The 59,011-nt window shown below is 34.6% G+C and overlaps 6 protein-coding genes, 1 long non-coding RNA gene and 2 other non-coding genes across 10 annotated transcripts; 5 read left to right on the top strand and 4 right to left on the bottom strand.

Moving 5' to 3' along the window:
• The first annotated feature begins 16,579 nt into the window (after positions 1 to 16,579).
• On the top strand, positions 16,580 to 19,939 carry LOC126712620 (protein CUP-SHAPED COTYLEDON 3). The gene is made up of 3 exons (XM_050412023.1): positions 16,580 to 17,094; positions 18,007 to 18,281; positions 18,974 to 19,939. Exons 1-3 carry the CDS (start codon positions 16,893 to 16,895, stop codon positions 19,715 to 19,717), a joined length of 1,221 nt encoding a protein of 406 aa, XP_050267980.1. The 5' UTR covers positions 16,580 to 16,892; the 3' UTR covers positions 19,718 to 19,939.
• A 3,982-nt stretch (positions 19,940 to 23,921) lies between these two features.
• On the bottom strand, positions 23,922 to 26,484 carry LOC126712619 (uncharacterized). Its single transcript, XR_007651136.1, has 2 exons — positions 26,101 to 26,484; positions 23,922 to 24,183 (listed from the first exon to the last, which is right to left on the bottom strand). It is a non-coding gene; the product is annotated as an uncharacterized LOC126712619 (long non-coding RNA).
• On the top strand, positions 26,409 to 26,480 carry TRNAD-GUC (transfer RNA aspartic acid (anticodon GUC)). Its single transcript has one exon. It is a non-coding gene; the product is annotated as a tRNA-Asp (tRNA).
• Positions 26,485 to 29,096: 2,612 nt separating the features above from the next.
• Positions 29,097 to 30,110, bottom strand: LOC126695504 (putative F-box protein At1g20800). The gene has a single exon (XM_050392275.1). The coding sequence runs from the start codon at positions 30,108 to 30,110 to the stop codon at positions 29,097 to 29,099; it is 1,014 nt and encodes a 337-aa protein (XP_050248232.1).
• A 4,657-nt stretch (positions 30,111 to 34,767) lies between these two features.
• Positions 34,768 to 35,875, bottom strand: LOC126695495 (putative F-box protein At1g20800). Its single transcript, XM_050392261.1, has 3 exons — positions 35,745 to 35,875; positions 35,452 to 35,652; positions 34,768 to 35,344 (listed from the first exon to the last, which is right to left on the bottom strand). The coding sequence occupies exons 1-3, from the start codon at positions 35,873 to 35,875 to the stop codon at positions 34,768 to 34,770; spliced, it is 909 nt and encodes a 302-aa protein (XP_050248218.1).
• Positions 35,876 to 39,392: 3,517 nt separating this feature from the next.
• On the top strand, positions 39,393 to 39,464 carry TRNAD-GUC (transfer RNA aspartic acid (anticodon GUC)). Its single transcript has one exon. It is a non-coding gene; the product is annotated as a tRNA-Asp (tRNA).
• A 967-nt stretch (positions 39,465 to 40,431) lies between these two features.
• Positions 40,432 to 42,098, bottom strand: LOC126712618 (F-box protein At5g07610-like). Its single transcript, XM_050412022.1, has one exon. It carries the CDS (start codon positions 41,825 to 41,827, stop codon positions 40,583 to 40,585), a length of 1,245 nt encoding a protein of 414 aa, XP_050267979.1. The 5' UTR covers positions 41,828 to 42,098; the 3' UTR covers positions 40,432 to 40,582.
• Positions 42,099 to 42,206: 108 nt separating this feature from the next.
• Positions 42,207 to 48,860, top strand: LOC126712617 (MLO-like protein 9). Its single transcript, XM_050412021.1, has 15 exons — positions 42,207 to 43,049; positions 43,617 to 43,674; positions 43,913 to 44,121; positions 45,368 to 45,484; positions 45,752 to 45,809; positions 45,917 to 46,005; positions 46,317 to 46,391; positions 46,474 to 46,562; positions 46,703 to 46,752; positions 46,891 to 46,931; positions 47,006 to 47,179; positions 47,440 to 47,475; positions 47,554 to 47,621; positions 47,829 to 47,889; positions 48,145 to 48,860. The coding sequence occupies exons 1-15, from the start codon at positions 42,918 to 42,920 to the stop codon at positions 48,454 to 48,456; spliced, it is 1,569 nt and encodes a 522-aa protein (XP_050267978.1). The 5' UTR covers positions 42,207 to 42,917; the 3' UTR covers positions 48,457 to 48,860.
• Positions 48,861 to 52,684: 3,824 nt separating this feature from the next.
• On the top strand, positions 52,685 to 56,064 carry LOC126712616 (peptidyl-prolyl cis-trans isomerase FKBP18, chloroplastic). Of its 2 annotated transcripts, none has more exons than XM_050412019.1 (6): positions 52,685 to 52,978; positions 54,106 to 54,179; positions 54,263 to 54,349; positions 54,467 to 54,616; positions 54,751 to 54,810; positions 55,657 to 56,064. In XM_050412019.1, exons 1-6 carry the CDS (start codon positions 52,708 to 52,710, stop codon positions 55,717 to 55,719), a joined length of 705 nt encoding a protein of 234 aa, XP_050267976.1. In that variant the 5' UTR covers positions 52,685 to 52,707; the 3' UTR covers positions 55,720 to 56,064. The 2 variants fall into 2 exon arrangements, with proteins under 2 accessions (XP_050267976.1, XP_050267977.1); XM_050412020.1 differs by having other exon boundaries at positions 52,688 to 52,978; positions 54,109 to 54,179.
• Positions 56,065 to 59,011: the final 2,947 nt, after the last annotated feature.

Here is a 59,011-nt window from a genome sequence, read left to right as displayed (position 1 = left end):
TATAATTCTAACCTCGCAGTTCGAATCATTTTCTTCTCAAAATTTCCAAACACTTTATACATAATTAGGTGATGTCAACTCAGCTACAAGACGCTTGACATGAGGATGAAAAAGTTCATTATGAAATTTTAAAATTTTGATTTAGACCACCAACTAACAATTTAATGGATAGTAATCAAACAGACAGAACAATCACAATAAAATCAACCATAAGATTGTCACCGGCCACTACAATCCAAAAGCAATAAAGACAATAAAAAGAATAAAACGAACACATAATTGTTAACAAAGTGGAAAACTTTTGAAAATCCCCTAAAAGAAAAAACCACTATAGAATATCCTACCCACGAGAAATTTAACTATTGAAGTAACAGTTACAAATAGTATAAACTTACAAAACCTTTTGTAAATAAACTCTTCTCACAACCTCAACAAACAAACTGTGGACCTCCCATCACATTAGCTCCAGAAGTACTCTGAAATTCTTGTATGCAATCGACAAAACTTTAATGGTACTCGAAAGAATTCTTTGAATTAGGAATACCCCAATGAACTCACTAGCTAGTAACGGGTATGTATCAATGGTTTGAATGAGAAACTCTAGAAGAAACTCAATCTAGAGCAAAAAGGAAAAGGATTTTATGAAGTTTAATTTTGACACAAGAATTAGCCAACATAACTTAAATTGCAAAATTCACCTTTCAATTCTATTTCCCTAGCTACTAGGCCGGTCATCCATTCGGTAGCGCACACAATAATTTCAATCCCTGGGGATTGAACATAATTCAGCATATATACAAATATATGTGCGTTTGGCAAAGTTTTTTGCTTTTTTATTTGTGATTCAGTTGTTTTTAAATATATAGCTTTTTTTAAAAAAAAAATAAACTAGTTTTTAGTTTTTTGCTATAGTTTTTTGCTATAGTTTTTTGCTTTTTGCTATACTTTTAGCATAAAAGTTATCGATAACTATATTTGTTAAACAATATACAAATAAGTTATCAAAAATTACTGATTTCCAAATGGTCACCAAGTCTCCTAAACTTTAAAGAAAGAAAATTGTTATCATAACTTGTTCTTTTTTACTTGATATTTAGGAAATTCACTACTTGCATGCTGATGAGCAACAATGCTTATGAAATTCGTTGATGTTGCTCATGGATTTATATTATACTGACCGACTCGAGTTCATCATAATAAGCAGAAACTTTAAAGTTTAAACACTCAACTTTTCAGAAAACATAATACAGAGACAGAGAGAAAGATGTACATTTGGACTCAAGCACCGTACTACCTATTTACCTCAATGCTTTGGTGATTGCACTTTAATATTGTGTCTTTGTGTGCAGTCACTAAAGTCGTTCAAAATTTGAAAGACTGTATATTTAGCTCACTGGAGCCGATAGCATGTCAAAAAGACAGAACAGAGAACTGAAAAGGTATTGAAGGCAAGCGCGTACAGTTCCCAATAATAACAAATTACAAGGTTATCAAAAAAATAAAAATAACAAATTACAAATCTTCCACTAAAAAAATTACAAATCATCATTTTCTACTACCACTACCTTATGAGCACTCAAAAATTATATAAGAGAATGTCTAGGGATACAACTTTTAGCGTTAATAATTAAAGTATAGAGTCAATTGTAAATTATTGAAAAAATAAATAATAAATTTATGTGAAAATAATTTTCATAACGACCGCAATTTATTGCAAAAGTTAGTCTTGTATATTGATTATAACTATAAACATTGGCAAAGTTTCGTAAAAGGAATTGGCAACTGTACAACTTTTTGAATGGCCTTTACTTTTCCGTTTACACTGAATTCAGATTTTGTATGGTCTCCTGCAAATTATATTTTGAAGATAATGAATCGGTTTCTTGGCGAGGAAAGGCAATGATATAACTGTTGCACGTCTTTTTAGAATTTTCGGACAAATAATACACAAGATGCTGCTCCGTATCATAACTCCACCATGAAACGTTGTTTTCTCATCATCTTATATTTGTAAGGAGAATGAATATGTATTAGTCAGATGACTCAGATTATTAGGAGCTAGGGACCAAAATCTTCAGTTGCATTCCGTCTTATCCATTAGCTTCATTTGGCGTTAGAAACTAGAAGAAGAAGATGATGAAGTACTAGTAGTAGTGAAAGAACTATACAAAATCAGTTCAATACGTGAAAGTAGTAGTACTTGCAATGTGTAGCCACTTATAATGCTTTTTATCTTCAAAAAAAAAATTTAATAAACAAAATAGTAGGATTAATAATTTATTAGGCAGTCCTATGTTGCTAATTGCTGTTGGGCTGGCCGGCCAGCCGGAACCGGAATTATTAGCGAGGACAGATTTTGCAACCCTGTTCAAACAATGAAATCATTGAGTTGGGACTTGGGTGTCAGCCAGTTCAACGAAATGCCCACATATAACTCAAATATTATTGCCGTTATAAGCAAAGTTTGGTCTCATCTCCCAATTAGTAAGTTTTTTTATGGTTACATAAAACCCAATAAAATTTGGATTAAATTAAATGAAATAATTGTGTAATCTTTGTGTATAGATCATTAACAATTTTTGTTTAATCTAAACCTTAAAAGGGATCAAACATAACAGTTGTTTTGTGAACTAAATTGTAATTAGGTCGAACCACCAAAGATGAACGATAACTTCTCCTTTATTAAAATAAATACCTCCTACATCATTTATCCTTAGGTAATTAGTGTGAACTCCTGGTCATGATAAAGCACATTGGGTCTAAATTAACTAACCTGGATTATGGATGGTAAAATGTTTCACCCAATATGATTTGTTTCACGCACATTTTTCCTTTCTTGGATGGAGAATGAGGTAGGGACAAGTTTTGATCGCTATGCCTCATTTCACTCCACCTCATTATAAGTGCGTATGTGTATGTGAATGTGTCTGTATATATATTTGTTGAATAATAAAAAATATCTAATTGATACGAAATTTGACATGCGTATTAACTATTAAAAATATAGAGAACTAATAATCCAACAATGAAATCTTCTAAATATTAATCCAATAAAAAATCATTTATATAATCTAATATTGCTTAGAGTACTTCAAAGACAGATGTCCATGATCCAACTCTATCTGACTCGTTGTCATCCCTAAGTCCTAACTTATCTTTTATAACATTTTTTTTCCAACAATATTTATTATACTATGATGCAACTATTCATACACCCAAATTTACGATATACTAACTTGTGTGATTGTAAATGATCAATGAAAAATTTTGGATCACATAAGTTAATGATAGAAAATATCAATCACTTATAATCATACAATTCAACATGATGCAAAATTCAATGTACAACGTGTGTCTCTAGAAATAATGGGTCCGGTTAATATGTGTCCTCAACCATCTATTTTTGAAAAAAAAAATTCAAAAATTGAAAAAACTGTCAATACTTTTTCAATTTAAAAATAAATTAAAATTTTAATTATTGTGTGCACATTAGCAAAATCTTCTTATTATTATTATTTTGGCTGAGTCTTTCATAGCACTTCTTTGTTGTCTATGGAGATGGGTCGGCTCCAACGAGCCCATGCAGCTTGTCTAAATAACTAGTGTTGCACTGTTCTGAGTCTCTGACCAAGGCCATCTGATCTTTACTGACAAAATGTAAATTACTAAATTGATTGGCCGTTTAAAGGAATTAATTATGGGGATTTTGAGGGAATCACCTAATTTAAAGTACCCTTCACAACAGTGACTACTCCCCCCTAAAAAAATGTGTGATAATTGATAAAATAAAAAACGACAAAAGAAGTAGGTGTGTGCCCATTTCAAAAAAAAAAAAAGTAGGTGTGTGCCCCAACCTATTCCCAAGGCTCGTAATAGATCCCACCCAACCTGCACGAGTGCATTCTGACTTGTCTTGTCTCTCTCAACTCTCACCCACAAGAAAGCCACCCTTCTCACTTGTGTGCAAATAATTCTTCATTAATTACTTCGTTAAAAACAAACGCCGTTAAATAGAAAAAAAAAAAAAAAAAAAAAAAAAAGACAACAACATTTTAGTTAATAAAATCAAAATTTACTTATATCAGTCCTGTAAAATTATATAAAAATAGAGGTGTTATAGTATATAAAATTACACTAATATTATTTATTTTATATTTAATTTTTTATATAAAAAGAAGGTGGATGATAATTATTACATATGAAGAGAGAAAAACAATTAAAAATAAGAATAAAATTGATATTTTAATGAAATTCAGTATTGTGTGTCCAGCTCAACTGAACACTAAACACAAATTATATTCATAAAATAAAATAATTTAATGTAAAATATTTTTAAGGATATATAAAATAGAAAAAATAAATTTTGCTTATCCAAGTAGAATATAAATTGATTCATAAATTGTGTAGCCAAGGCCCCGATGGAAATTCCGGAGTATTAAATGGTCAGGTACGGATCAAAAAAGTGAGCATCTTAATTAGGAGGAGCTGAGGCTGAGGTTCCTTGGATTCCCAGAAAGAGGGCACACTCTCTATGATTGAGTTGCTTTACGCGTATTCATATTTTTCAAAAAATCCACGGAGCTTAATAAGACGACGACTGGCTAGGTTTCTATGGCATGTCCTTGTAGTTCTATTATATATGTGTGTATATATATATCTCATAGGACGGTTGTGGGAGGCTAGACCAGGTCGGTGCTGCCAGGTCCTTCTCTGACCCTCTTCATTTATTACTATTACTACTACAACTTCTCTTATGTGACTGCTCCATCTCCTTGCACTGTAAAACCCTCAAACTTTCTTCTAATGCTACTATTGCCCAGACCTAAAATTTCATTTTATTCAGGGTACGTGATCCAAGAAGGCCACCATACTTTGAATTTCACCTAGCACCCCATTCCACAGTAGGCCTGTATAATTATAAGTGTCAATTTATCCAAAGCATGTGATTCGAGAAGATCAACATTACCAAGGTTTTGTTTAACACTTAGAGAGATAATGAAAAGTATTAATTTACCCAAGGCATGTGGTCCAAAAAGTCAAGCATGACCAAGATTCTGTTTAATACTTAGAGAAATAATGATGAGTATTAATTTACCCAAGGTATGTGATCCGAGGAGCTAAGCATGACCAAGATTCTATTTAATACTTAAGCAAATAATTAAGAATATTAATTCACCCAATGTATGTGGCCCGAAGATCCATGCATGACCAAGGTTCTGTTTAATATTCACACAAGTAATGGAGATAACACGTAATGCTAAAAAGGAGAACATGGCAGAGTTGCCTTTCATTAATAACAATATCTTCGCAGGTTACTTACATTCTAGGGACGTGGTTCAACATTTTCATCTAAGTCTTCCAAGAAATACGCACATATGCCTGCTACCGAGGTAATACAGTATGGTCCTTCCCAATTAGGCCCTAATTTTCCCCATGCTGGGTTTTTTGCAGTACCTACAACATTTTTTAGCACTAAGTCTCCACGTGCTAACGGCCTCAATCTCACACTTGAGTCATACCCTTGCTTGAGCTTCTATTGATAGTATGCCAACTGAACCATGACATTTTCTCTCTGCTCTTCAACCAAATCCAAACTCTTCTCCAATAGGTTGTCGTTGCGACTTAGGATGAATGAGCTTGTCCTCAACGTTGGGAATCCGATCTCTAGAGGAATCACAGCTTCAGTCGCATAAGTCATTGAAAAGGGTGTCTCTCTTGTTGACTTACGAGGGGTAGTACGATACATCCAAAGAACGTGTGGCAACTCTTCTACCCACTTGCCCTTTGCGTCGTCCAACCTATTCTTGAGTTTGTTCACTATGACCTTATTAGTAGCCTCGGCCTGCCTGTTCCCTTGCGAATAAGCTGGAGTTGAGTACCTATTTCTGATGCCCAAGTCACAATAGTATCTTCTAAAAGCCTTGTTATCAAACTAAAGTCCATTGTCAGAGATGAGGGTATGAGGGATCCCAAACTGAGTGACAATGTTCTTCCACACAAACCTTATGGCATCCATGTCCCTAATGTTCGCTAGTGGCTCAGCTTCAACCCACTTGGTAAAGTAATCATTACCGACTAGTAGCCATCTCCAGTTTCCTGCTGCTTTGGGGAAGGGCCCTACAATATCCAAACTCCATTGAACAAAAGGCCAGGGGCTAAACAGAGGGTTGAGGACACCCCCTGGCTGATAGATATTCGGAGCAAATCTTTGACATTGGTCACACTTTTTCACGTCTTCATGTGCTTTCTTTTGCATATTCAGCCACCAATACCCTTGAGTGAGGGCCATGTGGGACAACAATCTGCCCCCTGTATGACTCCCATAAATCCCCTCATGTAACTCTTCTAAGAGTAGCTTCACTGCTTCAGGATGGACACATAGCAAATAGGGCCTAGAAAAGGAGTGCTTATACAACTTTTGATCCTTGAACAATTAGAACCGATGAGCTTTTCTCCGCACCTTATCAGCTTCTACTTTCTCCTCGAGCAAGATGTCATCCTTAAGAAATAGCACAATAGGATCCATCCAACTAGGCCCCACCCTAATTTGGTGAATAGGGATCCTCTCCTCTTTGAACTCAGTAGGCTTATACAGGTCTTTGACAAGGATGACTCGAGGTAAACACTGCGCCGAGGAGATTGCGAGGGTGGCAAGGGAGTTGGCATGCGTGTTTTTGCTCCTTGGGACTTGTTGTAAGGAAAAGGACTCAACCCTAATTGCAAACGCCTAACTTGACTCAAATAGTCCTGCATTCTCACGTCCCTGGCCTCCAATTCTCCCTTTACTTGGCCTACAACCAATCTCGAATCAGAGAATATCTCTATTGTCCTTACTCCCATTTTTTGAACCATGGTCATTCCTTCCAACAAAGTCTCATATTCAGCCTCATTGTTTGTGGCTGAAAAGCCCAGTCTCAAGGATTTCTTGATAATGATCCCTTCGAGAGATGTCACAACTAGCCCCATTCTAGATCTCCTTGATTTGCCACGCCATCAACGTACATCTTCCAGGATAAAGGCCCCTGCGGGGAGATCACGCCAACTGACTTTCCATTCATGCCTTGCTCTTCCCTGTCCTCTCCTCTTTGTGACTCAGTAAACTCAGTCACCAAGTCCGCAAGGACTTGGCCCTTAATGGAAGTGCGGGGCATATATTTGATATCGAAAGCTCCCAAGATTGTTCCCCATTTCGTAATCCGCCCCGTGTAGTCAGCCCTCCGCAGCAATGATTAAAGGGGAAGCTGGGTGAGGACCACCACGGTATGATCTTGGAAGTAATGAGGGAGCTTCCATGTAGCGTGCACCACTGCCAAAATAGCTTTCTCCAAGGGTAAGTGGTGAATCTCCGCCTCATGTAGTGATTAACTCACATAATAAACTAGCCTTTGTACTCCATTATCGACCTAGATCATTTCCAGACTTACTGCTTGTGGGGCTATGGCGATGTAAGCAAATAGGACCTCCTCCTTCTCAGGCTTGGACATAATAGGTGGCCGAGAAAGATATTCTTTCAATTGCTGGAAGGCCAAGGAGCATTCTTCCATCCATTCAAACCCCTTCCACTTATGCAATGACTAGAAGAAAGGCTGGCACCTATCTGCTGATCGAGAATTGAATCGATTCAAGGCAATAGTCATTCCTGTCAACCTCTGGACTTCTTTAGGGTTCTAAGGAGGTTGCAGCTTGTTGATTGCTCTAACCTGATCGGGGTTGACCTCAATCTCGCGATGGGTGACCATATAGCCCAGGAATTTTCCAGAGCTAACGCCGAAAGAACACTTAGAAGCATAAAGTCGTAGTTTGTGTTTCCTCAGTATTTCGAAAATATTTTCGAGGTCATTTATGTGCTTGGACTCCACCTTACTCTTTAACACCATATCATCTATGTAGACCTTAATATTTTTGCCCAGTTGCAGTTCAAACATCCTGGTCATCATTCTCTGATAAGTACATCATGCATTCTTTAGCTCAAATGGCATCACTTTGTAATGGTAATTCCCTATGGGCGTAACGAAAGAAGTCTTCTCCTGATCACCCAGAGCCAACGATATCTGGTGATATCCCAAGAAAGCATCCAAGAAGCTCATTCGAGGATCGCCCACAGTTGCATCCACCAGCTAATCTATTCGAGACAGGGGAAAAGGATCCTTTGGGCAAGCCTTATTTAGATCCGTGAAGTCCACACACACCCACCATCTCCCACTTTTCTTCTTCACCACCACTATGTTGGCCAACCACTCAGGGTAAAACACCTCCTTTATTGCCCCAACTTACTTAAGTTTAAGCACTTCGTCCTCAACAGTATCAGAATGTTCCTTGGACGAGCGCCAAAGTGATTGCCTTTTGGGAACGACTGATGAATTGACATTCAAATGGTGACAAATGAAGCTCGGATCCACCCCAGGGGCCTCGTAAGCGCTCCATGCAAATACATCAATATTCTTTCTAAGAAAATTCACTAGTTCTTCCTTCTCCCAAGGAGGCAGGTGAACTCTGACCTGAAAAAACTTCTCTTCATTGTTGCCAATGAAAATTCTTTCCAATTGCTCGCATTTCGCCCCTTCTTCCTCCACCTCCAACGATAGCACCAATACCTTTTATTACTATAAGTCCCTCCTTGTAGAGGCTGAGACTCACCCCCGGTCTGATGTCTAATTGCGGCCACTATGCATTGTCTGGCCATAGATTGGCTCCCCACCAACTCCTCAACTTGGTTCCCAAACGGATACTAAACCTTCAGGTGCAGGGTGGAAGGTACGGCTCCTATGGCGTAAAGCCAAGGCCTTACCACAATAGCAGTGTAGGGGGAGTAAGCATCTACCACGATGAAGTTCACCTCCACGACCTCTGTTTTTGTCTGAATGGGTAGTCGAATTTGGCCTATTGGAAAGACAACCTTCCCGTTAAACTCTATTAGAAAGGAATCATAGCAAGTCAGGGTACATGATATTTGCGTCGCTGCCCTGATCCACCAACACTATCTTCACATCGTACCCACCTATCCTGAGGGTGATAACCAGCGTATCATCGTGTGGTTGCAAGGTTCCAATCATATCCTTATTCGAAAAGCTCAAAGCTGGGATGGACTTCCACTCTACTCCTCTTCAAATTAGGGTACGAGTCATCTGCAGATGGCCGAGCTATAGACATCACCCTGAATGGCTGAGAACCAGTCCTTCCCAGAGCAACAAGAATGACACTGATTGTACCTAAGGGTGGCCTTGCGGAAGCATCTCTCTAAGCCCCCGACCCTGCCTAACCACCCTGTCCGTTGGGTTGATACGATTGCTTCAACTTTCTTGCCTTAACTAATTGCTCCAAGTGGCTCCACAAAGTCCTGCAATCTTCAATAGTGTGCCCCCGCTCCTAGTGGTATTGGCAGTGAAAACTTTGGTTGCACTTCGTGGGGTCTCCTCCCATCTTGTTTGGCCATTAAAAGAATGACTCATTCTTAATTTTCTCCAGAATTCGGTGCACTGGCTCTCGGAACATGGTACTGACTACCTGAGTAGTAGTAGATCCAGAATGCCCTGTGAAATTTCTCTGAGGTCGGTTATTATTGTACATATCCGACCTGAAATCCCTTCTATCCTGAGGGACCACTTTAGCATTTTCCTTTCCCTGTTGCTGGTCCTCCTCGACTCACTTATACTCATCAATATAGTCCATAAGCTAACGCACACTCCTAGCAAGCCGATCTTGAAGGTCGTTATAGCCACGTCATCAAAGCTCCCATCTATCTCGTTAAACATCTCTCAGTATCTATCAGAATACATTTTTAGGGTCTCCCCCTCTCGCATAGTCTTAGACAGCATGGAATCTAAGGGTTGAGGAACCCTACTGCAAGTCACAAAATGAGCCCCAAATGCCCTAGTAAGCTCCTTGAAGGAGTTAATAGAACCTTCTTTCAAACCATCGAATCATCTCATTGCCACAGGCCCCAAACTGGAAGGGAACACTTTGCACATCAAGGTTTCGTTCCGAAAGTAAACGGCCATTCTCTAGTTGAAGTGGCTGATGTGCTCCATAGGGTCCGTTCTGCCATTATACACAATGAATGTTGGCTGAGTAAACCACCGAGGAAGCTTTTCCCCTTCAATTCTACGCGCAAATGGTGATTTAGAGATTTGGTTGAGAGTCCTACTCATAACATCATTGCCCAGACCTATGCAAGATGGACTCTTACTCCTCCGTTTGTATTAACGGTCCTTATCATACGAAAAAGACTCTGACCTGGGCTTGTAGCTACCATTTCCATCATCATTAGAAGAGGGGTTAGAATCTGAGGGAGTCCTTCTCCGTTGCTCACGTCGTAGCCTCCTACAAAGACGGTCAATCTCCAATTGCATGCTTCTAGTATTTTCCTCATGAGAGATGTAACTCCCGCCTCAAGATTGGCTCCTGCTAATATGTGTGGTGTGCACACTAACCTCGCGATCCCTCCTTCGCTCAAAGTTAAAGAACTGATCCTGACGTTAGGAACCAATAGACTCCTCCCGGTCTTGCCCTGATCCTACCATGGTTAAACGTTGAACTCACTAAAGCTCAAGCTCTTTCCCACAGACGATGCCACTTGTAAGGGTAGGCTTTGGATCTTGAGCACAAAAGATTAATGAATTCAGGCCCAAAGAGCCTGACACAATGAATTTGTAGAAAGTGGACTTAAAGGCTAGGTTTCAATGGATCAGACAACACACATAGTGAACCAAAGATAATAAAACAAGCTCTATGCAAAGAAATCCTTCCTCAGCCAAATCTGAGGAGAGTTGTCCTTATATATCTTTCCTTTAAACATGGATACAATTTTAGTTCTTCTTGCTACAATGTTTTCTCTATAAAATTTCCAATCCTTTCTCCCTAGAGGATCTCTTACATTATATAGCACCCTTTAGATGATCTTGGCCCTCCATTTGTTGATTGTCCAGGCCACTACTCGAGTGTTTGTCCCACCAGACACCTTCCGCAGTCCCTTGTGAGTTGGGGCAGCTAAGGCAGCACTATTCAGGGGTCTTCTCCACATAAATGCAACCAGGAGGTTTGGTGGGATGCATTAAATGTGGTGGTAGCCACATCCCTTCAGTCATGTCAGGGATAACCCCCTCCCCGAAACTCTTTCTCTACAATATGACCTCCTCTGGTAACGTGCCACTGACGTGACCTTATTGTCCAAGCGTGTGACCTTCTCAGCGCGATAATGGACTCCTCGGCCATGGGTATGACACGTGGCGCAAATGCCTTATTTAAATTCTTGGACCCCACAGTTTGTTTTTTTCATTTTGATAAATTTGATCAACAAGTTAACACAACTAACCCGTTTAATAAATAGGTTGTGTTAATGTTGAGAAATCTTGAACCATTTAATAAACATGTCGGGTTAGTGTTGACCCATATATAGTCGGATACATGAGTTGACACGACACGAACTCGACAAGCGAACACGAATTGACATCCCTAAATATCACCAGCTCTTTCGAGGTCACTTACTACATTAATGGCAAATTAGATGAGAAATTCCCAATTTTCTTTCAGTTGGACCTATTTGGCTGACACTGAAAATGAGTACAATTTAGGAAAAACTGAAAAATTTTGAAAACAAGACTCCTTGTTTCAGTTTTCAAAGTTCTTGAACACCAAGCAAGAGCAAAGGAGACCACCTGATAAGTTTCAAAATCCGTTTTTATTTTTTATTTTTTATGATTATTATTATATGTCGCGCTTGTGTGTTCCTGTAAGGTTTTCACGGATTTAAAGACTCACAAAATCAACTGGCTTGACTGTAAAAACAATATAATGCCATGCATTCAAACTAATTGATGAATCATGTCCTAGTCACAAACCTAGTAAAAAAAAAAATTGACTGTTCATGTTGTCGGCTCCACCATCAAGTCCATCAACTACCTTTCACCAGTTGCACTAGAACGGTAGAACCTCCATTTTAGTCGATGGATTAATATTGGAAACAAAAATATGAATTTAATGATGAAAATAATAAAAATGAACGGAAATAACAATTAGCACAATGTTAAAAGATTTAATAAGTTTTTATGAAATCAAATGAGAATAAATAATACAAACTTAGTTATAGTCAATATCTAAAACAACACTCAACATACTTTTATTGAATGTGAATTTTAATAAATCTACCATTAAATTGAATTTTTTCTTCTATCTTTCATATTTGCAAAATTTCCAAAAGATCAATAGTTATATAATGCATCAAAATTTTAAATTTTAAATTTTTGTAATTTAAAATTATGTATAAAAAAATAAAATTTATAAATTAAATAGTAAATAACATTCGATTGATACAAAATTTGACATATATTAGGACATAAAGAACATGCCATCTAAGAATTATATTTTTAAAATATATAATAATATTAATATTTTATTGAAAATGGTAAGTATTTGTTACAACCAAATTCTCCTTATATTTGTAATTTCTACGTATTTGTATAACTCAGAAAGGAAAACACATGTTGCTCACATGTTGCACAAAGTTATCAGGATGGAATATTACTTTGGTGGAAATATCGAGACCAATCAATGGTCTAAGGTCTATCAGAGACGTAATAAGAGCATGGGAGTATTAAAATAGAAGAGGTAGAGCATGTAAGCTCGTATAATTTTTTATATAGGGCAGCAGTCAGTAGATCCTAGCTGTTGTTATTTTTTGCTTGACTGAGTCACTAAGATCAGAAAGATTTTAATTATTTAAAAAGCCTGATCATATTACACGTGCAGCGCCGACGCGTTTGATGACATGCTCAATTGTCCAAGTATTGAAGGAATACTTAGACAAAAAGTGTTTCTGGAACATAAAAATAGAAAATTTTAAAACAGAAGTGTCTATTCTCCTTAGATCATTGCCCAAAAGAAAATTTTATGTAAACTAAACACATTGTTCAAAAAGCACCATGGTAAAGAAGTCATACAATGACTCAATGAGTAGTGTCTATTCTCCTTAGATCATTGCCAAAAGCCTGCCTAACAAACATTGGACAGTGCAAGTATTCCTTCGTTTGCTCCTCCTGCTCTCTTCCTTCCTTGGCTAAAGCATTTGCACTTCCATTAGCCTTGCGGAAAGGATGACACAAAAGCACCATCTCTCTTTTGACAATAATAAACAAGAGATAACCAAACTTTCTAGCCCAATTTTGTGTAACCTCAATTACTAATTTCAATTAGTAATTTGAATTTGAAACAATTTATCTGTGAAGGGTTTGAACCAAGATTTTCAGATGAGGGGGCTAGAAAAGTCTATTTTAAATTGTCAAGTAGTAATAAATATATAGTTATCAAGATCTTATTATAAGTTATTAAATGATAAAATGAATGAAAATTCTAAATTTGAGGGGCTCTTCCTAATCTTTTCTCCAAATATATTCCATCTTAATTTTTTTTTTCTATATCTATACTATCATCTTTAACTTGATAAATATGGATGAGGATTCTTTCATCATAACAAATAATCTGCATAAGAATATATCATTTCTTGCTATGAAGCTTGCAAAGGAGTTGTACATATTGTCATACGAATAGAGGATACTGTAATTGGATGAATTAAGTTGTAGACATGGGATTTAGGTCCATAACCATAAATTTCAATGTACAAGATCTTGTAGAACTTACCGATGAGGCCTTATCAATTAGTATTACATAGATTAAAGAAAATTAATTTTAGACACTAATATAATTGGATTTACTATTCATAAATAAACTTGGAATTTGCAATCCCAGGTAAGATTGGTTCACCATCATGGGATCCTTTTCTACCAGATATGTAGGAATGGCCATTGCAAAAATTGTATTTCTTTGTAAAAAATGTTGCAGGTACAATATTTGAACCCATAACTTCAATTTTCTCTTTTGATTTTGGGGGAAAAAATATTTTTATCTAGAGAAATGTTAATGAATGTCCTAAGGGCATTTGTTAGTGAACCATTTTAGGAATTTTTTTAATGAAAAATGAGAAAAAAAAATTAATATTTTGACAACTTTTTCAATTTCTCATAAAAGTGGTATAAAATTTTTCCTAAAAATGGTTTATTAACAATTACCCTAAGGGCACCCATTAACATGACATTTTTATCAATATACTATTTTTTTCTACACATTTACCCCCACACTCTAATAGAGATCAATAGCTACTAATAATTAGGATTTATAAGGATCCTCAATCTGATGGTTTCTAAGGATCTTCCCACTCTTGCTTTCCTAGGGTTTCTTAAGGTTTGGTTGGAGAGAAGTTGGAAGGAAAGAAACTAATAGAAGGAAAAAGAGGGAGGGGAAGAAAAATATTTTGTTTGGTTGAAGAGAAATTGAAAGAGAAAATCAAAATTGAGAGAATTGTTTTTTCTTAGGTCCACTATTTTTCATTCCTCCTAAATTAGAAGGAGAGAAGATAGAGTTTTACAGGGAGTTCCTTCCCTTTCTTTTCTCCTTTACAACATGATACAATTTTCTATTATTGTTCTTGAGTAGTCTATTATTTTCGAGAACTGATTCTAATTACCCAACCAATCAAGCAATTTCCTCTCTTGTGAGCGTAGTCTAACTTCCTAGATAATGAAGATAAAATATACGATAATTTTTAAATATTTTTTAGAATACAATGCTGTGATATGTTATGTCATTCTCTTGCATGCATAAATATTAGATTCCACTATAAATTTAATTAGTAATTAACTATTTTTTGGGATGAAGGAGTTGCACGCCACAACATTCTAGCTTGCAGTTAACAATTCATTTTAGGAAAGTTTTGACATCACTTTTATGGGAAATGAAAAAAACTGTCAAAACATTAATTGTTTTTTTTCTTTTCCTATAAAAACTTTCTTTAACTAAATTTTTAACCAGTGCCATAAGGGCGCTCGTTAGCATTTCCCATAATTAATTATCCCAAACTATAGAACGTTTTGCTGACATGACTGCGCAAATTTAGTATTAAGACTGCCATGTTATTGAGTATTTACTTGGCACAAACTTAAATTGGCGAAGGTTTGCTACTGACTACTCTTGACTAACTTAATTACAGGACCATTCTAGTTCAGTTGAAAGATAGTAGATCATCAGTAACACTAACCCTAAACTAAATTCTCACACTAATCCTCTTAGTACTATTTTTGTTTCTCTAATTAATGAAAGTGCAGGTATATATATAAAAGAAGCACTAGTTATGCACGGAAGCAGTTTATTGTTCATTTCTAAGACATTTCCAAAAATATGAATGACTAAAATAAAGGTTTCGGAAAGTGGAATGGGTGGCATTCCAAGCCAAACAAGTATGAACAGAACAAGGGGGCCCTTAGCTGAGTTTTTCCGAGTTTGGACTAGTTTTTTTTTTTTTTTTTTTAATAATTTTTTTTTCAGCTTATTAATTTTTTTATACATAAAATTTTAAAATCTTGTTATATTATATTTGTAGAGAAATTATTTACTCCAAAATGGGATCATTTGTTACAAGATAAGGAAAGTAATTTCTTCTTTAATAGTACATTTATTGATTTATAGTAAATAAACTAATCATGTTTTAAAATATTAAAAGCACTTATATCAGTATATGTATAATAGATAAATGTGTAAAATTTATACATTTTTGTCTAAAAATGACCCACATTAATGAATATATAATTACATAAATATATAAGCTTGCTACAGTGATCCTGTAATTTTATATTGACACTATTAATTTTGTATTTAGTTTTTTATTTTTTCTTTACGTTTCCAGAAGATGAAAAAAGAAAATGAATGATAATTGTTGTATGTGAAGGAAAAAAATTAAACATTAATATTTTAATAAAATATAATATAAAATAGATAATTTAATGTGAAATATTTTGATAAATAAATATGTAAAATAGAAAATGTATGTTAGGATAGATAAATAAAATAAAAAATAAAAAAATTTGCAGCAATTAACACAATTCTCTAATACACGTAGAGAATGGAATCTAAAGGACAAAAGGTGAAAACGTTGCCAAAATTATGCAGCAAACGATAATGTCCTTTTACCACGTAGACAGTGGTATCATATTTTCCTCCACTATAGACTTTGGAGATTTTTTTTTATTTAATTTTTTTATAGTTTTGTTTAAGCTCAGCAGTCTGCACAGTAATAATAATAATAATAATAATAATAATAATCACAAAACACACATTATAATAAAAATAAATAAATTGATTGTAATTATATATATATGGATTTATTAACGTGTGTTAAATTATTTTAAGAAATTTTTTATGAAAAAATAAAAAAATAATTTACTATTTTGACATTTTTTTAATTTTTTATAAAATTTTTTCCAAAATGAACCATTAATATATTTCTTAAATATATACATTATCTGAACCCTGTATATATATATATATATATATATAAAAAGATTACAAATTGAGTAAAAAGAAAAGAAAGGATTAGGTGATGACGATATCATTGTTCAGAGAGCTACCCGTCGTGTTATCTCTGTGACTGTCTAAAAGAAAAGCCTGAGTCTATATCCCCTAAACATATCTATGCTAACATACGCACGCATAAATCTCTGCAACCAACTTCGCATTAACTACACCCCCCACCCAACACACACACACACATCAAACTTTTATAAAAACAACTTTTCGAAATTTCTTTGCACTGTTTTTGTAGCCTTTCAGGTGAGCCTCCCTAGGCCCTCCACATAACCTTTTATGAACCCAAAATCTATCCCCTCTCTCCTTCTATTTGCTTTTCCTTTTCCTTTGGTTTCAGTGCTTCTCTTCTCCCCCTATATATTCACATTTCCTCTTCACTTTGTTTATGCATTATCACTCTATTTCTTACCCTCAAAGCACTCACAACACAGACAAGTAAAAACTCCCTGGGAAGAAACACACTTGATTTACGTTGCGTAGACATGTTGACAATGGAAGAGATCCTGCGTGAGCTTGCTGGTGAGGAATTAAAGGAGCAGGGCTTGCCACCAGGGTTTAGGTTTCACCCAACTGATGAAGAACTTATAACCTTTTATCTGGCTTCCAAAGTGTTTAATGGAGCCTTTTGTGGTGTGGAGATTGCAGAGGTTGACCTTAATAGATGTGAGCCGTGGGAGCTTCCAGGTATGCTAGTTTGCTCCATTTCATTTTGGAAAATATAAACACTATATGGCCAAGTATATTCGTTTTTACTTTTTCCATGGCATTCTCATGTATATTTTTCGCTTGATGCGTTTATATATTACCCATGAGAGTTTTTTTTCCCCCCTTTCTTATGAGAATATAGTACTTCACTATTCATTATTCCTGGAATGAATTTTTTCTCTTTTGGGTGAAACATGTTGTTAAGATTGACTATTTGAGCTAAGCTTTATTATGGTCTACGGTCTTCCTTCATGATCCTGCTTATTGGTCATGTAACTCACAAAATTTAACAACCCCACTAATACAAAACTTAACAACCCATTATTATTATTTTTTAAAATGAAAATAAAAATAAAAACTACAAAATAAAAGAATAAAAATAAAAACCTTCATAGGAAATTATAGAACTGAATATTTCTTTCTGATTAGTAAAACTAGATTAGAGGATCTTATGGTTTAAGACGAGGTTGTGATTTTAAACACCTCCCAATGGACATAATAGTTCAACTAATTTCTCCCAAACTAGCAAGGTTTTCTTGACTCTCAACCCAATATATACTTCCAATAATATTTCTCTGTAATTAACAGTTCATACATCACTATATTTCCGTGAGATTTGTCCTTGTCTTTTTCTTCAAGTTGAGTACATGATTCTTTAAAAAGAAAAAGTAGATTACATGATTCACACATGCTATAATTTAAGCCTAGCCTCCCACCATATATTTTTGGCCAGAAAATCTAACTCCACCTGCAAAATCCCTTAACCTGCTGACATATCTCAATCACAAATAAATGTGCATTGAAAAAGAGGAGAAAGGGAAGAAAAGTTAAATGTTTGTGTGTTCAGTTCTTCACTTTTAACATGTATTTGTTGGTTTGTTGTTTTGATAGATGTGGCAAAGATGGGTGAGAGAGAGTGGTACTTCTTCAGCTTAAGAGACAGGAAGTACCCAACTGGGTTAAGAACAAACAGAGCAACCGGAGCTGGGTACTGGAAAGCAACAGGAAAAGACAGAGAAGTGTACAGTGCTTCAAGTGGAGCCCTACTTGGGATGAAGAAGACCCTTGTTTTCTACAAAGGCAGAGCCCCACGTGGCGAGAAGACCAAGTGGGTCATGCATGAGTACCGCCTTGACGGTGACTTCTCCTATCGCCACACGTGTAAGGTAATGTAACACCGACTTCTACAGTTTTCCCCCCCACACGTGCGCCGTGAGAATCAAGTTACCTATTTTGCACTGCATATTTGCACTCCCTCTCTCTTTTGTCACTTTCTGGGTTGACTTATATGTGTTTTTTTGTACTCGTATCTCTGTGTGTCACTGTGTGTGCATGCCAACCAGAACATATATTATAACATTTTCACTTGGATTATTAACCCCTTGGGGTAGATTTTGATGTGACTGGAAAAGATTGATTTAACAAAGATCTGTGTGGGTGTCAATGGCCACTATTTCTTATGCTATACTATGCCTTACATGTGATTTATTTACCTTTATACTTTTCTGGGTGCTGCTGCATCACACATATTCAGCCAAAACAAAAAACTGTAGCAAAATATTGCTGCATCATGACCATACTCTAATTCAAGAGTTGAAGCAACATTAATTGATTTACTAAACATGTACCCGGCCTATTTCAATTTGTGGTTTTTTGTCCTTTTGTAGTATTATTTATTAGGGTAACTTATTTCACAGATTCAGTATACCTACACTTTTCACATTTTGCATTTTATGATGTGTACATTGGTGCATGCAATTGGAGTTATTTTGTGTACAAGTGATGTGAAAAAGAAGTGTGAGAAAATATTTAACGGATTTATTAGTAGCTTATTGTTTATGAAATGGTTATATTGCAGGAGGAATGGGTGATTTGCAGGATTTTCCACAAAGCCGGGGAGAAGAAAAATCCACTTTTTCAAGGACAAAGCTATCTTCTGGAAGCTGCTTCATCACCCACAAGTGGTTCCTTGCCTCCATTGCTAGAAACCCCAACTACAACTTTATTAGAATGTCAATCTCAGAACTCAATGCAGGATCTCCAAAATCATTTTTTGATCAATCAACAAGAAAATGACCTCAAAAGCCTGATAAACCCAGTTATGTCTCAATCCCACCTATTCCCAATAAATGGATTCCAAGTCCAACCCTCCCTTTCACCCATTCACACCACAATCACAAGCAGCACCTCAGTCGCTACAAACAAAAACACAGACACCACCAACAACCCATCGCCATCACCACTACCATCGATGCTCTTCAAGTCCCTGCTCTCACATCAAGAGTGCACTTTTAAGGAACACGTGACTATTCAAAAACAGTGCAAGACAGAGGGAAACTTTTCCCATTTCCAATTACCAGCCGAAGCTAACTTGCAACGGATGATGGATAGGACTCTCCCAAACACATATCAAAATCAAAACCCATTGCTTTTTCAGGTTGATTGTGGTTTGTTGGGGCTCTCAGCACTTGCTTCTGCTCCTACTACGGATGCCACTGTTCATGATATGTCCACTTCAATTGCTTTCAACAGGGCTGGCTTTCATATGATGTTAGATACTCCAATGAGGATCCATGGAGAATCTTGGCCCTTGGATGCTTAAAATCATCTCTACTTTTAAGTTTATATATGGAGTATTCTATTAGTTTTTATACGGATGGCAATCTATAGAATCTATGTGTATGTGCTGTAAATGTAGAGTGCTAAAATTCATAGTCTATCCATGCACGCATCTATGTATTATTATTGGGACATTTTCTGCAGCTTGAGAATTAGGGAGTTGTATTTTAATATTTTATTATTGTACAAAGATTGCTTTCTTTTAGATCTATCTATCCATCTATTTTTGGCCGCTTTGGAAATAGGATTTGGATATTTCCTATAGATTTATGAGGCGGTGAGATTGGTGAACAGATTCTGCATGTTTGATGTGATGCCATGGATGGGATTGGAGGTGACGTCGTTTCCTTTATTTATGATTGATGATGGGATTGGATGATCAGTCACATGCAATGTGAAAGTGTGGTAGAGCTTCACCAAAAAAAAAAAAAAAAGAAAGTGTGGTAGAGCTTAGTGAAGCCTGAGCCCTACACTACATAGACCCACAGTTAAGGGAGACAAGTGTAAGAATGCACAGGAAACATTAGCTGGCTAGGACGAAGAGTGCGTCTCATCATCTCAAGCTGTGGCAATCAACTTCTAGTTGGTTGATTCGAAATGCTTTTTACCCATCTTTAGTATTTGTTTGTTCAGCCCCATCAAAGTGCACCAAATGATGCAAGTTCCGTAGTGCATGTCAATGTAAAGTTTGTCGCGAGCCATTCGATTCAGCAGAGTTGATTCAAAAGTTTCATGTATATAGAGCTTGTTTGGTTGTTATGAATGAGAGACCATGCATCATCATCCACCATAATATATAGGTATATATATTAACCCTGCATGTGACATTTGATGTGTCTTCACTCTCACAATCTCACATGTAAGTTGATTCCAAAGGCCCCCACACATGCATGTTTGAGTTGAGATAATGCATGTGCACCGGCATAAATTAATAGAAATTTACTCTTGCCCCCCATGCTTATATGTAAGAACCCGACTGGTAAAGAAGATGGAAATATATATAATTATATATTATCCACTGCATTTGATAATTGGTATTTGATAGTCTCTCCTTTAATGGATAATGGAGGTGAATATTGAATACAAACATGTGAGAGGCATACATGATGAATTTAACACCAGTGGTCCTGTCGTGTAGCCCTGACATGTGTTGTGACTGATAATTCATATAGCTAGGTGCTCTATTTTCAGTACTAATCATGACACTAGCTTGACCACCTGGTTGTGACAAATTGAGTACAACATCATTACCGCATAGGGTTTTGATTTATCATTGCTTCAAATCTTCAATCAATCAAACAGTTTACTAAGGAATAGGGAAAATATGCCCTGTCCTTTATCCTAGTTGTGCTAGCCCACAGGTAAGTTGGGCTCCAAAGTTCAAACAATTATATTAACCCTCATCCACATGTTTTTTTTTTTTTGAATAACACTAATCCACGTGTAGTTGAAGCTACGGCAGTAACCACTGGTAACTCTACAAAAATGTAGACAATAGTCCAACTTAAAAAAAGGGAAGTCAATAGTCAAATTCTTAACGCTCATGAACCTAGCCCTAGGGAACGGTTTTAAATGGCACATTATGTGGATGTATTGGCCTATAGGACCTACGAATAATTAAATTACAATAGAACTACATCAGCCTATTATTGCGGGTAGCCTTATATCTCTACTTGTGATGATAGAAAAGGCAAAAGTTTGACTGCAAAATATTAATGTAATTTCATTCTTGTGTAGTTTTATTAGTATAAATTTTTTTTGTTTTATTAGTATAAATTTTTTTTTTTTTGGGTTGAGTGGTTTGTTTAAATAATACACATAAATAATTTTATAAATTACCACGTAATGGATATGAAAAAATAAATTCCAAACTGCTTAGAGCAAAACTTTGTCTAATAAAGAATATAAATTGTTTGGAATTTCAATAGAGTTATGTTAGTACCATCGAATTGGGCACAACTTTATGTCACAACTCGCCGCATAGCAAGTTGTGATTAGCAAATATGTGTGACACACCTTTGCCAATCACAACTCGCTATGTGGTGAGTTGTGTCCAATTTAGTGGTCTCGGCATTACTCATTTCAGTGCAATTCTTAAGTTGCAAAGATGACATCATTGCATACAAAAGAACAAGATACAATATATAGAACTGTTGATGTAATTGATTGAACTCATTCAGATGGTTTTTCCTTGTATGCACGGGCGCACAATCACACAAAGTATGAATAGGAATAAACAGCAAGGGTACTGAAGGATTTTATCTATCTATAAGGAAGTCATCCCCAAAGTATAGAAGCCCTTCTCAAAATAATGGAACTGATATCCATCCTGCATCATAATTTCACCCCAAAATCAGTTTTCTTACTAAGTTGCAAATTTGGCAAACTCGGATAAGCATCCATGCTGATGCAGGTACATTAATTAACCCAAACAGAAGCCCCAGAAAGCTTTACACAACTGTGGCCCTGAGGATAGAACTAATTGCAGTAGTATAGCTTACAATATTTTCTCTCTTTTTATAATTCTCCTCCCAACAGTCCTTGATTTGTTTGATCTTATAGTAAACACTAAAAGAAAGTATAGAAAGTAAAAGAGAGAGAAGTCTGTGACAACATAGAATTGATCTTAAGAGGATTTTTTTTATTAGAACTGCTTGAATGAGATTACAAATATAGGCTCTGTTTTAAAACTTTTTTTATACTCTAAACAGACGTATCTGTTCTCAAGCCATAAGAGAACAATTGTAACCAACTTGCAATTTGTTACATCTAACTCCACAAAACCCGCTGACTAATAATATTAAGACACATAGTTAACTAATTAACAGACTTACTAATATGAGACATTTAGTTAACAAGAGCTAGGAGTGAGATATTAAAACTACGTGACATCTACTTTAAGATGCTTAATACATTGCTGGAGACAACATGTCATGGAGAACATTAACAGTGTAATCTGTTGTATCAAACACAATCAAACTCTACCTTCAAGAGTCATTCATATCTAATTCAACCAAATTCCTAACTGCAAATTATGATAATTGTGAGTCAAGATGGATCTGACAAGGACCAAGCTGAGATTTAGAATGGCAACGTTGGCTTAAAAGGCATTACATCAATTAAATTGGCCTGCTCTAATATTCCAACCTGAACTAAGCGCATTACCATGCAAACAAAATGCACACATGTTGGGGGGACGCCATAATCATAATCCATGGAATTAAAGTAATGTTAACCTTCCTTTTCAGAAGCTTGAAAGGCTACAACCCCACAGAACAGATACATAGCTTATCTTTCCAGGTGCAAATTTCATATTCAACATATTTTCAGAAAACTCAATCACTTTCCTGCCTTTACTTCTATAAAATGATGAAAAAGAGCTATGATGTCACATTATAATTAGGGATCATACTATGTTACTTTCCCAAGGCATTCAGAAAATAAAATACACTGAAAGCACCAAGAAAGGTAATGCCAAAGGCATAGTACCATGTAATTATACCATGATGCTTATTTTCTATATTGATGAAATACATTAACATTGGCTAGTTGGGTTCAAGTCAAACAAATAAGATAGTTTTGCAACTCCATCCAATTATTGTTAACTTTCCATTGAATTTCTTAAGTAATGTCAAATATCTATATTGCTAACAAAGCTTAGCAATTGAATGCAGGACAAATTCATATTATCATCACCAAATGTCTTAAGAAAGTTGATAGGCAGCTAACCCATGTTAAAATTTCACCATTAGCGTATGCATGTGACTCTTTTTCATTATATTGGTGCCGTGGTTTAACACCAAAACCCTTCTAATTGCATGTAAGAAAGCTTCTAAATCTGTGACCAAGAAACAAAAGAACAACTCTGTACATTCTCTTCTATAACTGCTGCTACTTTGTTCTTGCTTTTCCCATATTTTATATTTGTTATTAAATATGTATCATTGTTATAAAATATATACATATTTTATAACAACGATAAATGATAACATCTTATATCCAACCTGACAAGGGACACAGGGTTATCTGGTCACCAGGTTACCACTCATAAAATGTAAAATTTACAGCAGGTGGCCAAACACTTTGCTGAGCTGCTTTATGATATTAAAACATTTCAACTATTTGGAAAGGAGTTAAACACTCCGCACAATAACTTAGGTTCATGTAACAACACAAGCAATCACAGCTATTCTAAATTTGAGCATTCATACATTCCACAATGTTTAAATGGGGGCAATGCTGTCTTGATTGGATAACACTTAATTGTGAGCAAAGTTACAGAAAAAAGGAAACTACTCCTCAAAATTCTTCAAACAAAAACATGCATTCATCTCTCCAAATATACATGAAATTCAACAATCATTAGATCATGAGTATTATTACATGCCACCTTTTACCAAAGACTTCTGCAAAATTGCAAATATGCATGCCTAAGCAATCGAGATGCCCCTGTAAGAAGAGAAGATTAACCATTAATCACAATCGAAGTAATGTTACAGAAAAGGGGACAGTTGTTCCATAGAACCAATTAAGAGCCCTTTCAATGGAGAGAAAAGAAGCAATTATGGAAAGGGAAAAGCTAGCCCAAAATACAAATTTGATATATAATAAATGGCAGAAGGATAAGGAAAATAAATAAATAAGTTTTTTATGTTAAAAGTAGAAAGACAGTTTTCAAATAGCCCTAAATCCTAATCACAAAACTTTAACTCCAAAGACTCCCATAAGATCAAAGCAGATTTCACAAAACTCCAGGACATATATCACCTGAAAAATTAATCTCATAAACTATATAGCAAATGAGACTCTAATGCTGAAACAGGGTGCTACTGCTTCTATTTCTAACATTTTAATTCCTTGTTTTCTCCAGTAGAGAACAGGGTTACTATAAATGAATCTGGTAAGTGGTGTAAGAAAGGATCATACTTTAGAGATAGATGATGGCCATGAGTCTCTCTTAAAATGGATGGGCATAAGAAGAATAAAAAGCTTGTTCCAAAAGAATCAGAATACCTTCTTGTATACAAGTTGTCATTATTTCATGGTTTTTTTTTTTTTGATAGGTAAGTTGTCATTATTTCATGGTTGGTTTCAAAACCAAGCAAAACTCTGTGATTGTCTATTTTTCTGCAGAATCTCTACTAGTCATCCAAAAAACTCACTGTCCATTTATTGGAGGAGAGTACCATCTAATGCAAACATACAAGAACTTAAATATTTAGAGAGGTCTCAAACAACACCATGTTTAGTATTATATTTGAGATGCTAAAAGGTAAGTGATCATTTTTTTCCTTTTTCTTTTATATAACATAACGTATGGAACTTTTATAAAGAAGAGTTCTTTGGACTTGCCTCTAGTTAGTAAAACCAATGAGCAACTAAGCCCATCGTCACAACCAGTTGCTGGGGTAATTCAGGGGACATTCACCCCCTAATGAGCTAAGCAGTTTATGCTCAACACAGGAGATTACCAAACTAGAAGTACAGATTACCACTCCATTCTCCATTTTAGCTACCCTAACAAAGTAAACATTGCCCTTGATAACTTTAACAAACAATATGGTGAACATAACCCTCAAGCTGAGATAGACTGTAGGATCAAAAACCACATTTTTATTATTATTATTATTATTATTATTATTATATTATTATTTTTTTGGATGACATAGAAGAACTTCACTGAGATTAGTTACACATTGCAAAGCATAGAGTACAACAATCATCATTGTTAATCAAATTCCTAAAGGTAACTGACCCCCTCGCCAAAACTAGTTACTAAGTAATTCACGAGCTTTTCAACCCTAACGGGCTAAGCAGTTTATCCTCATGCCCAAGAGCCAAAAATCACCTTGAATGATCATTAACAAAGCCTGTAGGGCCGGAGCTTGTACACATCTCTTTCTTGTGGCCCAATTTTAATTAATCAAGACAGAAAATATATCAGTACCCCATTTTACTGTAGAACAAAATCATCATTTTAAAAATTAAACCAAACATTTTTTTGCGTATATTTTGTAACTTAGGGGGAGAAAGCAGGCTTATTATCAGGTGGGAACAGAACATGTCAACCACAAACTTTGTGTATCTAAAAAGTTAAAAAAAAAACCAAGTAATTGAACCATCTACAATTAGTGAATAAGGGAGGATTTAAAAAAAAAAAAAAACTAAATTTCATTCTCTCATCCAATCTCTAATTCTTTCAAAATTGATTCAAAGTCTATAGCTCTAACCAGAACACCCATTACCATTTACCACACACAATCACAACCTCAAACAACAAATCTAGGAAATTTGCACATACATACAGTACAAGTATTGGAAAAACAAGAGCAAAAAAATCCAAACCTAACCAAAAAAGAGAGTGACCTTGATCTATTTGGAGGAGTTGTTGGCGGAGGAGGAGGAGGAGGCGTAATCGGGAGGAGAGTAAAGGACAGCAGCGGCCATGGCTCCCGGAAGAACCACGTACTTGGCTAACACTGCCAGCTTCGTCACCAATGGCTCACCCCTCATCATCATCATCAACGCCATTATTATTCTTCGATTGCTTCAACTGATTGATGATTGATCTCGCTTTTCTGCTATTAACTATTGCTCCCTCCTCCTATAATGTTGGCTTAATACCTAAACAAAAGTGTTTACTACTATCTTTCTGAAATAACTCATACCAACAAGTCGTTGTAGTATAGTGGTAAGTATTCCCGCCTGTCACGCGGGTGACCCGGGTTCGATCCCCGGCAACGGCGCGCCTTTTTTCAGATGCTCTTTTTTTTTTTTAAACATTTTTGGCAAATCTATAAACACTACAAAATTGCATAGAGACAAAGAGAATTTAATTTACAAATAACTTCCACCAGTTTTTGGACATGTTCTATTTTTTTATTTTTTGAGAAATTCTAAGATGATCAAATCTTCTATCTCACCGTAAATGTCCCATATTATGGGACACCAACCATTTTATGACATGACATGTGTCTTTTTTTATTATTATTTTTCTACTCTTCGTTAATGTATAAGGACTGAGGATATTTTAATTAGGAAGAAAAAAAGGTATTTTTTATATTCTCTTATTAGGCCATTAGATTAGGAGTGGCACTATAAGATGAAGAGTGTGCATCAATAAGAAGAAGCAGCAGCTTATTGGTGTATGTGCTAGGAGTATTATGCAAGCCAAGCACTAAGAATGTACGAACTAGCTAGAACTTTAATTTTGAGGGGGTCAAAGTGATGCAGTTCATTTTTAAATCTATCTGTTTATATAATAAGTAATTTCCTTTTACTTTTAATAGCCTTTATTATTTATAACACAAAGTTAGTTAGTTGATAGGTTGTTAATGATAAGGGCAATAACTTATTAGTTAGTTAGAGAAATTAGTTAAGTTTTGACAATCACACGACAACCATATGATGGGTTTTTGTAACTAACTCGGGAGCTTACTTATGTAACTATAAATAAACATGGCTGCCCTCATTGTAACTAGTTGAATTTGAATCCACCTATGATGTATTATTTCAAGAGTGTGTCTCTTGAAAAGCTAGTTCATTCTTTCTTTTCTCTAAGTAACTTAACTTTCTAAAACATTTTTCCTTTTCACCATTTTTTCCTCCATCACAAAGTGTGAATAAAAGGCTTTTTTTTTTTTTTTTTCAAATTGAACAATAAGAAATATATTTAAAAATTTAAACAAAAGAAAAAACGCAAAATAATTGTTTGTAATACATTTGTTCTCAATTATCAATCAAATTGAAACTCGATATTCTTTAAATCTCAAAATCATATATGATTGAATCAGTATTAAATTAGATCCTAAAAAACAAACAGCCAAAAAAGTCAAACATATTGAATTTTTTTGATTTTGAATTTGAATTTTGACCAAAACGCTGTCATTTGATTTTTATTTTTTTAACCCAAACAAATTGATACTTATAGCACTTAGGGACTTGTTGTGAAAAAAAGGTTGCGAGCTCCACTGACCATAGGATGGGAGTTTCACCTAATTTCACCTAATTTATAAAATGTACTATCGCAACATTAACTAATAATTAGGTCGCTATATATAATATCAGCCTCCACAAATAAAAATAAATATGGATTTACTGCATAACTTAATGAATTAATATTTGTTAGTAAGTAAACCAAGATTACTTATATATAATGGGTTTTTTTTTTCGGGGGGGGGGGGGGGGGGAAGGTGAATGCATTAACAATCTTAAAGGCCAGTTTTTTTTTTTTTTATAAATAAATCTTAAAGGCAAAGAAACAAAAACATTAGAAACAGTCTATTTTCCTGGTCAAAAAAAAAGAAAAGAAAAAGAAATGGTCTATTTCGAACATAAAATTAAGCTACATGTTGTAAATTTTATAAAAACTTATTGCAAATGCATGAACTGTACCTAAGTATAGTCTGACAAATACAAGGTCGAACCTACAAGGACATGTATGAATATAAGAAAATTAATCAAACCTTAATCCTAATCTAGTTCAATAAAAACTGGTTATTTTAAAATTAAATAAAACTAAAAAAAAAACTAAACTAAGCAAAGAGATTATTAAAGCAATAAAAAGATGTAAACTATTAAGAATAATTTAGAATTCAATCTTGTTATCATGAGAGACATTAACATTAAAATCTCTATTTTAAAATCTAAAATATACTCTTCTTCGTTTTCTAAATATAAAATTAAATCATCAATTGTATCCATTAACAAATAAATCACAAAAGATATCCAATTTTAAAATGAAGAAATAATAAGTCAAGCATTCAATTGATTAAGATCACCCTAAATCATGAGTAAAACATGATTGAACTCATATTTAGAATACTATCTTCATCAACTGATATGAACGAAGAACAATTAAATCATTAAAGAACAATAACGCTCTGGAAAAAATCAAATCTTATAAATAAATACCGATAATCATCAACAACGTTTCATTCTCAACTTTAATTAAAAATTTCTCAGACAATGAGTAAACCCTAAATGGATAAGGAAATTCAGATTAGAAAATTTGTCAAATTTTCAAGCCAGAAGTAAGAATTTGGCCTTGCCGTAAACCATAAAGTTGTAACCCTTTAAGTCATCTAAGGCATGCTGAAAAATATGATTCTAAATGTTGGACCATTTTGACTTTTTCACTCCAATTAGTTTCTTTCCTTTATCTTATTGGTCTTTGACTATGAGTTAGGCTTCTCCACATCTTCTCTCATGGGTCTTTGAGTATGAGTTAGGTTCAGCCCACTTGAGTTGGAGTACATCCTTCTTGAGGGTCACTCCTCCTCCAAGCAGCATCGAGAGCTTATGCAAGATCTGAACAACCCGAGTTGATACATCTGCTGGCCATGTCGTAGTTTTAATCTCTGCTAAAGAAGGAACGAAGGGAACAAAAGCTCGAATGTTATCCAGTATAGCCCATACCATTCAATTCCAATCTTCCTCCACTTATCGGTTGCAATATCATACATACAAAACTCTCCATTTTCCCCTGCGTTAACGTTTCGTAGATACAAAACAAGTCGCTCACCTTCGTAGAAGATGGGAATCCTTATAGACCATTCACTATTTATTATATATGTAATTCGGGTTTTAAGCACCCACTCAACGTTCTTGTAATCATTGAGGATCCAAACCAAGATTTCTTTACTTGAAGTTGAGATGAGGGTAAGCAAACCATTTACTACTCCAAACCATGATGTCCAATACTCAAATGGAAGTGGAAAGTTTAGAGGAAGTTCGATGATCCTAGCCTCTTCTTTTTCAATATCAAAGGCAAGGATATCATTACACTTCCTTATCCAATGTAAGGTGCCGTGAGAATAGATAGGTAGAGCATCGTTGTTGAAGTTACTCATCACCATGCAAGTAAATTTTGTCGAGGATCGTCTCCATGACATTGTATCGGATGAGAATATATCAAATTGATAGCTATCCCCATCCCTAGCACCAATACGAACAACCTTGTAGCGGTGCAAGGAGGAAGAGATTGGTTCCACAGCCAACCCAATTGCATCATAATGGAAAATGTTTATGATTTGGTTTCTTTTGGTTACTGGGTTTAAAATTAAAACACCTTCCGTGGGAAGTAAGAGAAGCAAGCCACTACAATAAGCTAAGACTTTAAAACGGCGAGGTAGTTTCACAGAACTCTCGGTTGCTTTGTCAGAATTGGGAGGATAGAGAGGAACTTTGAAGTAGAAATTAGGACAGTCTTTTGTGCAATGAAATATACAAGAATTATGAAGAAACAGTTTCGATTCAAACCCTGGGTCGGAGATGAAGGTGTTGAACCTCTTGCTTATGCATTTGCACGTGACCACGGACTTAAGGGGCAAACGGTAAAGAATATCATCAAGAAGATTGTCGCATAGGTCTTCCATTGTTTTGTTTTGGCTGTAATTTATGAAAGAGAAAGATTACCTTAAGCTCTATAGACGCAGCGCAATAGAAGAGAGAAGAAGGGTTCGGTGCCGCCTGGATTTCTCTATCACAACATATATAGAGAGTCACATAATTAGGGTTTAGGATTTCCTAAATACATACGAATACACTATCACATAATTAGAATAGGTTTAGGATTTCCTAGATACATACCAACTCTATCACATTATTAGGGTTTAGAAACTCCAAGATGATCAAATCTTCTATCTCACCGTGAATTTCCCATATAATGGACACCAACCATTTTATGACACGTGTCGTTTTAATATAATTATTTCCTTCTAATCTTCGTTAATGTCTAATAAGGATATTTTTATTAGGAAAAAATAAGGTATTTTTTATTCTCTTATTAAGCCATTAAATTAGGAGGGCTGGTATTATAAAATGAAGAATGTGTATCAATAAGAAGACGGCCGGTATGTAGTTATCAAAAAAAAATAAATAAATAAAAGAGGGTATGTATTGGTATATCTATTAGGAACTTTGTATTATGCAAGCACTAAGCATGTACAAACTAGCTAGGACTTATTTTTGAGGGGTCAAAGTGTGAATATTTTTTTTTTTTCCAAATTTAACAATAAGATATATTTAGATTCAAAACTAAAGTAATACGTACATGAAAATCTCAATTAACAAGTATTTAGTACCAACAAAATATAAATAAAAAAAAGTGCAAAATAATTATTTGTAATATATTTCTACTCAATTATCAATCAAAATGAAACTCCATATTTCTTTTTAAAAAATTCCAAAAATCATATATGATTTAACTCAGTATTAAATTTGATCCTAAATAGCAAACAACCAAAATGTCAAACACATTGAATTTTTTTGAATTTGAATTATGACCAAAACACTATCATTTGATTTTTTTTTTTTTTTTTTTAACCCAAACAAATTGATATAACACTTAAGAGCACTCACATCAATGTGTGTATAATAAAAAATATATATATATATATGTAAAATTTACACATTTTTATCCAAATATGACCAAAATCAATCAGTGTATAATTGTCTCAATTTACAAGTTTGCTACAGTAATTGTATAAAGTTACATTGACAGTATTAATTTTGCAAATAGTTTTTTATTCTTTCTTTATGTATTCCAAAGATAAAGGAAGAGAGTAGATGGTGGTTGGGTATGAAGAAAGAAAAACAATTAAAAAATCAAGAAAATTTGATATTTTAATGAAATATAATGTAAAATAGATAATCTAATATATGATGTTTTGTAAAGTAGGTATATAAAATAGAATAAATAGGTTTTTATATTGAAATAGACATGAATATATGCATAAGTTGATGCAAATGCCCTAAGGATGTGTTATGTAAAAATGGTGGCAGCTCCACCTAGTTTCGCCTAATTTATGAAATATACTATTGCAACATTAATTATAATAACTAGTCGCTAACCCGTGCGATGCACGGGAAAACTATTAGAAAATAATAAAGCATGCATATATTAAAAGACAATTTAAGTTCACGTGTGCTTGCAAGAGATACATACCTAAATAGTTCTTGCGGTAGAAATAAAAGTCTTATCTTTGAGATAAAGAACTGATGTAAACAAACTAACCTTACATAAAACAAATTAAAATATATATATATATATATAAAACTGATGTCACAGGAAATTTAGCCACATAGTAGTAGTATATAAATCTCTTAAAACCTAAACCTAAACGTAAGGACTAAATATTTATGCGTCTTCTCTTGCTTTCCTGACCGTGAGTATTCAATGGTGAACAAAGTACTATGTATTCATTAATATATAAACAAAACTAACCTTACAAAAGCTGAACTTTATAAGCTAAAATCTATACCGTGCATTGTAGATCTTGAATGCTTTAGGGCTTCCTACGTCTGGAGAGAGAGAGTTTGCAGAAACCGTGACTTTATATTTCTTAACTTGAGAGAGGGGTAAAGTTGCTAGGGTTTTGTAGATCTTGAATGCTTTAGGGTTTCCTACGTCTGGAGAGAGAGAGAGTTTGCAGAAACCGTAGTTTTATATTTCTTAACTTGAGAGAGGGGTAAGGTTGCTAGGGTTTTGTAGATCTTGAATGCTTTAAGGTTTCCTACGTCTGGAGAGAGAGAGAGTTTGCAGAAACCGTGGCTTTATATTTCTTAACTTGAGAGAGGGGTAAGGTTGCTAGGGTTTTGAGAAGTTATAATTTTTATTTATTTATTTATTTATTAAATATTGTGCTGACGTGGAAAATTGTGGTGCCAGCAAAGGTTTCGGTTTTATATTATTTCTTAACTTGAGAGAGGGGTAAGGTTGCTAGGGTTTTGAGAAGTTATAATTTTTATTTATTTATTTATTTATTAAATATTGTGCTGACGTGGAAAATTGTGGTGCCAGCAAAGGCTTCGGTTTTATATATATATATAGATTAGGTTGCTAAATAATATCACCCTTCACAAATTAAATTAAATATGGATCCACCACATAACTTGATGAATTATTATTTATTAGTAACTAAGGTTGAGTTTGGATTGCATTGAAACTTCCTGCGTTTGGCGTTTGGCGTTTTTTCTGTGGGTCCTGCGCACTGTTCACGGGATCCACAAGTACAGATTTCAGAAACTGTTAAGTTAAAACTAGGTTCCACGGCACTATTCACACATTCAAAAATTATTTTGCTACAGTATTTTCAGTTTTCAGTTTTCAGCAATAAGCGGTATCCAAACAGACCCTAAACGTCTAAACCAAGATTACTTTTTTAAAATGGATTTTTTATTTTTGGAAAGGTGGATGCATTAACAAGGGAAAATTACACTTTACCACCCTAAATTATAACATTGATTACATTTTGCACCATAAACCTTTCGAATGCACGATTTGCACCCAGGTTGTGATCCCTGTTACGCTTTGCACCCTAACATCTAGTTTATTGTTAACTTGGAATGAAAAATATGGCATCACGTGAAAAGACTTCATTTTTCCTCTTCTCAATGCTTTAAAAATAAAGTATAAATTAAATTTTACCACCCTAAACTATACTTCTAATTACAATTTACATCCAAAACCTTGAATGTTCATCCATGTTAATAACAAACTAAACGTCAGGGTGCAAAGTGTAACAAGGGTTATAGTTTAGGGTGCAAAATATACATTCGAAAAGTTTATGATATAATATGGGGTATAGTTTAGGGTGGTGTAATTTCCCCACATTAACAACAGTCTTCAAGGCCAATTTTCTAAATTTAAAGGCAAAGAAACAAAAACATTAGAAATAGTCTATTTTCTTAAGGGGTGGTGGTGGTGGAGGGAAGAAACAGCCTATTTCCAACATAAAATTAAGCTATTTATGAAATTTATAAATAATCGCAAATACATAAATCATACCAAAGTATAATTTAACAAGCATAAGATTGAATGCACAAAGACTTGTATCAACGTAGGAAAATTAATCAAATTTTAACCAAATAATCCTTAATCTAGCTCAATGAAGATTGGTTATTTTAAAATTAAATCAAACTAAACAAAGAGATTATTAAAGCAGTAAAAAGATGTAAACCATTAAGAGAATGGAATTAAGATTTTGGAGACATCTTGTTAATTCATATATGCTATATTCATGATTATTGATTTTTTTTTTTTTTTACCAAACTATAAACTACGTGATAATTTAGAATTCAATTTGAGATATTAGCATTAAAATCTAAAGTATGTGTTTCTTTGCTTTATACAATATAAAATCAAATCATCAATTGTATCAATTACAAAAAAATTTAACAAATCACAAGAGATATCCAATTTTAAAATCAAGAAATAATAAACTAAGCATTCAGTTGATTAAGATTACCCTAAATCATGAGAAAAACATTATTGAACGCATATTCAGAATACTATCTTTGTCAATTGAAATGAAGCAAAAACAATTAAATCATTAAAAAAAAAATCAAATCTCATAAATAAATACAAATTATTATCCTCAAATTTTTAATTAAAAATTTAGCTACTCATAGTAATTGAAAGAAAACACAAAATTAAAATACTAAACATTAAACTAAACAAATAAAATAAAATAGAGATAGGAATAGTCATTGTGTTGAAAGAACACACTTTTAGGGTCTGTTTGGATTGAGGAGGGAAAGAGGATAAGTAGAGTAAAGTTAGCTGAAAATAAGTTAATTTTAGGTCAATTTTATTCTACTCGACTTTACTCCCCCTCAATACAAACGGACCATTAATACATGTCAAACAAGGAGTAAACCCTAAAAGAATAAGAAAATTTAGATTGGAAATTAAATTCATAAGATTTTCAGGTCCATGTTGAACTACAAAGTTGTAGTCTTTTGAGTTATCTTTCCAACCCAACTTGAATTACTGAGATACGCAAAAAATCCTAATTCTAAAATTTGACCCTTTTTTTTTATTATTTATTCTCCAATTAGCTTCTTTCTTGAATGGATTAGTCTTCTCCACATCTTATAGGTCTTTGGGTATGAGTCTTTCTGTACATCCTTCTTGCATCAAATAAAACCCATTAGCATGTAAATTCTCAATTACTTATAAAAAATAAATTAAAAAAATGCTAATTCTCAATTACTTATAAAACATATGCAAATATAAGAATATTTTATATTTCATGCACTATCACTACCTTTAAAAGAAACGAGCAGCGAGAGGTTGTCAATGCTTTGAACAACTGGAGTTGGTACATCCGGCCACATCCTAGTTTTAATCTCTGCTAAAGAAGGAACAAAAGGAACAAAAGCTCGGTTTCTATCCAGAGCACGGCATGACATTCCAATCTTCCTCCACTTATCGGTTGTAATATCATACATACAAACCTCTCCATCTTCCCCTAGCTTTCGTTGAAGCATAACAAGTCGCTCACCATCATAGAAGCTGGGAATCCTTATAGACCATTCACTATTTAATATCTTTGTAATTCGGGTTTTAGGCACCCACTCAACGTTCTTGTAATCACTGAGGATCCAAGCCGAGATTTCTTCTCTTGAAGTTGAGATGATGGTAAGCAAACCATTTACTACTCCGAACCATGATGTCCAATTCACGAATGGAAGTGGTAGGTTTCGAGGAAGTTCGATGATCCTAGCCTCTCTTTTTTTCACATGAAAGGCAAGGATATCATTGCACTTCCTAATCCAATGTAACGACCCGTGAGAATAGATTGGTAGAGCATCGGAGAAGTTATAACTCTTGGAAGTAAATTTTATCGAGGATTTTCTCCATGACAATATGTCCGATGAGAATATCTCAAATTGATAGGTATCATCTCTGGGTAATTTTCTAATACAAACAACCTTGTAGCGGTGCAAGGAGGAAGAGATTGGTTCCACAGCCAACCCGATAGCAACATGGATTTTTTATTTTCTATGAATTGGTGTCTTTTGGTAACGGGGTTTAAAACTAAAAAACTTTTTTTCGAGAGACGTAAGAGAAGCAGGCCACTACAATAAGCTAAGAGTTTGAACGGCGAGGTAGTTTCACAGAACTCTCGGTTGCTTTGTCAGAATTGGGAGGATAGAGAGGAACTTTGAAGTAGAAATTAGGACAGTCTTTTGTGCAATGAAATATACAAGAATTGTGAAGAAACAGTTTCGCTTCAAACCCAGGGTCGGAGATGAAGGTGTTGAACCTCTTGCTTATGCTTTTGCACGTGAGCACGGACTTAAGAGGCAAACGGAAAAGAATATCATCGAGAAGATTGTCGCATAGGTCTTCCATTGTTTTGGCTGTGCGTTAGGGGGAAAAAAACCTCTGTACAATCAAAGAGAGAAGAGTCTAGATTTCGGTGTCGTCTGGGTTTCTGTATCACAACATCTATATATAGAGACATAATTAGGGTTTAGGATTTTTTTTTTTTTTTGAGATAAAGATAGAAACTTTTATTTTTATAAAAGTATAAAGGTACAGCACCATAGCCATCACAGCACAGGCCATAAACTCCAAGCCTACTAGCTAGAAAGAAATACATCAAAATAACAAATACCACAACAACACACAACAGATTATAACAATATTCAAACAGAATTAATGGTTCTCCATTGCCCCTTCCAATATCACAGCACAGGTGCGTAGTTTCATCATTGCTAAACATGCATTGCTAAAGACCAGACCAGCATACAAACAACCCCATTAATGCACATAATCTTTAATACTCTTCCAAGACAATTGCCCCTTCCAATATCACAGCACAGGTGCAGAGTTTCAGCATTACTAAATACCAAATCAGCATACAAAAACAACCCCATTACTGCGCATAATTATTAATACTCTTCCAAGTCAATTGCCCCTTCCAAATTCACAGCACATGCATGTGCATAATTTTAGAGCTGCTGGAGAAATACATCAAATACCGTACCAGAACAGCCTCCAACAAATTATAACAAGGTTCAAAAAAACTCTCATTACTGTACATAATCTTTAATACTCTTCCAAGAAGCCAATTGCCCCTTCCAATTTCACAGCACATGTGCATAATTGCAGAACTGTTGGAGAAGTACACTAAATACCAGAACAACACACAACAAATTATAACAAGGTTCAAAAACATTATTAATGGTTCCCATTGCTGCACATAATCTCTGATATTCTTCCAAGTAGTCAATTGCCCCTTCCAATATAGCTTTAGGATTAGGATTTCCTAAATACATACGAACTCTTTTTTTTTTTAACTCCAAGATGATGATCAAATCGTCTATGTCACGTGTCTTTTTTTTTTTCTTTTTTTCTTTTTTCTAATCTTCGTTAATGTCTAATAAGAGTTGGAAACTACTCAGCCTAATTCTCTCAATATTATATTCTTTACTATGTCTAATTTAATCCTAACCTGTTTCCAAGTAACAATAATTAAAAAAATATAAAGAAAGAAGAAGAACCCAAATGAATTGTTAGTCAAAACCAGATAACAGCATTGCAACACCCAAATCCCAATCTAAAATTTTAGATTTAGGTCCTAAATCTCAAACAACCAAGATATCAAGCATATGGTCATTTAATTTGAAATTATAAAAATATATATATAAAAAAAAATAAATCGAAAAAAAAGTAATTTGAACCTTTTTTTTTTTTTAACCCAAACAATTAAATTGATAACTTTAGCACTTTGGTATTTCCGTATTTGTTATGTTAAAAGGTTGGCAGATCCACCAACCACAAGATGGATTGACCGATTGAGTGACCAATTTATTAATAATATCAAATAATAAGGGTATGTGGGAGTTCTACCGACCACATGATGGGAGCTTCATTGGATTTATGAAATTTACCACATACCTTGATGAATTAGTAATTATTATTAACTAAATCAAGATTAGTTTTATATTTACAAATAAATAAATAACATGAATCAAGCATAACATTTAACAATCTCAAGGTGGTTATTGTATTTTACTCTTTTTTTTTTTTTTTTTTTGAACAAGTAAAAATGTGTATTTCAACAAAATAAATGCATTTAAGGTTGATTTTCTAGTTGCATACATAATATTCATGTTGTGAATAAAAAGTTTGATTCATGTAGATATTTGAAGTTATATAAAATATAGGGGTAATTATATTAAACACACCTGTGGTTTGGTCCGAAATCACTTTGCCTACTTGTGGTTTAAAAAGTGTCACTTTACCCACCTGAAGTATGTTTCGTTTGTTTTCCGTAACCCACCTCTGTTAAAATCAGGGATAAATAGGTATTTTTGCTCAAATTTTATGTCTCCCTCCTCCTAAAACAAAAAATAGTACAAAAATACAAGAGAAACAATATCAAAAAGTGGTATTGGTCTCTCTCTCAATTCACATAAATCTTGAACATGAAGAACATACCCAAAAAAATAAAACCCAAATCAACCTACCCAAATAACCGAACAATGGGGGCTTTAGTGTGGATCTAATCCACCGTAACTTTCCAAACTCTCCCTTCTATGACCCTTCAGAAACTCCTTCACAGCACATAGCCAAGGCTTTATGTCATTCCATTAACCGTGTCAATCATTTTAAGCCAACTTCTTCACTCTCTACCAATGCAGCTCAAGTAGATATAATCTTAAATTGAGGTGAATACCTCTTGAAATACTCTATTGGTACACCACTAGTCCAAATCCTAGGCATTGCTAATACTGGTAGTGATTTGATTTGGCTACAATGCAAGCCTTGCAATGGCTGCTACAAGCAAACAGCTCCACTTTTTGATCCTACAAGCTCAAGAACGTACAAAGAAGTTTCATGCTCTTCATCCCAATGTCAGTCTCTAAAAGGAACCTCACGCTCAGGCAATGATGATTCAAGTTGCTCAAAGCTTTTATTTCTGCAAGAAGAAGATGGAGGTTGTTCTTTGTGGGGACGTGTTTGTGAAGGAAAAGGTGAAAACAGAGGGGGTCTTTAGAATAAAGGGTCCAAATATAAGAGTTTTGAATACAGGGAGAGGTGAAATTAGGAGTTTTAAATATAGGGTCCAAATATTAATTTTCACAAAACCCTCCCTTTTGATCTTGTTTCTCTTGCAATTTTTGTGCTATTTTTTGTTTTGGGAGGAGAGAGACATAAAATCTGAGTAAAAATACCTATTTAACCCTTATTTTAACAAATATGGGTTACGGAAAACAAACGGAACATACTTCAAGTGGGTAAAGTGACACTTTTTAAATCACGGGTAAGCAAAGTAATTTCAAGCCAAACCACAGGTAGACTTAGTGTTATTACCCCTAAAATATATTTATTAATAATGTTCATTGCATGAAAAAAAATCATGTAACTTATTTATCAGAACCATAACTAGGTACATGAGAATGAACCAATTATCTAAAAATGATTAATTTTTTAAAGTTAAAATATTATTTTTGTCTCTATATTTGTCTTAAAGTTTTTTTTATCTAAATTTAAAAATAAAATTTCTTTGATATCTAAATTATTGAAAACGTTTACACTTTCTTTCTTAAAAAAAAAAAAAAAACACTTTTCAACCGTTTTGACCTATCAAAAACTTTCCAAGAATTTCTTTTAAAGCTTTATAATATAAATTGGCATAATGATTATCTCATGTATCCAAAATGTGCATCATAGTTCGTCAAAAAAAAAAAAAAAAAAAAGTGCATCATATGTCTTAGAGTGCATGGTGTCCGCATCTATATGGGTTCCACATTCCATATTAGAAGGATACAGATACCCGTTCAATTTGGACTTCGGCTCATTCCGTAAAGAAGGCTTATACAGTATTTATTTTCATTTAAGAAATGACGTTAGCATCCAAGTCGTTGTAGTATAGTGGTGAGTATTCCCGCCTGTCACGCGGGTGACCCGGGTTCGATCCCCGGCAACGGCGAATTTTTATTTTCTTTGGTCATTTTTCCTTTTACTGCTCGAGCCTGCAGTGCTTTCCACAACTCCACATACCATTTCTCATTACGCTCCCACAACTCCGTATGAATTCTCAACTTTTTCTTTGTGCTTTGCATAGTCTCATCGATATTTTGGAGATGCCCACCACGTGTTTGCTGAAATGCCCAACTGGTGATTTAAGATTAATAAAGCTTTATTTTTATCCTTCTATCTTCATTCTATTCGAATTAAAGCTTTATTTTTTAAATACCAGTCAACTTTGTAATTATTGTAGTTGTAGGTTGCTTATACTATTGAGACTAGAATACATATTATGCTCGTGTTTATTCAAATCACAGTGATGAACTTCCTCTAAGAAAAAAAAACGTCACAGTGATGAACCCAACAATATTCAAAGTATTGCATGCGTGCCAGTGTGTCATACAACAACCTTATCATTGATAAGGTCAAGAACCCCAATTTCTTTGTTTTGTTATCCAAATAATTGACACAATATCATCTATAATTACATTTCTTGCTTCAGGATGTCACGATTCCTGAACCTAGTACATTTTTGCATTATGTAAAGACTTGCAGCTAATTATGTTGTTATTTATAGCAAAGATGGAGATTTGCTTTTAGTATTACTTGCCAGCTTATGCAGTAAGTTAACTTCCTCCATCTCTGAAGTTACAGAAATGAAGAAACTTCCAAAAATTTTAGAATACATATCTGCTTACATTGTGTGCTGCTCATAGTGTATTATTATTATTATTATTACTTTTTTTTTTTTTGTAATTGCAAATCAATTTATACATTTAAAAATTTGCATTCTATTACAGTTGATACATTTTTCCCCCCTTGGTGCTAAGGGGACTGGAGTGTTTGTCATAGACTTCACAATAGAATTTGTGAAAGTGAAAGGCAGATCTGTATCTTGATATAAAAAATGAAAGTGAAAGGCAGATATAAAACCTTATCCTGATAAATAAGAAACTTGGCTTAAAAAAGAAGTAACTAGTTTGAGAAGTAACAAAATGAGACATTAAAGAAACATATCAACAAAATACATTACTCAACATCAGAGAAATCACTACAATAATCATTAAACCGTGCTGGTTTTTAGATCACTCTTTTTGATCTGTTGTCCAATGGAACTTGAGAAATTAATCTTATTCTTTTTCTTGTTTTTGTTCTTGTTCTCAAAACCACAGGCCAAAAGTGTTCAAACCAAGTATAAGTATTGGAGTGAATTTCTTTCACATGATTATTATTCAACGCGGCACAGTCCAACCACGCTAAAGAAGGTATAAAAGGAATGTACTCGTGCATTCCATCCTTAGAATCTAGAAAATCTCCTATCTTGTTCCACTTATACAAACTCACATTATATGAATAAATTTCTTTCACTACCCCTCGGCTCTGCAAAACAATCCACTCCCCATCAAAAAAGATGGGACAGAAGCCATTGAACACGCTCGTTAGTGGCCAAGGACTGATTTTGATTCTAACACACCCCCATTCACCTTTTTCATAATCAAGGAGTACAAAGACGACGATCTGTGTCCTTAAAATACGTACTATATTAATTGAACCCCTTGTAACTCCAAACCACATGTCATCTTTGAACTTGTCAAGAAAACGGGGCTTGCCTATGATTTTTGGCTTGTTTTCCTTTAAATCAAACACAACAATATCACCGGATTTCCTTATCCAATGCAAAGATTTGTTGAAGTAAACTGCTTGACCATGTTTGACAAACTCACTTGATTCACACTCTAGTATTGCATCTACTCTTTCCCACCATGCAATTTCTTTAGATGAGAATATCGTAAATCCATATTGTTCTCTACCACCTAGGACATTCTTCTTCCTATAAACAAGAACCAACTGGCAATGATTATTGGAAATCAAAGCACTAGAATGATCATAAGCCAACCCAATATTTTGCTTAACACTTGGCAACCATTCTGTTGGTTTCAGAATATAATGGTATTTCTTTATTGTTGGGTTATAAAGACTAAAGAGATTGGTTTGAATTATATTGAGTAAAAGAATACCATCACAAGAATCAACAATTTGATGTTTAGAAATAGGCCTGATAGAACTGTTAAGGGAGTGGTGTTGAGGATGAAGAGAAAGGTACCTTATGTTTTGTGGACTATGAAACGAAAAGTGAAAGAAACCATGGACAGATTCGAGGCCAAGAGCATGATCATGTGTTGGCAACAACTTAGGATCAGAGATGATGGAATTGATGATTTGATTAAAACGTTGACTAACACACTTCAACCTGAACAAATATTTGATTGGCAAACCTGAAAATATTTCAAGGAGGATATCGTCACATAGTGTAGCCATCACCATAGTTCTTGATTTGTTGAAAATCCTTGTCAAAACCAAACAAACTTTATTTATTAGGATCAAATTCTTGAACCCACGGTGTGGTTTGGATTGGTCACGAGTTAAAGAGCTGGGGTTTTGGGGGAAAATGAGAAAGGGGGGTTTGTGTTTGGTTTGGGAAGGATAAAATAATAAGAATTAGGGTTTTTCGATTTCTAAGCTAGAATGATATTTTTTAAATATTAATATTTTTATATACGTATAAAATATTAGAATGATATGCAATTTGATTCCCATATGTAAGGTCTATGAGGGATCTTATAAAAGATGGCGTAATAAAGCATCAATATATATATATATATATATATATATATATTTTTTTTTTTTTTGTGAAATCGCATCCATACTAATTTGATTCCTATTTTTAAAAAAATACTAATTTGATTGATCTAATGGACTATGGTTTTGGGTAAGTAGCCATACTTAGATTGGGTTTGGGTCACCCAGATTTATTTTTTTTAATCTAACCTTAAATATATATGTGGGTAAAGTTTCATTTTGGAGATTGGTAGACTGTGTTAAAATTCCTTATTTTGTAACAATTGTACGCGTTGTAACCATTGTTTACTAACGCCCTTTTCTTTTTTTTCTTGTTTTGGTCAAGAGCGCCCTTTTCTCGTATCTGAACAAACATGAATACCTTTTATATAATAATAATAATAATAGAGAAAATCGAAGATTATCAAAAATAGTAATTTTTAGCAAATTTAGTATTGTCGTCTGTTGATCTGTTAAAGATAAACCAGTTCAACCAATGGCAAACTCCAAATTATATCTGAAAGAAACGGGCAATCTCCAACCCCAACTGCCACTCTTGTCTCTCCGTACATTCCGGTTTCAATACCGTTACAACAAACCAAAAATTAAAAAGAAACCAAACCGCCCGTCACAGAATGCCTTGTCTAACTGAATCTTGAAATCTCGCAAACATTTTACGATGAATGTGTCATTGTTGGAATGCATGCATAGGTAGATTTTCTGTTGTTGTTGTTGTTGTTGTTGTTGTTCTTTCGATCATCGTTCATAGTTAAGGAGCTTGTTTGGGAGTTATAAAATGGCCGGAGGTGGAGAAGGCGGAGGTGCCAAAGAGCTTGATCAGACGCCCACGTGGGCTGTTGCCGCAGTTTGTGCCGTCCTCATTGTGATTTCTATACTATTGGAAGAAGCTATTCATAAGCTTGGACTGGTAAGGTTTATGTATTCTCAAATCTTTTTTCTTGTGATCTCATTGGGGTCAAAAGGATTCACGAGTGAATGTCTTTTTTTTTGGGGGGTACTTTCATTTTTTTGATAGAAACGATGGGAGTTGAATTTGAATTTATGGCGTAATTTTTTTTTTTTTTTTTTTTTTTTTTTTTTTTTTTTTTTTTTTATCATCATACCAAGAAACCTTTTGGTTTTGGTTCTTATAATGAAAGAAATGCTTCTTCTTCTTCTGTTTTTTAGTTTCGTGCAATAATATGAAATACGAATGTTGTGTGATTTAAGTTTTGGATTTGTTTTTTGGTTATTGGATGGTCTTGATTTGGAAAAATAATTCTTGGACATGGTTGAAGCACTTAGGGAAATTTTGAGTCTGGACGAACTTAGAAGAATTGGAATGGTCTATCATTATATTATATGACTTGCTTGCTTGCTTTCTTGTGATTTCCCTAAAATTGAAACCCAATAACATGCCACCATGTTCAATCGTTTGTTTTTCCTCCCCAGTAAGTAACATCTTAGAGAACTTGATATGTTGCTCTTCTTTCAGTGGTTTCAAAAAAGGAAAAAGGACGCTTTGGTTGAAGCTCTTGAGAAAATTAAAGGCGGTAAAAGCACCAACCCTGTTTCTTAGTGTTTTTTTATTTATATGTATTTCCATTAGTTTTTGGTCTGCCCAATTGACTACCAATATTTCTGTTGCAGAGCTTATGGTTTTAGGATTCATTTCTTTAATTTTGACATCCGGGCAAACCTACATTGCTAGAATTAGTACAATTGACTAACAATATTTCTGTCCATGTTTTCATATTGACCAAGCTTTCTCTTCCTGGTTAATTTTTGCAGAGCTTATGGTTTTAGGATTCATTTCTTTAATTTTGACATTCGGGCAAACCTACATTGCTAGAATATGTATTCCCGTAGATATTTCAGAGACCATGTTACCTTGTCCCTTTAGAGGAGGAAGTAATGAACCCGAGGGGGGACATCGCAGGCTTCTATGGCATGAGCATAGATATCTAGCTGCTGAAAGCAAAGGTCCAGCTTGCAAGGCGGTAAGTTTATCTTACTGAGAAGGTAACTTTAAGTCTCAAATAAAAAGGAAGTGTTCCTTCACACAATTGGGCAACTTATTCATTCTAGGAAACTGTCGTTCTTAACTGATTCCTTGAACCCTGCCAAAAATAAAAGCAAGAAAAAGGATCACCAAGTCAGTGGACCTGAATGTGGTATTAAAAAGAAACAGATTCCTTATTCTTTGTTATGGACTTCACCAAAATCTTGTTTATTTTTAACCTCAGTTAAAGTGTGTAGGGTTAGTACTCCATCAGTCCATAGGTTCATTGCCTTGTTGTAATGGAGCTCTATGAATTGGCATTATTAATTCATTATCTGTTTAATAATGGTAGAGATAAATTCAATGAAGATCGGGGGTTTATCTAGTTGTTCAATGAGAGAAAATGAGGATAATTTTGGCTCTAGATCTAATGATTTTGGATGGATTGCATTTATTAGATACAACCATCATATTATAAACAAGTTAAAATGGAATTTCACCTAGTAATACAATATGGTTAACATGCTTTACAGAGCAGGAACTTGGCTATCATGAAATAAATGTGCATAATAACAGAAAAGGTGTATCTATCTATCTACGCTAAAAAGTGAGATTGAGGAAGAGAAATGATAGGAAAATATAATAGCAGATCTCAACGCAGTTGGGGAAAACTGTCTGGTCCTAAAAGGTGATATAATAGGAAAAGTTTCATGTGATGCTTCCCTTCAGTCATTTTTATTGAAATAATCAAAACCAGCTTGCAGATGTGAGAAGTGTACGTGTTAAAGGTGAGAGTATGTTGAATTTGAAAAGATCTAGGATCTTATGCTCTCAGTTTCATGGCTTTCTCCATGCCAATATGTGGAGCACGACTTCTGTTGACCATGATAGTTGGCATAGAATGAACATATATCTGTGGTGTGCAGGAAGGCCGTGTTAACTAATTAGATAAAAATAACATCCTACATCTGAATTTTAATGTTTTTCCATCAAAATCTTAGCTTCTCACTGTAACTTTCAAAAAGGATATGTATTTACATACAACATGACACAATCTTTTTATCTCCTTTTACATTCTAAAATTAATCATACACTGTCAGGCAGATTACAACAACTGTCAGCTTTATCTTTTCAATCCAATGACTGATGCCATTGTTTCAAGTACAATTTATTAAATGTCCACATTCTTTCCTTTTCCTGGTCATAACAACTAATGCCATTCTTACTTTATCATATATCTGTAGGGTTATGTGCCGCTTATATCTGTCAATGGTTTGCATCAGTTACACATCTTCATATTCTTTTTAGCTGTCTTCCACGTGATATACAGTGCCATAACGATGACGCTTGGAAGATTAAAGGTGGGTACACATTCAGGTTTGTCTATAATTATTAATTGTAGTTCCTAAGTCATCATATAATGAGTACCTGGAAGCATGTGGCACAAGGGTGTTTGGATCAAGGAAGAAAGTATTCTCTGGGAAGAAACTTATAGAATTTGCTCTTCCAGTTCATCATGGGGATGGTGTCACACTTTTGAAGAGCTATCTCTGCTGATATTCATTATATATAGGTGGTATCAACATACACTAGATGTTTAATTATGATTCTCTTTTTTTTTTTGGCAGATACGGGGGTGGAAGGTTTGGGAAAAGGAAATTATTCATGAAAATGAAACCTTGAATGGTATATTAGTGAAAGATGATAATTATTTACTGCTTGTTGCTACTAGATTACATTGTCAGCATGGAAAATTTCGTTCGTGCTGAATTGGTTGTGTGCCTATTATTCAGATCCTCAAAGATTCAGGCTTACTCATGAGACATCCTTTGTAAGAGACCACACTAGTTTCTGGACTAAAACAGCAATCTCCTTCTACTTTGTAAGAAATATGTCTCTGACTCTGCTTTCAATTACTTTGAATATGGAAATGGTGCCAATTGTACACTAGTGTACTTTTATAAGTATGTTCTGCACTTGTGCTTTAAATTTCTGTGTAAAATTAAGTGTGTATATTATTAAAAAAAAATTCTTTTTGTACCATTGAGCCAAATGAGAAGTTAAACCTCAAAAAGAAAAAAGAAAGAAATTGAATCAAGCATCTTTGAAATTTTCCTAACTGATTTAGTTTTTCTGGCCTTGCTTTAGAACCTGTATGTCTTGATGCAAAGCTTGAATGTTCCAATCTTTCAGGTCTGCTTCTGGCGACAGTTCTTCAGATCTGTTCGTAGGGCTGACTATTTGACCATGCGACATGGATTTGTTACTGTGAGTTTCTTCAGTGCAACACAAGTTTTAGGATCATCTTTATATGGTAGTTGTTGATAAATTGAATATTTCTTTTTTATAGGTTCATTTAGCACCCGGAAGTAAGTTTGACTTTCAAAAATATATCAAGAAGTCATTAGAAGATGACTTCAAGGTAGTTGTGGGAATCAGGTAAACAGCCAATATTTTTTAATTTTCTGTTCTTAGTTACCAATTCACCTTCCTGACGTTGAGATCATGTGAGTAATCCTTTCCATATGTCCCCATTTCCTTTATTATTTTTCTAAATTTGATCTTCATGCTGCTTGCAGTCCACTATTATGGGCTTCAGTGGTTTTCTTTCTGCTTATTAATGTCAGTGGTTAGTCTTTCTTCTTCTATTTCTTTTTTTAATTTAGGCAATGGAGTTGGTAGTTAGTAGTTTCTTTAATAATATTAAGTGATATTCATATTTCGTGCTCAAAATTAACAAAGGTATAATTGATTGTTTCCTTTTCAGGATGGCAGGCTATGTTTTGTTTGTCCATACTTCCTCTACTTGTAAGAAACTCATTACAGAAATTATCTGAATATGTGGTTTTTAATTCAAGAGCTAATTATTGGGTGGTTTAAAGGTGATATTAGCTGTTGGGACCAAGCTTCAAGGAATAATATCAAAAATGGCTCTTGAAATCAAAGAAAGGCAATCCGTAGTCCAAGGAATACCTCTTGTGCAAGTCTCTGACAGCCATTTTTGGTTTGGTTGGCCTCAATTAGTTCTTTATCTCATCCATTTCGTCTTATTCCAGGTATTACTAAGTTACCTCCTGTTCTTTTACATGAAATAACCTATGTGGTAGAGTTGCATGGCCTGGTAGAAGATATCTGCTTGTTTTGCTTAATGTCTTAGGAAAAAAGACAAAAGCTTTTGTCTTGAGAACCAGTGCAGATGTTAAATGTGTGTGTATATATATATTTATATTGGAGAGAAAATAAGCGTCCTTCTTCTTCATTTTTCCATGTCAAGACTTAAGAAGATTTTCTAACTAGCTGACTGTTACTTGTCCAGAATGCATTTGAGATAACATACTTCTTTTGGATATGGGTAATAAACCACTCTCCATTCCCTTTCTAACTATTTTATATTCACTGCTGGAATTCTAAATGGATAGTCTTGGTGCAGTATGAGTTCGGCTTGAGATCTTGTTTTCATGAGGATTTTGGTCTTATAATTTTAAGAGTTCTCCTCGGGTGAGTCTTGGTTCTTTTATATGTGTGAAGCATCTCAAAGGAAGAATTATCATCTAATACAACTATTATATTAGACCAATATAAGAGATCCTAAAGACATTGTAATGGTTCTTAGATGTCATTCTTCCTAGAAGGTGCTTCATGAACATCCTAATTCATATTATTGACATTGGACCAAATTACTTAATTGAACGTCCAATCTGACAGGGTAGGAGTTCAATTTATGTGCAGCTACATTACACTTCCACTGTATGCCCTTGTTACTCAGGTATGCTCATTTTGCTATTCAAACTTAACTTACATTAAATACATGTTGAAATCTATAAGTAGCCACTTACAGACTGAAGATTTTGAGTTTGAAAAAGTAATAACTATGGTCTGGTTTTTGGTAATAATTGATGACTGAGACAATCACCCTGTACATAGCTTTCACCTAATATATATGCTGGCAACAAGTGACCAATCTTCTAGACACATTTTTTTCAAAATTGTATTCTTACTTTTTTGTTTTTTTCAATTTTAGATGGGATCAACCATGAAGAGGTCAATATTTGATGAACAAACTTCCAAGGCCCTAAAGCAGTGGCATCAAAAGGCTGTAAAGAAGAAGACTGATGGGAGGGCATCATCTCCACCGCGGACTTTGGGTGGAAGCCCCGGTGACTCACCTGTGCAATCCCCACCTCGAGCATGTCCTCATGGCCAATTGTGTGCTGTGGTACCAGATAAATCTTCTCCTGAAATGACAGCAAACATCATGGCCAGTGTGGATCTTCCAAGGGAACAAAAATCCACTAAGAATGATGGCTACCACGACTTACTAAGTGAACCGTGATTATAGCCAAAGTGATCGCCATGTGATAGGAAAAATGTTGATGTTGCGGCTTGCTTCAGTGCCACCATTGGCAGTGGCAGAGTCATTGTTTTCTCCATTAAGTTGCATTTTCGTTCACACTGATTAAACAGTAAGCAAATTTTCTGCAACTCTCAAGGCTAAGAAGCATCTTTGTGTGATTGATTTAACATAGCTCAACTATGAAACCAGAAGTCGAGAACTCCTATGTAATGTTCTTCACAGTTTTATTATTCCTATTAGGCTATTACATGCTTTGTAATGTGCGCTTGAATCGCATATTCATCAACCTTCTATTACTTGTACACTATAGCCTTTGTTGCGTGTAAAAACTAAAAACTACATACCATGTTTGATGGGTGATAAAGTATATTCTCCAATTTACATACTTGGTTGCCATGTCATTTATACTCTGTTGGAATGGCTGTGTATGATTTTGCTAACATTATTAAGTTGCACGGCTTGGCTTTTTCATTAGACTATATAAGTAGGAACCTGTGGCGTTTCATAATTGGTTAGCTAAAAAGACAGTTCAAAAGGCTCCGTACTGAGCAAATGCAAATGCATGCCAACACAATGAAAGATCAAGCTGATGATTACACGTTCTACTATCATTTTGTGTCATGTATATGTGATTGCAGGTAGAGACAAAATGCATAGGGTATGGTGCAATTGAGAGGGAGATGGACACTAACACTCTCACTAATAGGGATGGCAATTTTTCCCTGCCCCGCTTAACCTGCCCCTCCCCACTTCACCCTGCATGGGTTTTCTCTGCCCTGCAAAGGTGGTGGGGCGGAGATGAGGCAAGATTTTAGCCCCGCACCACGGGGCGGGGCGGGGATAGGTTTAGACTTTTTAGACTCACCCCGCCCCGCCCCGCCCTGCCCCGCATTGCTAAGGGTTATAATTGTAAATTTTTCATACCCTAAAACCCTACTATTTAAACAAACATATCACTATTAGCTTAGTTTATTCTACCCAATAAGGTTCTTTGCCTTTATTTTGTTGTGTTATACTATGAGAATCTTTTTTTTTTTTTTTAATTTATGATTGTCTTGTTAAATACTTGGATATATTATTCAATTTTTTCTAAAAATTGATTTGATTTGATAGGATAAATTTAGTTGTACTTTCAAGTATATTTTTATTAATGAAATAGGTTTCATTAAAAAATTTGTACTAGTTGTAGGGCAAATTAACAAAAAGTAGAGTTTTACAGGATGGGGTGGGGCTTCGCAGGACCCCAAAGGGCGGGGATAGGGTGAGAAAGTTTTCTCTGTCATGCGAGGCGGGACGGGGATGGGGCAAGACAAAACCATGCGGGATGGGGACGAAGACCCCATCCTTCGGCCCCCGCCCCGCCCCGCTCCATTGCCATCCCTACTCACTAGTGGGGGAAGGGTGACTTGAACCTAAGACGCTCTGCAAGTGAAGTCTTGTTGGCCCGAGACCCTGACCACTACGTCACCACTCACCTGCCACGTTGGCTAATATATATAATTTGCACACTTTTACATGTCTCTTCTCTACCTCTTTTCCATACCATTGATTTTGCAATGAGTCTAGAGCCAAAAAAAATTTCACAAAATATTTTACAAATGACAAGATTACAAGTTGTTAATGGTATAAGATAAAGTAGTGTCAATAGTGGACTCAGATGACAACTAATAAAATTTGTTAACTCGACTATTGTAAAAATTGTTTTTTTACAAACGAGACATAATATTAGAAGATGTACACAAGTAACTGCTTGCTCACTCCCAAGTGCAAGAGATTGTAGCAATATAATTTTTGAAGTACCGAGGTCGAACAACAAGGAGTAGGATAAATTCACAAACAATATAATTAAACAACAATTTTGGTGAAGAAGAAAAGTATTTTTGCTTGGTAATTGTTAACAAGAATAATAATAAAAGCTAATTTAAATTAATAATGTAAATACCAAGGCAGGAAAAATATATATTTCATAGTTGATTGTTCTTAAACAATTAAAAACTTATTATTCGGTTGAACTGAGACAATTCAAGAACACATAATAACCTAGATTAATAATGCGGTTAGAATAGTTTTCAGAAAAACTCATTCACTTTAAAACCTGATTTCTATTTGAAACTATTAGAAATTCATCTAAACAATAAGAAAGACATGATTGAACTTATTGAAAGCATGGAAGAACTAATATATCAAAAGAAATCTAATTGAACAATCAAATATGTTATTGTCTAAAATCTTAAAAAAAATCACATTGAATATTCATACTGTATAGAAGAAACATAAATCCCTAGCCTTAGCAAAGAGTTTAGGCTGCCATTAGAGAAAAGAAAATACAATTTTTTTTCTCTGCCAAATTCATTCTCTCCAACCTCCCCCAAACCCTAACGTCAAAGTGTCCAAAGAAAATAAAATTTTTACTATTTTAATCTTCGTCCAGATTTACAGCAGTAATTTGTGAGTTAATTTCAGCCTTCAAAAATTGTGAATTTCGAAAAATTCAAAATTGGAAAGTTGTAGATATTTAAGTCACGGTTCTAACCATCTGGCCTCGTGTCAATTGGATTTTTGAGGAGAGAGTTATGCCCAAAATACTGATCAGTGCTCAAATCTGATTTTTCCTTTTCAAATTCTGCCTCTTTGATTTCTTTCCCTATTTGAAGCTTTCAAACATGGTAGACGACCCAAGCACTCCAACTGCACCTCCTTAGACATTTAAGCATGGTCCTTTAGCTCCTCTTTCATTCTAGTTTGGCCTCCATTCTCTCACAAACTTCTGTAAACTCATCTTTTTCACATGATTTCCTGAAAGTAGAAAATTACACGCAATGAATGGCATCTTATTCATGAAATTATGTAAAGATAAATAATAAAGACTAATGCAAATCATAGCTTAATTATACAAATTAAGCATAGTAATAAGGAGATAATACCCACATAAATATATAACAAGTATACATTTTAAGGCGTTATCAATAACACATTTAAAAGTTGAGAGAAGAGCAATGCTAGAGATCTAAAAAATTTCATAATCTATTTTACGTGACTAACAAATTGTAATTAGTATAACATCTTTTTCATGTAAGCATATTATTGACATTATTTTTATTACAAGGACTAGTTGTAAAAATAATTGTGGGAATTTTTGTAAAATCAACTCCTCAAGTGGTCTTAGAGGGTGACTCTCAAGTTCTTATGATAGCTTTGGTCAATGACAGTACATTTTTGTCCTTTGATGGTTTGCTTATTGATGATGTAAGTTTTAGCATTAAATTTTCTACTCAATTACATTACTCTCATGTAAAGAGAGAAGGTAATAAGGTTACTCATAACTTAGCTCAACATGCCTTATGTATTTCGGATTTTGTTGTGGGGATAAAGGACGTTCCACCACCTTTTCTTTCTGTTGTCCTAGTTGATAATGCTGGTTTTTTTTTTTTTTAATTAAATGAATTATGTTTCCCTATATATATAAATAAATAAATAAATATTAAAAAAAATTAAAAAAAAAACTCCTACAAGTCGCTCATATATTGGGAATTTTTTTTTTTTTTGCATTTAGCATTATTTTTTAAATATTTTAATTAGTTGTCAAATTTGTAAAACTATTTAACAAATTAGCATGTCGAGACTCTAAAACTTGAGTTCAATATAGAACTCAAGTCTCTAAGACTCGGGTTGCAAGGGATGGTAAGTTGATGACAAAATATCCACCTGGAACTCAGGTCTTTAAGACTCGAGTTCCTACATAATTCACAAATGCTTAGGTTCCTCTTTTTTCTTCTTCTTTGGCGTTTTCCATCACATGCCTTCTCCATCTCTAGATCTTCTTCTTCTTTGGCGTTCTACATCACTTGCATTCTCCTCTCCAGATCTTCTTCTTCTCAGGTCATCTTCTTCTTCTTCTTTTGATCCGAATCTTATCTTTTCCTCTTTTTCTTGTCCTTTTCTCCTTCTCCTTTTATGGAACTCGAGTCTCTCCAACTCGAGTTCCACGTGGCTGAATTGTTCCACGCCAGCAGTGGAACTAGAGTTTGAAACTAGAAATGCTAGTTTATAACATTGTTTCAAGATCGTGCTTACTTATTATATTGTTTCCCACAATTATGTTAGCCTGCAAAGTACCCCCGTATATTGGTACATAAGGTTTAAGGAGGGATATAAAAGTAATTCCGCCGAGAAATGGATAGGAAGATATATATTGTAGACCAGTGCCATTGGGCGGTTAAAACCTTAACTATGTGTATTTCAACGGCCATGGCTTCAGTTAGGAGCTTAGACAAATGGACCGTTAATCATCGTCAACAACTTCAAATCTGTGCAAAATCAAGTACAAACCAATCACAGCGTGCAAACCAACTTGTTCTTCCAATACCCATTTCGAGAAGGTCCGCTATTCTGATTTATTCACTGCCTTTGAGTTTCAGCCTCATTTCATACTCACCACCATCAGAGGCCAGAGAGAGACGCAACAGGAAGACCATCCCTCTTGAGGACTACCTCACTAGTCGTTAGTTACACACTTCTTTCTCTCTTTCAAAATCTGAATTCTCGTATTGTTATGTTCGTGTGTACATGCATGTGGGTCCTAAACTCTTCAAGTGTTTGCTTGCTTTAATTTCTTGTATGGTTTTATGGTCATCCAAATGTTTGGTGACATAGACTTATGTGATCAATCACATTTGATGGGTAATGGTGCAAGGTAAATTTTTGTGGGATTTTCACTTTGTCATAATTTGCTTATTTTACTTTCTCAATGTTTCATAACTTTCATTCATTTAAAGGGTTCCTTAATTTTTTTAAAATTTTAAACAAGGGGAAGGGATTTTTTTTGTGCAACATAATAATGAGTTTCTTCAGCCATGTAACTTGAATTACTCTTCTTTGATGGGCTTTTGGATAAAAATGCCCCAAAAAAACACTAGTGTGAAATACAAGAGGACAGTGTTAAATGTTGGGACAGGAATGAGTACTTATATGGTGCAACGTGCAAGTGGATGATCCTAATGGAGTTTTAGTGACCATTGAGCGTAAGAGTTTAAATTTTAAAACTTGGGTGAGAATTTGAGTTACAATGTGAGGTTTACTGTATTTGGAGGAACAATAGTTTCAACTTTCAACCAATTTCTCTTTCGAGTCTTTAATTTGGATATCTGAATTTTACACTATTAGAAGTCCCACACAATATCTTTGCAACAATTTTGAATTTAGTACAAGTTGTTAAGCTGGGAGTATTTGAAGAAGAAAGCAGAAGTGCTTAGGTGAATGTGGAACTCACGAAAAGCTTATATCAGAGTGAGAATATCCTTGATGACAACTAAGATTGTTTGACAGCTTGTGTCGTGAGACCTATCTCTTTGTGTTTGTGGTTTTTTCTTTTTAAATATAAATAAAGCAAACGTTTTTTTCCCTCTCATGCCTGATATATTAATTCGGTGACTCAAGTGTTGCTACGAATATGCTTCAATGTGGAGAGGTTGTATATATTGTAGGCTATCTGCTCCCAGCATATACTGATTGGAACACATTAATTTTAATGAAACAAGTACCAGAGCTGCAAAAACTATGGGAAAGAGCAGTTATGAGCATTCTTAGTTATTATTTAAACTTATTTTGCTTTTCTGTTACCTTTGAAAGCAGCTGAGGGATTAAAATACTATGATGTTGTTGAGGGAAAGGGTCCTATAGCTGAAAAAGGATCAACAGTTCAGGTTTGATTGTGCTGTAAGTTGAAGAAATTCTGTTTTCATATATGTGATATATAATAACCTTTTCATTGGCTTATACTTCACAGGTGCACTTTGACTGCATGTATCGTGGGATTACAGCTGTGTCAAGTCGAGAATCTAAACTCTTGGCTGGAAATCGTAGTATTGCCCAGGTTCTCACCTTTGACTTTGTGTGTGTGTGTGTGGTCAGTGAGAGAGAGGGCACAGCTTCTTTTAATCAAAACCAATAGCTAGAAGTGCTAATTCACAGTTCCTTGTGCTTTGATTAGCCATATGAATTCAAAGTTGGAGCTCCTCCAGGCAAAGAAAGGAAGCGTGACCTTGCAGACAACCCAAATGGTCTGTTTTCTGCACAGGCTGCACCTAAACCCCCAGCAGCTATGTACTCAATAACTGAAGGGATGAAAGTAGGGGGAAAGGTGATAGCATCCTCCCTTTTTGGTCAATATATGCTTTTTGAAGGCAGCAAGTTCTCTTTTAGTTTCTCATCTTCTCTATTATTCTAAACTTATGACCCTTTACTTTCCTTCTTCAAAATGATTTCTTATTGCAGCGAACTGTGATTATTCCTCCAGAGGCTGGGTATGGCCAAAAGGGAATGAATGAAATCCCAGTAAGCCCTCTATTCTTAATTTCTGTACATTTACTATTGCTTACAAAGTTACACATATACTCTAGCTAGCATATTACAATTTTTTTTTTTTTTATGGTGTTTACTTTTACTTCTTTTCTTTTGGTACTGTTGTGATAGCTTATTTATCTTCTATAACGTGAAGATCATATGGTAGAAGAAAGTAGCAGATGTCATGACCCTCATTTTAACCATCACAAAAAACTATGTTCCTGAACCTCATATATTATATAAAACGTTTTGTCCTACACACTGTTTGTACACATGGGTCAGCACAATTGTTTCATTTTGTACAACGTACTTTCACCATGGATCACATATGGTTTTTAATTAACCTATACATCGCATGTGCATACAACTAGCTATCATTACAGATTTGTCCTCATTTTGTATATAGAGATAGGAGGTTTAGCAACAGAACAAAAGATCTGCCTTTGCAGAGAAAAGAAAGAAAATCAAATTGCCTTTATCATTGGCAGGTAATAACACTTGAAGCTTAATGCTTGCTCACCAGCCACCTTAAAGAAGTACAGTCATGTACAACTACCACTTCTTAATCTAAACAATTATAGACAAACACTCCATTTAAAAGGTAATAAGGTGCTTGTGGGATCATAACTTCCTTCCCCACTTATTCTAGAACTTGGACAAGTCATGAACCTCTATAATTTTCACCTAGCAATCATATTGCCAAGTCTTGAGTCTTTCCAATGTCACATACATTTTTATTCTTGTGTAATACATGCATTCTTATTTTTACATTTTATACCTGGGAAAAAATTTGGGATTATGACTTATGCTCCCTAAAATTATTATAAACTTTTGCAGCCTGGAGCTACATTTGAACTAAATGTTGAGCTTTTGCAAGTTGTACCACCTCAAAGAAAGTGAGCTTGTTTTGTGTTATGAGAAGTTCGTGGTAATTGAATTCCTCACCGTCACCTTTTTTTTTTTTTTCTTTTTTATGGTTTTGATTGCAGCAACCACCTTTTTGTTGGAAACAGAAATAGTTTTGGCTAATGATTCTTTTGTATGAAGAAGCTTAGTTTTACCAAGGGCCTAGCTTATTAGGTATCTACATTTTCTGTGTAAAATTGGGATAACTATTTTAATTGTCCATAGCTGTAATAGCATAAGGTAGTGATTGAGGCTACATATTAATACTATTAACATTAGTCAGTAATTGCCACTGTCATTTCTGGAGACTTCAAGAATTACAAGTGAAAGTTATCTCAAGATTGAACTACCTTCTTCTATATTCAGCTGTGCAGATGAGCCTACAAGTCTTCTTTTGCATTCCAGATAGATGGATTGGAAATCCTTTTCTTTTTTATCATATGATATAAATAACCTTCAACTTCATAAATCCTGTACTTGTAAGTTTGACTTGGAACTCTGAACCCCAAACTCCTCAATTATCAAAGAAGTATCAATAAGGTACTAGGCCATTGGTAGGTAGACCAGGATTTATTGCTGTTAATTATAAGATCATCCTTCTATCCGTAGAAGTGGGTTTATGGCTTACCTCAGAAAGAGGATGCACCGCTTAGACCTAGCAAGTTTGCCTTTAGAATGCACTACAACACTAGGTCCTATTGGGCAAAACAAGCACTATCTTCATAGAAGGATGATCCTTTATCCCGTTTGGAAAATAGTATTCACTCGTGGTTTTTCCTGTATGAAGCCTGATTCCTCCAAAGCAATGTGGAACAGACAAGCATCTTATGACCAATAAGTATGTTCACATTTTATGCATCTCAAAATAACTGTCTTCCCCAACAATAATTGTCCTCCAGCACCCGGTTTCTTATATTTTTAGTTTCAAATATAAATTTCTGTTATGTAGTTTATGGTTCTAACTTCTAAGTGAGCCAACCTATAACGTTTGTTAAGCCAGGGTGTCTGAGGGGCTGAATAGAACCAATACCTACATAAAATAATAGAGCCTCATGATATCAAAGCCAGAGCAAGGACATGGGGATGGGGGCTGCTGCCGCTCAAAAAAACTGCACAATGCATTGTTTGTCAGCAACTCAGCATCCCAACATTATCACTTTCTATGTCATATGCAGTGCAATAGTTGTATTGCTATAAACAAAATCGACATGACAGTTTGGCAAGAAAAGGGAGATAGTAACCGAATAATGCAGACAACCTAACGATTTAAAAATGTTAGGTTGATAGATGTGTTGATAAATTCTAGTGTCAACACATGTCAAAATTAGTTGTATCATTTGATCTATTTTACAGTTGATTCTAGTTCAAAAGTTACTAAAAAAAATGACAAGATTATAATCTGCACAAAGACAATGAAGCGAAACTAGTTTTATTGGAAAGTATATATATGCAACTTTAAATTTTACCAAATTTAGATTTAAAATGAATAAGATATAATTATTGGACAAAGTTTAATTACAAAATTAGTTGTAGCTTAAACTACTAAATAAAATAAATATTACTACATATTTTGAAAATCTAACCGTTAAATTGTGTGTTCATTATGTTCTTAATACACATATCAAATTTTGTGTCAACTGGATATTATTTACTATATGATCTATAAGTTTATATTTTATGCATAACTTAAAACAATTTTTTGATGACATAGTTATTGATCTTTAATTTTCTAGAAATTTTGCAAGCATAGAAGATATAAGATGAAGGTGTAATCTAATGGTGAATTTGTATTATTGGATAAGGTTGTAACTTAAGGTTACAACAAATTTTGTAACTAAAATTTGTCCATAATCATTTCAAGTTGGCATTACATTTAGGTTTGGCTTACCTCCATTACTTTTTTTAACTGGATATCTCATTTTATTTTAAATAATAATAGCAAGTGATAATGAGTTTTAATCTCCACATTTTACTTAATTAATGGGTGATATGGCAGTTTTTCATTAAAACAAAAAGAGATTTTAGTTTAAAAAGTATTGGAGGTAAGTCAAACCCTATGTATTTTACTATCAATCCTAAACCTTAACCTACTCATAAAATATCCCACTTTGCACTTTTTTTCTTTTTTTTTCAATGGGAGAAGCATTTGTTTCAATACAATGAAGAGAATCTTAATTCCTTAAGCATAAACTACCATAAACCTCTCCCCAACAACTTATCCTTAAGTACCACATCATGAGTTTCTATTCAAAAACACCTAAATTCACAAACCTTTACCAGTGAGTACATTGATGCACCAAAGTTCCTAGTTGATGAAAAAATTTATCCATGAAATTCTGTAGAAGGATTCCAAAATTTTGAGGCCACTGTGGTAGGAGGCAAATGAGTCACTTACTAAGGTTACGAATCAAGCCTACGCATGGTTCCTCCATGAATATGCATGTCACAGCCAAAAACCCTAAAAGTTGTTTGTCAATAGGAAAATTTGACACCTAAGTGTGTATTACATAATTTGAGTATGAAATATAGAGTATATTTAGGGATTTATAACCATAAAATCCACCCATAAAAAGGGTCATGATTCATTGCGAGAGACACCTTCAAATAGTGAAGAATTAAGTAGCACTTTGGGTAACGACCCAAGAAAAAAATCTAGCCACATCTGCACTATACTTCAAAAAAACTAGTCACAATTGAGGCTCTTTGCAATTGTTAATAAAGCCCAGATTTACCCAATAAATACTCGATGTGGGACTCATCACACACCCACACATATCACACAATCAATCAAATTGGGGTATCACAATCTCCCCCACTTAAATCTCTAACATCACTGAGCCCACATGGGGTTACTAAACCGGCTCTGATACCATATGTAACAACCCAAGGAAAAACACTAACTACATCTACATTATATCTCAAAAGGACTAGTCACAATTGAGGCTCCTTGTAGTTATTAATAAAACCCAGTTCAACCTAGTAAATACTCAATGTGGGACTCATCACACACCCACGCACATCACACAATCAATCAAATTAGGGCATCACAATAGATACCGCTTGTAACGGCCTCGCCCCAACTGTGTAGATATTGTCTGCTTTGGGGATGTCCCTCATGGTTTTGTTCTCCCTCAAAGCACACAGCAGTGGGGGAAAAGATCTCTACACATTAAAAGAATGTCACTCCTTATAAGTACATCCCCATGTACTTCCCTAAGCAATGTGAGATTCCATGAATTGCAAGACCCCCTTTTGGGTCACTACAATCCACCCCCCTTACAGGCAC

Source organism: Quercus robur, chromosome 2 (genome assembly GCF_932294415.1).
Source record: "Quercus robur chromosome 2, dhQueRobu3.1, whole genome shotgun sequence".
In the NCBI taxonomy this organism is placed as follows: domain Eukaryota; kingdom Viridiplantae; phylum Streptophyta; class Magnoliopsida; order Fagales; family Fagaceae; genus Quercus; species Quercus robur.
This window is presented reverse-complemented; position numbering and strand designations above follow the sequence as displayed.

Excerpts from the sequence above, each read along its gene's own strand:
- LOC126712620 (XM_050412023.1), top strand. The coding sequence starts at position 16,893 with ATGTTGACAATGGAAGAGATCCTGCGTGAGCTTGCTGGTGAGGAATTA. Across the intron at positions 17,095-18,006 it reads TGAGCCGTGGGAGCTTCCAG|ATGTGGCAAAGATGGGTGAG; the intron begins GTATGCTAGTTT and ends TTGTTTTGATAG. Across the intron at positions 18,282-18,973 it reads CCTATCGCCACACGTGTAAG|GAGGAATGGGTGATTTGCAG; the intron begins GTAATGTAACAC and ends GTTATATTGCAG.
- LOC126695504 (XM_050392275.1), bottom strand. The coding sequence starts at position 30,110 with ATGGAAGACCTATGCGACAATCTTCTTGATGATATTCTTTACCGTTTG.
- LOC126695495 (XM_050392261.1), bottom strand. The coding sequence starts at position 35,875 with ATGGAAGACCTATGCGACAATCTTCTCGATGATATTCTTTTCCGTTTG. Across the intron at positions 35,653-35,744 it reads CCTGGGTTTGAAGCGAAACT|CAACCGAGAGTTCTGTGAAA; the intron begins GTTTCTTCACAA and ends ATTCTGACAAAG. Across the intron at positions 35,345-35,451 it reads CCTCCTTGCACCGCTACAAG|TTATAACTTCTCCGATGCTC; the intron begins GTTGTTTGTATT and ends TACTTCCAAGAG.
- LOC126712618 (XM_050412022.1), bottom strand. The coding sequence starts at position 41,827 with ATGGTGATGGCTACACTATGTGACGATATCCTCCTTGAAATATTTTCA.
- LOC126712617 (XM_050412021.1), top strand. The coding sequence starts at position 42,918 with ATGGCCGGAGGTGGAGAAGGCGGAGGTGCCAAAGAGCTTGATCAGACG. Across the intron at positions 46,753-46,890 it reads TCTGCTTATTAATGTCAGTG|GATGGCAGGCTATGTTTTGT; the intron begins GTTAGTCTTTCT and ends TTTCCTTTTCAG. Across the intron at positions 46,932-47,005 it reads TGTCCATACTTCCTCTACTT|GTGATATTAGCTGTTGGGAC; the intron begins GTAAGAAACTCA and ends GGTGGTTTAAAG.
- LOC126712616 (XM_050412019.1), top strand. The coding sequence starts at position 52,708 with ATGTGTATTTCAACGGCCATGGCTTCAGTTAGGAGCTTAGACAAATGG. Across the intron at positions 52,979-54,105 it reads TGAGGACTACCTCACTAGTC|CAGCTGAGGGATTAAAATAC; the intron begins GTTAGTTACACA and ends TACCTTTGAAAG. Across the intron at positions 54,811-55,656 it reads AGGGAATGAATGAAATCCCA|CCTGGAGCTACATTTGAACT; the intron begins GTAAGCCCTCTA and ends AAACTTTTGCAG.